Source organism: Vigna unguiculata, chromosome 5, assembly GCF_004118075.2.
Source record: "Vigna unguiculata cultivar IT97K-499-35 chromosome 5, ASM411807v1, whole genome shotgun sequence".
In the NCBI taxonomy this organism is placed as follows: Eukaryota; Viridiplantae; Streptophyta; class Magnoliopsida; order Fabales; family Fabaceae; genus Vigna; species Vigna unguiculata.
In genome coordinates this window covers 35,406,140-35,478,228 of record NC_040283.1, presented here as the reverse complement: position 1 = coordinate 35,478,228, position 72,089 = coordinate 35,406,140, and the positions used below count along the sequence as shown (strand labels likewise).

The 72,089-nt window shown below is 34.5% G+C and overlaps 3 protein-coding genes and 1 long non-coding RNA gene across 5 annotated transcripts; 2 read left to right on the top strand and 2 right to left on the bottom strand.

The window, feature by feature from the left end:
- Positions 1-16,370: 16,370 nt before the first annotated feature.
- Positions 16,371-18,194, bottom strand: LOC114183993. Of its 2 annotated transcripts, none has more exons than XM_028071218.1 (3): positions 17,996-18,194; positions 17,777-17,921; positions 16,371-16,547 (listed from the first exon to the last, which is right to left on the bottom strand). In XM_028071218.1, exons 1-2 carry the CDS (start codon positions 18,066-18,068, stop codon positions 17,779-17,781), a joined length of 216 nt encoding a protein of 71 aa, XP_027927019.1. In that variant the 5' UTR covers positions 18,069-18,194; the 3' UTR covers positions 16,371-16,547; positions 17,777-17,778. The 2 variants fall into 2 exon arrangements, with proteins under 2 accessions (XP_027927019.1, XP_027927018.1); XM_028071217.1 differs by lacking the exon at positions 16,371-16,547 and adding an exon at positions 17,433-17,642 and having other exon boundaries at positions 17,996-18,193.
- Positions 18,195-18,628: 434 nt separating this feature from the next.
- On the top strand, positions 18,629-22,171 carry LOC114183384 (alpha-1,3/1,6-mannosyltransferase ALG2). The gene is made up of 8 exons (XM_028070391.1): positions 18,629-18,910; positions 19,096-19,212; positions 19,466-19,659; positions 19,742-19,847; positions 19,956-20,103; positions 20,210-20,346; positions 21,447-21,613; positions 21,698-22,171. The coding sequence occupies exons 1-8, from the start codon at positions 18,850-18,852 to the stop codon at positions 21,989-21,991; spliced, it is 1,224 nt and encodes a 407-aa protein (XP_027926192.1). The 5' UTR covers positions 18,629-18,849; the 3' UTR covers positions 21,992-22,171.
- Positions 22,172-37,899: 15,728 nt separating this feature from the next.
- On the bottom strand, positions 37,900-58,025 carry LOC114184851 (methionine aminopeptidase 2B-like). The gene is made up of 12 exons (XM_028072198.1): positions 57,772-58,025; positions 57,245-57,381; positions 56,363-56,399; positions 56,173-56,280; positions 53,111-53,210; positions 52,520-52,665; positions 48,656-48,747; positions 48,449-48,543; positions 40,567-40,663; positions 39,217-39,360; positions 38,900-39,117; positions 37,900-38,184 (listed from the first exon to the last, which is right to left on the bottom strand). Exons 2-12 carry the CDS (start codon positions 57,369-57,371, stop codon positions 38,074-38,076), a joined length of 1,275 nt encoding a protein of 424 aa, XP_027927999.1. The 5' UTR covers positions 57,372-57,381; positions 57,772-58,025; the 3' UTR covers positions 37,900-38,073.
- Positions 41,224-43,029, top strand: LOC114184852. The gene is made up of 4 exons (XR_003604655.1): positions 41,224-41,556; positions 41,622-42,473; positions 42,645-42,790; positions 42,896-43,029. It is a non-coding gene; the product is annotated as an uncharacterized LOC114184852 (long non-coding RNA).
- Positions 58,026-72,089: the final 14,064 nt, after the last annotated feature.

Here is a 72,089-nt window from a genome sequence, read left to right as displayed (position 1 = left end):
TATATATATATATATATATATATGGTGTTTGAAAATTTTCTCACCCATTCAAGTGTTTGCACCCACAGATTGACTTTTACTATAATGAGACACTCTTACCTTTTACCACTCAAATTCTCCTTGGGTTCTTAGGCAATTCAAGATATTATGGCCACAACAAAAAATAGTTCTCTAATATGTGCACGAATCATTCAACCCAATTTTATTTTTTATCACTTTCAGTACAATTACGAATTGCAGTAACTATTTTTTATTTTTTAATTTTCACAAAGGCCTAACTTTTGCAATGATTCAACACAAACGTAAATAATACGAGTAATAAGGTAATGAATTGGTAAAATAAGATAGAAAGAAGGATGTTACCAATTTGACGTTCAAAATCTTAAATCGAAGGTCTGAATATCAAATGATGTGAATCTCATTGCACAAGGGCTGACTCAGGATCTTTACGGTTAGAACCAATTATGACCACGAGATATTTTTTTTTTGGCAGAATTGGGTATTCTGTTTGCAAAATTGGGTGAAGAAGAAAGAAATAAGAGGTGAATATAAAAGTGGAAGGAAAGAATCACTCTTTCCAAAGGAGGAAACACACAAAGGACAGAAAAGTCCTTTGATACAACCAAGGGTCCTTGAATCACTCAAGAACTAGGAGAATCACTCTCACTATTAGATAGAAAATATAATTTCTGAACAAAACTTAACTTGATTTCATTGATAAAAAATGGTTCAACTTATATAAGAGCTTTAACCATTAGAATTACAAAAGACTCATTAATTGTCATTATATCCCACTAGAGCTAATAATAATCCACTCAAGCTAATAGTGGTCCACTGCTTAATGGTTGATTGTAATTGAAATTGTGGCAGCCAAAAGTCATCCAAAAATATTCAGCAAGGTACTTTTGGTCTTTCAAAGGCTGGTTTTAAATTGTCATATGGGCCCTTATTACAACTTGAAATTAAAGCAAAACTAAAGCTTACTAATTGGTTAACCCAAAATATAATTTGGTCAGTCAAATTTACAAAATATTGAGCCCTTATTTAAATAAAAGAAATTGCATCAATGTGGCTCGTTAGTCCTCCTTTATTTGGGCCATGATGCAATTTACAACTTTGGTCTTTTCTCATTCAAACTTGGGCTTGTATTCAAATAATATTGATAACACTTGCTCTAGAGCTTCTTTTGCTTTCCTTACTCTAGATCTTGTCATAGGTCCTCCAAGTTCTTTAAGTGGATCCTTGTTATTATTTATTGTCACATCTCCATCAGATGGAGACAGACCTGTTGTTGGAAGTTTAAAATAGATTTACATTTGACCTAAAGAAATCAGACACAAATCTTTTTTTTTATTTCTAACAATTATAAGTTAGTCTAACTAAAAAAACCATATAATTATATATATATATATATATATATATATATATATATATATATATATATAATCTATAAAGGTCAAGCATAAATTATCATTACATTCTCACATGGTGTCTAACCTAAGATTATATTTCAACATATTTCCTCTTGAAGTCTCAATTCATCAATATGCTATGATGCCCTTAGTTGTGATCTTCCAATCTGAAGGGCACTGAATGAGTATAGTTATATTAAAGTACTAACTTTTATTTAGTTTATATTCCACTACACTTGTATATAAAGGAAAAAAAAAAAAAAAAAACTATCACGTGTAATTCTGAATCCTGTGTCCATTGACTGAGGATATATTGCAGTGTAGACACAGTATTTTAATGTGAACACTTTACTTTTTCCATGAGGCAAATAAGTATCATATAAAATAGGTAAAAGGTACCCACCCAAATGCACTAGAAAAAAGAAAATAAAAACTTTGGTACTTTATGTTCTCACAAGAGTACTCTTAATATCTCCTCCATTAATTTAGGGAATAAGTTGGTGTGATTGTAATGAAAAGTTTCTTCTTTAGACTTCATCGACTCGGATCAATCTCCATCTTTTGCATGTGCTTATTACACCATTAATCAATAATAAACGTTTTCTTTTAAAAGAGCCCAGCCTCATCACTGAAATTTTTGAGAATGAAAACTTTAAAAATAAAAATGCGTGTTTTATAAAATTTCAAAATATATTAAATACGTTCTAAAAAAATTGTATTATTTTTTCTCTCTAAACTTTAAATATACTTTCAGGAATTTAACTCAATTCAACAAAAAGTAATTTATAAGATTAAATTTATTTTTCACTTATATACCCTTGTGTGTGTGTGTTTTTTTTCATTACATATTTGTATCACCTCATGTTATTTATATATAGGTTAAGTATATTTTTATCTCTAAAATATGATGGTTTTAGTCGCTAAAATATAACGTGAAATTGAAACTTGTCTCTATTCGAAATTTTGATACATTTTAATTCTTAAATTTTATAAATGAATGGATATAGTTATTTTAACCTAATTTTTTTTAAAAAAAATTGATATGTTAAATGTAACATCTCGTTTAATAGATAAATCTAGTTAAATAAAACATCGCATCATTTATAATATCTAAAGAGCACGAGACTTAAAGTATAAAAGATTTTACGGTCATCCAAATATACCAACAAGGGAAGTAGAGACACTACACAATGTCAGGACAAAAAATAAAAGTTCAACAGATGTCCATAAAGCTTACTCATAGAGCAAGAGATTACAAAATAACAAAAATTCTTCAAACATGAGCTCAATAGTGAGCCCAACATCGATTCATGACCAACTACGCTGCAGCATTCCCATCGTCACTACTATCACTAAGGGTTCCCATATCTGCTCACACCAAGGAATTGGTGATCATTGCAAAAAGGAAAACCACACAAGAAGATAAACACAAGCAAGAGGGTAAGCTAGAGTAAAAAGATCTTTACCATACAATTAAGCATGCAATTTAAAATCAAGTACACATCAATCATCCAAGCATGTGATAGCAAACAAGCAAGACTGTAAGACTCAATTTATCTGGATACATATAATCAGTCAAATTCACCAGATGCATGCGCTTGTGGTGGCCTCTACTACTCTGCAGAGTCATTGCCAATGGATTTCACCCTACTGCGCACAAGGTTAGCCTTCAAACATTTAAGGCTATTATCCTGCTAAAGAATAGGACCTCCTACTACTCTCACCACTTGAGTCAGCCCACTCTACGTGAGACTAACTGACTCTTTAGAGTTTCAGGATGCAATCCTTACCTAATTATATACACTACGACATCACCATGAAATCTCACCAAGAAATTCATGGAATTACGTCCATCACATCCAACACCACCATGAAATCTCACTAAGAGTTTCATGGAATTATGTCAATCTCATACCATAGCCATGTCTCTCCAACCAACCACAAATTTATCAAGCATAACAATCTGATGCCAATATCCAACCAACCAACCAACCATGATTCATGAATTTATTCATACCAAGCTCATCAATTCCAGTCCCATTATATCATATAGAACATACAGGGCATCATACTTAAATTTTTTTAATGCGATAAACCAACCAATCATTAGAAACATACACATATTCAACTAACTCTGTCAATCTCGCTCGGGCTAAGGAGCTCTTGCTCAAGCGAGAGGAAATCCTCGCTCAAGCTACCAACATAAGGTTTCAAATTCAACCCAAGGTAGAACCCAGACATTGGAATGAAAAGGAAGGGGTAAAGTCCAAGCTCAACTTACCCGGAGAGACATTCGAGTGAAATAGTGGGTGTTTCGATATTGTCCTAGAAGAACTCATGTTTGTAGTTGTAAGAGGGAGGAGGAAGCTAATCCGTTTCTAGAAAATGAGACACCAAAAATGAATTAGGGTTGGAATGAAAGGTCTCCTTGCCTTTGGACAAGGGCTGGTGGGATGGCCCTAGGCCCAACAGACAAGGCTAGGCCCTTATATCATAATGCAGAAAAAGTGGGTCTTACATTAAATGTGTTTTCTAACATATATTAAAACAAAAACGTGTCACAGAGTATAAACAACACTCAAATACAAGCATCAAAAAATGACTATACCCATTTATTTTTAAAATTTAAGAATCAAAATGTATCAAAGTTTTAAATAAATAAATTTCAATTTCGTATTATAGTTAAGGGATTAAAAATATAGTTGATCCCTTATATATATTCTTCTATATTTTTTAAAAGATCTAAAATAAAATTTTATGTAATTTAAAGTATAGTTTTAAGTCTAACTTATTAATTTGGGAATAGTGATCGGTGAATGAGAAATGTCTTTGATATATTCTTTTAAATAACTATCCTAACTGATATTAAGTGATATAATATTGACAAAGAATTGGAGATCTCTTTTGCAAGATGATTCACTGATACTAACTTTGGTCAATTTTTAACTGATTTTTTTTAAACTAAAATTAATCATTCTACATGATTGCAATGGAGATCTTTGGCCTTTTCAACATGATTGTTGAAAACAACAGCCTGCAAGTGCAGGTACCATGCTCTCTCATCATCAAAAAAATTGTCAACAATTCTATGTCATTCAGATAATATATTGGATCTCCTAAATTCAATGCAACATTTCTTATTCTTTTATTTTTTCAAAAAAAAAATTAATATTATGGTATTTATAAAATAGATAAATATACTAGAATCTTAAATTTGTAAGACATCAGTAATTTAATCTTAAAAGATAGGACATAGAATATTTAACTTTTAATTGATAAAAGAAGAACAAGTGTGCTCTGATACTAACTTTTTTTTAAATCATTTTATCATCAAGTTGTAATATAAAAAACGAAATTGAGACTAAAAGTTATATTTTCAATAACCAACATGATATTAATATGTAAATCATCGTAGTAGGAAGACTTAGAGAATCAGTACTCATAACGATAGATCCAGAATGAGACTTACTGAATGACTCATAGAGATCAGTTGCAGTTGTTTATCATGCAATGTTTCCTATAAGCAAATAATGTTTGTTTCAACTTAATTTTAGTATTGAAAAATGTTACATTTATATACTATTTTTAAAATTAAAAAAAAAGGTTATTATACACAATCTGTACAGTAAAACAATAAAAAGGAAGATAAGTGATTTATCAATTTTAAAAATCCTTAAATTTATGTACTTTTGGTGAATAATTATTATCTTTTATTATCATAACTTAAAGGAGTTAGATATGTTTTCCGTCCATAAATTTGAATATGAAATTAGAATTCGTCACTGTTCTAAGTTTTCATTCTCAAATTTAAAAAATCGTATATTTTGGTTTTCAAATCTGTTCTAAATTTTCATTCTCAAATTTAAAAAATCGTATATTTTAGTTTTCAAATCTTACAATTTTGTTGGATTTGTTAAACGTATTTAAATATGATATTTGAATTTAAACATGTCACAAATAATGTAAACAACTTAAATGTATTTAAATGTCATTCTAAAATATAGTTGATAGGCAGAAAAAAAGTTGACACATCCCAATTATAATAACTATATTTATTTATTTTTAAAGTTTAAAAATCAAACTTATATTAATATATGAGACATAAACCGATTTGAATTTCACATTAAAATGTAAAGGTTAAATCTAACTTAAAAGATTGTAGGGCACACAAAAAACTACAGCTTCAGTTGTAACACTTTAACATTAAATTGATGTGAATAGATGAGTAGAATAATATCTATATATCAAGAGAATAACATCATTTCAGGTTTCAAAGGACTTGTTTGAGATAAGTAAATTTTTAAAATATAAAATCAATACAAAATAGGTTCTCAACCATTAAATATCAGCCTAAATAAGATTATACTCCATAAATTTAGATAAATAATAATATAAAAATAAGATATATATATATATATATATATATATATATATATATAAACACAATTTAATATTACTAATGTTACTAATTTTGTATTGTAATAATGTTTTCGGATCCTGCCTAGTTATTTAAAATTTAAGTAAAATTTAAACAACAAGGATATACAAAGGAAATTATATTATGATTAAATAATGAAGAAAAAAAATGTTCACATGGATAAAATGTTATTCTACATAATATTATATATTATGATTGCATTATTTATAGTTTGGTAAATGGTGGCAGAGAATAATTTAAAATATATCATGAATAAGCAGAAAAAGGAAACATAATTTTCACAAAACTCCTCCAGCCCTGTACTCAACCCAACCCTCTTTTGTGTGGGCTACTATTTTATTTAAATCTTCTTAATAAGTTACCCAAAAATAGCACTAAGCTTTTTGTTTGCTGCACCCTAAATTTACTGTACGCACCTACATTCTTTGGGTAGTTAGTTTATCCATTAATCTCGCTAACTACTCCTAAATGAAGAGTAAAAGATATACAGAACTGAAGCTAAAATACATAGCAAAATATAATATGCATTAAATTAAGAATTTTTATAATTAATATATACATACAAAAATTATAAATTTAATAAAATATAAAGAATCAACTTAAGTTAAAATAACTAGGTACAATTGAAAATTTAATCCTCAAAATATACATAATTTATTTGAGTAGAAAGTTGAAACTTCAATGAAGAACAAAAGATGAAAAATAGAAAAATTTTCTGAAAAACATTGATTTTGACCATGTATGTATTTTAGTATTATGTTTTTAATATTTGTTTATGTTCTTCCGTTTGTTTATCGTTTGTGGTGGTCAAATGTTTGTTATATATATATATATATATATATATATATATATATATATATATATATATATATATATATATATATATATATATATATATATATATATATATATATATATATATTGCTAGGGATATGATGTTTGGATATTAAAATAGAACGTATAAAGTACATTTTACGATTTATTATTTGATTTGATTAATGTATTTTTTCTATTTATTAAAGCTCCTAACTTTTTAGTTGATTCTTGGTTCTTCCTCTTTTTTCTTTTCTTGTTTGATGACTTTCATGTACTCGAATTGTAAAATCTTTTTGGAAGATGGTTTTTGAACGTTTCTATCATGTGTTTAAATGATTACATTTTAAAGTTCTTAACTTTTTCGTTGATATTTGGTTGTTCTTCTTTTGCTTCTTTCCGCTTGATGGCTTTCATGCACTCAAAGTGTAAAACCTTTTCGGAAGATGATTTTTAAATGTTTCTAGCATGTGTTTAAATGATTAAATTTTTTGAATATTTTTCAAGATTTTTCGTGTTTTACATCTTCTTGACTGATATCATTTGGGGTAAAAATTTTAATGCGTGTTACTTGCTGACTTTTTTGGGCTTCCTTATTTGTAGGATGATTTAACTCATCAGTTGATTGAGTTTGCTTAATTATTACAGTTCATATTTTGATAATGATTACTTTAACTACCAAAGGTATTATAAGAATTTAGCATTTAATATGGATATATACTTCTGTTCATCGATGTAAGGGCCTCTTATTTCAGCCCCAATATTTAAGGGCCGCCCCAATATTTAATATGGATATATACTCCGCTATTCTTTTTCCAGCTCGTTAATTTGTTTCTGGGTTGTTGTGTTCCGTTGTTGGTGTCGAACTCTTCTACTAGCTCTTTCTAGGTAAGGGAGGCTAGGGTTCGCATTTGAATGTGTTTCTGCTGCGTTTTCGGTTCTGTTTTGTGCTCTCGGGTGATTTTATGGCTTTTAAGTTAATATAAATATATATTATGCCTTGCCCTGAATGATTTCTATGCTGGCTTGCACGAACAGTGGCGAAGATCTGATATCTCGCCCAAGCGAGTGGATCTCGCCTAAGCGATAGTAAACCCACCCAGGTGTTCCGCGAGCTGTCGCTCAGACGGCGAGCTCCTATTTTGAGCGAGAGCCCATCTCGCTTAGGCGAGAAGGTCTCACCTAAGCGAGAGGACGCACAAGCCACTGTTCCCCTCTTCTCGAACCCTCGCTTAGGCGAAAGAAGCTTGCCTGAGCGAGAGACCATCTCGCATGAGCGAGAGACCCTCTCGCATGAACGAGACCTTTCTGCCTGAGCGAGGAGCTAGGCGAGGGTGCGTTCTTATTTTGTGGTTTCTATGTTCTTGGATGTTTGGCACATGATTGATTGGATTGTTATGTCAAAAGCATGACATGAATAAATATGCATGGGTGAAATGGTTTATGGGTTGTGAATGATAAGTTTAATACGATCTTAGCATGTGACTTGTATGGGATGGTTGATTATCAAAGTGGCATGGTTTTGGCATGATAAATGATTCTATATTGATTGTTGGAAGCCTGCTGTTGGTTTGGTTAGGACGTAATTCCACGATGGTTTCGTGGTAGTGCCTCATTGGTTACGGCCTAATTCCATGAGTCTCTAGGTGAGACCTCATGGTGGTGCCTCAATTGGTTGGGACGTAATTGCATGACCCCTGTTAGTGGGAGTTCATGGTGGTGTCCCCCCATTTATATAATTTAGTTAGGATTCAAGGTAAGGATTACATCCTGACATTCTAAAGAGTCAGTTAGTCTCACTTAGAACGTACTAACTCGAGTGGTGAGAGTAGTAGGAGGCCTGAAACCATTAAGGGATAACCTTGTGTATGGGGTATGAGACACTGGAATAATTAGCTCAGTAGAGCAGTAAAAGCCACCACAAGTGCAAGCATCCGCTGAATCCGACTAATTATATGTATCCAAATGAGTCGTGTCTAAGTCTTAGTGTATTGTTTGCAAGTCATAACATGATTGGTTGGTCTATGCATCTTGAACTATAAAATTGTATGTGACTGTATGATAACTCATTTTCTATTCTAGCTTACCCTTTTGTTTGTTGTATGTCTTGCTTGTGTGGTTCTCTCTTTTTGTGATGATCATCAATTTATTGATGTGAGCAGATGTGAGACATCCTCGTGGCTAACAGGGAAATGGTGACTCCACTATATATAGCCTTCTTGGGCTTTTCTTTTAGGGCTACAACCAATGTATTATCTTATCTCGTAGTTTCTACTTTGTACTACTATTGATCTCTATACTATACTTTGTATCAGCATCGTGGTGTACCTTGTCTTCTCTTTTGTACCTTGGATATTGTAAGGAGTTGTGTTTATACTCTAGGGCCTTGTCTCTATATTATCTGTGTGATATGTAATTTAATTAAGGTATTTATTTAAATGGGGTGTTACATTTATGATATCAAAGTGGTCAATCCTTAGAGTCTGTGGACTTGGATGTTCACTTAGCTTTCTTTGTGTCTTTCTGAGTTTCCTTAGTTAAGTTCATGTCTTATCTAGTCTAACTTATAGTTTTCCTGTATGCCAGTGATTATGGCATGCTCTCGTAGGACTTCTCAATCCTCTTAGGGCGATGTACCAGATATCGCCAAAGCAATAGAAGCCATGATGGCGGCGATGACCCAACAGAGTACAACTATGATGCAGCAATATGAGGCATCAATGCAGTGACTGACAGCGTCGCTTGAGCAACAACAACTGGTGATGCAGCAGATGGAGGCTGCAAGAGTAGCTATTAAGGATGCTCATAGGCAGCATATGGAAGCCCTCCTGTAGCTGGAAGAGAACAGGACAGTTGCACATGTCTTTGGTCTTAAGCCACGACCTGCAGTTAGGGAGTGGAGTCTAAAGGACTTTCTGAAGCACCATCCAGTGAAATTCAACGATAAGACTAGTCCAGAAGTCGTAGAACAATGGCTGAAGGACCTAGAGAGAATATTTGATGCATAGATGTGCCTCGCTGAGAACAGACTAGCATTTGCGGTGTACATGTTCACCGACGAGGCAGAACATTGGTGGATCAACATGAAATCCATTATGGAAGAAAGAGGTGAGCTGGTTACTTGGGAGACCTTCAGGGGGAAGTTTCTCTCTAAATACTTCCTAGATAGCGTCAAATATGCCAAGGAGGTAGAGTTCCTCCAGTAACACAAGGAAGCAAGACCGTGACAGAATATGTTGAGAAGTTCAAGCATCTCAGCCGCTTCTACACCTTGCCACTCGATGAAGAGTGGAGATGTCGTAAGTTCGAGAATGGTCTCCACGACGATATTCGCTTGATGGTAGCTCCACTATCCATCAAGGATTTTACTGTCCTAGTAGAGAAGGTCAGGGTGATGGAGAAGATGAAGAATAAGGTAGAGGGTCAACGCTCACAACAACAGAGGATTGGTGGGCCATCTGGGTCCAAACCAAGACATGAGGAGAGGAGAAAGCCTTATGACAGACCTTATCACCAGTGTCAGGGTCTAGGAACTTTCCCACACAGTAGGGCAGAGTTCAATACTTCTAGTGTGGGGGCTCTCATTTGAGGAACGTTTGCCCACGTATGGAGGGTTATCGTAGATGTAACAACTATGGCAAGGAAGACCACTTTGGCAAGGATTGTCCCACCCTTGCGAGGGTAGTGACTCATGCTCTAGTTTAGACTCCTATGCAAAATCAGCTTAGGCGAGGAGCAACAAGCCTCAGGCAACAGGTCGAGTGTATGCGATGACAGGAGCAGAGGCAGTTGGCTCATGTAAGCTGGTTATGGGTAGTTGCATGATAGCTGGTATGTCTTGTTGCCTGTTGTATGATTCTGGAGCAACACACTCTTTTGTGTCAAATGCTTGTGTGAAAAAGTTAGGTCTGCGGTGTGTGAGCTGTAGTGTGAACTGGTAGTATCTACTTCGGCGTTGGGTTTGGTCAGGACATCGTCCTTGTGTGCTAGGTGATCTTGGAGGTAGAGGGTCACAGGTACAAAATAAATCTGATCTGTTTACCTCTACAGGAGTTGGAGGTGATCTTGGGGATGAATTGACTCTCTATCAATTGCATTTTTATAGATTGCCGAGAGAAGAGGCTGTTGTTTCCCAACTTAGAGGAGCCTCAGTTGTTATCTTCCCAAGGGGTCATGAAGGAGATTCAAAGTGGCGCGCAATGCTTCATAATTTCCACTCATTTGGAGGTAGAGAAGGAGGAAGGGACACTGATTATACCCGTAGTACATGAGTTTGAGGACGTGTTCCTAGAGAAAGTACCAAGGTTGCCTCCCAATAGAGATGTGGAGTTCTCAATTGACTTGGTGCCTGGAACTGGTCTAGTGTCGATGGCTCCATACCGTATGGCTCCGGCAAAGTTGGTAGAGTTCAAGAGTCAGATAGAGGAGTTATTGAGGAAACAGTTCATACGACCAAGTGCTTCACTTTAGGGAACACTAGTGATGTTGGTGAAGAAAAAGAAGAAGGATGGAAGTTCACGTCTATGTGTGGACTACAAATAGTTAAACAAGATGACCATCAAGAACAAATATCCCCTTTCGAGAATTGACGACTTGATGGATCAGTTGCATGGGTCATCAGTGTTCTCAAAGATTGATTTGTGGTAGGGATACCATCAGATTCTAGTGAAGGTGGATGATGTACAGAAGACAGCCTTCTGGTCCCGATATGGACACTATGAGTACGTGGTTATGTCTTTTGGTGTGACCAATGCTCCGGCGGTGTTCATGGACTACATGAACAAGATTTTCAGACCATTCTTGGATAAGTTTGTCGAAGTCTTCATAGACGACATACTTATCTATTCCAGGACCCAAGAGGACCTGAGAATTTTGGATGGATGAGGTGCAATTCTTGAGATTGGTGTTTAGCGTCCTGAGAGAGAAGCAACTATATGCTAAACTGTCTAAGTGTGAATTTTGGATGGATGAGGTGCAATTCTTGGGTCATGTGATATTTGCACAGGGCATTGCAGCAGATCCAGCAAAGGTTGAGGCAGTGATAAAGTGAGAAAGTCCCAAGTCAGCGACGGAGATAAGGAGCTTCATGGGTTTAGCTGGCTACTATAGGAGATTCATAGAAGGATTCTCCAAGATAATGGCGCCTCTGACACAGCTTATCCGAAAGGACCAACCCTTCACTTGGACGGATAAGTGTGAGGGTAGTTTCCAAGAGCTGAAGCGACAATTGACGAGTGCTCCAATATTGGTTATCCCGGATGTTGGTAAACTCTTTGAGGTTTATTGTGATGCCTCTCACCTTGGACTTGGTTGTGTTTTGATACAAGAAAAGAAATCGGTGACATATGCTTTGAGGCAACTCAAAGTGCATGAGAGAAACTACCCAACTCATGACTTGGAGTTGGCGGCTATTGTGTTTGCCTTGAAGATTTGGAGGCACTATCTCTACAGTGCCCAGTTTCGTGTGTTCAGCGACCACAAGAGCCTCAAATATTTATTCGATCAGAAGGAGTTGAACATGAGACAGAGGAGGTGGATGAAATCCCTGAAAGATTATGACTTTGAGCTCCTATATCATCCAGGGAAGGCGAATGTAGTGGCTGATGCCTTGAGTAGAAAGACTGTACATATTGCACACCTTATGATCAAGGAGGTGAAATTGTTGGAGAAGTTCAGGGATATGAAGTTGTAGGTGGAGTTGGAATCCGAATTTATTAGATGTAGTAACCTGACTATATCTAGAGACTTCCTGGATTTAGTCAGAGAAAGACAGTTGTTGGATGCCAGTCTAAACAGAGTTACAGTGCAGCTTGGGTCAGAAGAGGCAAAGGATTTTGCTTTGGGTAATGATGACATACTGAAGTTTCAAGGTAGGGTGTGTATATCAGATGATACTGAGGTGAAAAGATTAATCCTTGAGGAAGGGCACAAGAGTCATCTTAGCTTGCATCCTGACAAGACTAAGATGTACCAAGATCTCAAGGAGACCTTCTAATGGCAGGGAATGAAGAAGGATGTTGCACAGTTTGTATCAACCTGTTTGACATGTTAGAAGGCAAAGGTGGAGCATCAGAGACCCGGCGGGACTCTACAGCTATTGGAAATACTAGTGTGGAAATGAGATAGCATCTCAATGGATTTCATGACCCATTTGCCATGAACTTTTAGGGGGCATGACACCATCTGGGTTATAGTGGATCGATTCACTAAGAGTGCCCATTTCTTGGCGATGAATTTGAGGATGTTCATGGCCAAGTTGGCCCAGTTGTACATTAAGGAAATTGTGTGGCTGCATGGAATGCCCTCGAGCATTGTATCGGACAGGGATCCACGATTCACATCGCGGTTTTGGCAGACCTTGCAAAGTGCTTTCGGAAGCAAGTTGACTATGAGTTCAGTCTATCATCCCCAAACTGATGGTCAATCCGAGAGAACAATTCAGTCGCTTGAGGATTTGTTGAGGACGTGTGTACTGGATCATCTGGGTGCTCGGGATGAAGTACTACCTTTGATAGAATTCAACTACAACAACTTTCATGCGAGCATTGGCATGGCGCCATACGAGGCTCTTAATGGTAGGAAGTGTAAGACTCTCTTATGTTGGTATTAGGATGTGGAGACAGTATTGGTTGGGCCAGAGTTGTTGGAGTAAACCACTAAGAAAGTGAGGATGGTGAGAGATAGGATGCAGACCTCTCAGAGTAGGCAAAAGGCGTATGCAAACCGTAGGAGGAGACCTTTGGAATTCGCGGTCGGATATCATGTGTTCTTAAGGGTGACCTGAACCACTAGTGTGGTAAGGGCTCTCCGCTCAAGGAAGCTCTCTCCTAAGTTCCTTAGCCCTTATCAGATTCGAGGAGGATTGGGCCGGTGGCTTATGAGATTGCTTTGCCTCCTCAATTAGCTAATCTCCATCTGGTGTTCCATGTGTCACAGCTGAGGAAGTATGTGTTTGATCTGTCTCATGTGTTGAAAGTAGAGGATGTACAAATCAGGGAGGATCTTTCTATGGAAGTACCACCAGTTGCCTTGGAGGATAGTCGAGTAGAGGAACGTCGAGGAAACATAGTTAGCCTAGTCAAAGTCATCAGGGATCGGAGGACAAGTGACTCTACTTGGGAGTTGGAGGAGGATATGAGAAAGTCATATCCACATCTGTTTACCTAGTAAGTTTTCATTTTCGAGGTCAAAAATTTTTGTTGTTGGGAAGAATGTAAGGCCCTCTTATTTCAGCCCCACTATTTAAAGGTCGCCCCAAAATCTAATGGGCCTAAGGGCTAGCCCATAAGGTGTCCAAGGCCCTTAAAGCAGCCAAACTCTTCTCACTTCTGTCATTCTTGCAAAAACAATACACTCACACTCTTCTTTACTCTCCTTAGAGCTCTGCTAGAGTTTAACCCCAATCTTGATCCAGTGAGCTTAGTCTCCTTTTCTTGCTTCGTGTAAGTATTCTACAGCTCATATCTCTCTTTTTCATTCGTATGTTCGTATTTCAAATTAGGGTTTCGTAGTAAGCTTATTTTAAAACTCGTTCCACTATTCTTTTTCTAGCTCGTTAATCTGTTCATGGGTTGTTGTGTTCCACTGTTGGTGTCGAACTCTTCTACTAGCTCTTTCCAGGTAAGGGAGGCTAGGGTTCGCATTTGAATGTGTTTCTGCTGCGTTATCAGTTCTGTTTTGTGCTCTCGGGTGATTTTATGGCTTTTAAGTTAATATAAACATATATTATGCCTTGCACTGAATGATTTCTATGCTGGCTTGCACGAACAGTGGCGGAGATCTGATAATCTCGCCCAAGCGAGTGGATCTCGCCTAAGCGAGAGTATAAGAAAACCCACCTAGGTGTTGCACGAGCTGTCGCTCAGGCGGCGAACTCCTATTTTGAGCGAGAGCCCATCTCGCTCAGGCGAGGAGGTCTCGCCTAAGCGAGAGGACGCGCAAGCCACTGTTCCCCTCTTCTCGAGCCCTCGCCTGAGCGAGACCTTTCTACCTGAACGAGGAGTTGGGTGAGGGTGCATTCTTATTTTGTGGTTTTTCTGTTCTTGGATGTTTGGCACATGATTGATTGGATTGTTATGTCAAAAGCATGACATGAATAAATATGCATGGGTGAAATGGTTTATGGGTTGTGAATGATAAGTTTAATACGATCTTGGCATGTGACTTGTATGGGATGGTTGATTATCAAAGTGACATGGTTTTGGCATGATAAATGATTCTATATTGATTGTTGGAAGCTTGATGTTGGTTTGGTTAGGACGTAATTTCATGATGCTTTTGTGGTAGTGCCTCATTGGTTAGGCGTAATTCCATGAGTCTCTAGGTGAGACCTCATGGTGGTGCCTCAATTGGTTGGGACGTAATTTCATGATCTCTGTTAGTGGGAGTTTATGGTGGTGCCCCATTTATATAATTTAGTAAGGATTTAAGGTAAGGATTTCATCCTGACACTCTAAAGAGTTAGTTAGTCTCACATAGAGCGTACTGATTCGAGTGGTGAGAGTAGCAGGAAGCCTGAAACTATTAAGGGCTAACCTTGTGTATGGGGTATGAGACACTGGAATAATTACCTTGGTAGAGCAGCTCGGTAGAGCAGTAAAAGTCACCACAAGTGCAAGCATCCGTTGAATCCGACTAATTATATGTATTCGGATGAGTCATGTCTAAGTCTTAGTATATTGTTTGCAAGTCATAACATGATTAGTTGGTCTATGCATCTTGAACTATAAAATTGTATGTGATTGTATGATAACTCATTTTCTATTCTAGCTTACCCTTTTGTTTGTTTTATTTTCTATTCTAGCTTACCCTTTTGTTTGTTCTAGATGTGAACAGATGCGAAACATCCTTGTGGCCAACAGGGAAATGGTAACTCCGCTGCATAGCTTGCTTGAGCTGGATTCATTTTTGCTTGAACTTTTCTTTTAGGACTACGACCCATGTATTATCTTGTCTCGAAGTTTCTACTTTGTACTACTGTCAATCTCTTTACTATACTTTGTATCGACATCGTGGTGTGTCTTGTCTTCTCTTTTGTACCTTGGATATTGTAAGGAGTTGTGTTTATACTCGTCTTTATATTATCTGTGTGACATATCATTTAATTAAGGTATTTATTTAAATGGGGTGTTACAATCGACTTTTTAATTTTTGATTCAATATTGATCAATTGCTGTTTATTTTTGCAAGCTACTCAAAGATTCAAAAGAAGGACAAATTAGAGTTAACTTGATGGATAAAAAAGTTAATTTTTCTATTCGAAAGTCATTACAACTTATCCAACAATCAACATTAATCGGTTGAGATTGCCAAAGAATATTGCTTTGAATCTAAAGATTGTATTTTGGTATGCGCTTTTGTGTTGCAATTGGTGCATTCTATTCCATTCTAACAGAAAATATTTGAAATTAAAAAAAAAAAAAAAAAAAAAACAGGTTAAAAACACTTCACGAGTTTTCTTAAATTACCATAGTAATTCTTGTGATCATGTACAATTTCATAATAGGTGGTTTGGATAATATTGTGGCTGAAATATTGAATTTGTTTTTGTTGTAACTAAATATCAACCTCAAACATTGTTTAAAGGAAAAAAAAAAAATCAATTCATGGAGTCAAGAAACTATAAATTATTGTCCCAATGTTAGTAAGCCATGGGGGTTTGTTGTCCCAAGCATAGTGCTTCTTTTCCAAAGTTGCAACAAATACACAAGGAAGGGCGACAGAGGTGCAGCGAGGAAGAAAACGTAGTGGTGACAATTGCTACAGTTTATTATAATTGAAAATGAACCCAAAATTTATACACAATATATGGCTGTGATTTATTTCATCATAACTTCAGTTTGAACTCAAATTTATCAATTTCCTATGAGTCTCTTCTGCTGATTCTGCAAGAAGATAGATAGAATACAGGGGTATCAGTTCCTTAGGAACCGAGTTTTGTAAATTTTACCCAGTTACTTAGGTAGTAAAGGGTTTAGAACAAACATGGGAAGATTGTTTATTTGAATCACCCTACGGGAATAAATAGCAAATGCATTGGGGGCGAGAAAACAATGAAACACTGGCCAGCGGCCAGTAAAAAGATTCACAGGAAGGAGTTTAATTAACAACCGGAGCAAGTTAAGGGCATGGGAGAGCAAAGAGTCCAAAGACTGACACTACTAAATGTATGACACGATCTAGCAGATAGAATAAAAAGAACCAGTGATTCACATAAGAAAAGAAAAGAAACAAAGGGAATGCATACTTTATCGGAAGAACCAAAGCGATCATTATTAACCAACATGAATCTTGACTTGGACTATATTATGGTTGATATGTCACCAGATACCTATAAAACACATGTATAGAAAAAGACTAAAAGGAAGAGAAATGGTTTATTAGGAGTATACAAACATTCTATATTAAGTTTTCAAGAACTTCATATTTTTTCCTTCCCAACATCCCTATCTTTTGAAACATGAAATGGCACTTAAAGTTGCCCTTCGTGCTGAAGGCTGCTCAGTTAAGTTCTAAACCTACAGAATAAACTTAAAGAGTATTTTATGCATGTTTATTAACATTTTGACGAACCATTATTACCCACTCAATCTGAGTTTACTATAAAGTCCAGTAGTATGCTGAAATTCAGAAACTCAGATACCTCTACTTATTATCCGGAAAAACAATGACAATTCTGTCAAATTTAACTCTTTATGGGCACGCCTTTGAGGAACCATACATAATCTACTAGATCTGAATTTGAACTGATGTTCAAGAGTTTGTTCATATTCAGACTCAAAGGTATAGTTAGCAATTCATTCCGAATGACTAAATCAAGTTACAAACAAAAGTCCTTCAGTTATTTTGGAAATAATAAATAAAGGACATTTTATCCACCAATTCAAAATTTCCTTACAACTTATTAATCTTCCCACCACAATTCATTCCCATGTTTCCCCGCAAGCATTGACAAACATCCATTGCCTAACCTAACAAAACTTCACATTCACAACCCCAACGGTAACAATTAATAATCAAAGCTAAGGAGAAAAACTACAGCTGCATAATACACTTGATTTAACGCAAAATCGCCGTCTTAAAACTACCCATCACTTCACGATAAAACCCTAACCTTTATTTGAGAGTCTTGGGAGCAGCAACAGATTCCGACGAATTATGCGTTTCCACGACTAGTTGCTGTTGCTGCTGCTGTTGTTGCTGGATGATGGTGTTCCTCTCGTATTCACGCCACTTGTTGATTGCGGTGGTGCAGATCACTGGAACGATTCGTTAAAACCGATGCAAGTAAGGAAGAAAATAGGTGTGAGAGAGAGAAAGGGAATTGGATTACCTCCGGCGCCGATGAAGAAGACGAGACGCATGAGCTTGGGGCCGGCAGGGCCGCCTACTTCTTCTCCGGTCATGTCTCTCCGCCGCCGGTGAACGCTTCCTTCCCACTTCTCCGCTTCTCTTGCAGTGGGTCACCTGTCGTAGCTCTTCAAGCTTCAACCCTTGCCTCAAATTGAAAAGCTTCACTTCTGAAAACTAAACTTAATTTTTATATTTTTTTTATACTGGTAAATAAGATATTTCGAACATTAAATATGTATACATTATTTATACAATTTTTTATATAATTAAATAGCAATAAAAATAATTTCAAATGTAACTTTGAAACAGTTATTATAAGGAATAATTTCAAATGTAAAAAGATTCGTAAAATATAAATAAAAAATCTTTGCAATTATTAGGACATTTTAATTAACCTTTATCTAGGTGAAAATAAAAAATAATTTGGATTTAATTAATTAATAATAAATAAAACGAGAAAGAGAATGTGCAATTTCATTGCATTGGATCTTTTTAGGTGGATTTATTTTAAACAATTAAAATAATCTAACTTTCCTTCATGCCATTTTATCCCATTTTATTTTGTTATTTCCATTTTATCAACCTAAACATTCTATAACATCACATTCTATTTTCACCCTTTCACCAAGTGACCAATATTAAACAGACACCTCAGTATTGGTGACATTCTGCTAGTTGTTTCCAAACGACGACGTTTACCCCCAATTCGAAACAATCGAAACAAGTTAGAATTCCTTGGCCTGTCGGATTAAGCCATAACGCCACCACAGTCGCCGGCGAACGATTCCTGGATTTTTTATCTTCATCTTAAAGTTTCGATCTTTACTTTCAAATATGGCAAAGGGAACAAGCTCAAAACTGAACATCGCAATAATTCACCCGGATCTTGGCATAGGTAAATAATCACTATTCCCGGTTGTTTTCTAATCACTCAAATTAAAACCAATATTTTTTTTCTTTTATAAAATTTCCATTAATTTGACTTTTCTAAATTAAAATTTTGGTTTCATGAAACGTTATCATGCTATTTTCTTCTCCGTAGTTGATTTCCCCTTAGTTTAACTTGCGATTGTTTTGAAGGTGGAGCTGAGAGATTGATTGTGGATGCTGCTGTTGAGCTTGCATCCCAGGGCCATAAAGTTCATGTTTTTACTGCACATCATGACAAAACTAGATGCTTTGAAGAAACTGTTGCTGGTGTGTCTCAGTGTATTTTTGTGGGCTTAATTGCACTCTTATTTGTGCCTTCTATTATCTTGACATTAATATTAGCAGAAATGTCTAATGTATCAGTGCATGAAGTGCAAAATCAGATCTGCAAAAAAGACTAAAATCGAATTTTGACTGTAGTAGGGAAAAAGTTCAAATAAGCCATTAGTGTCTCACATTTCTGTTCTTTATAAAGAAATAGCATTGCCATTGACATGGTTTTTGATTTGTGATTTTTCAGGTACCTTTCCAGTCACTGTTTATGGTTCGTTTCTTCCTCGTCATGTGTTCTACCGTCTTCATGCCTTGTGTGCATACCTTCGGTGCCTATTTGTTGCTCTCTGTGTACTTTTCATGTGGCATTCATTTGATGTTGTACTGGCAGATCAAGTCTCTGTAGTTATTCCTATCTTCAAACTCAAAAGGTCAATAAAGGTAGCCAAGAAGGAGGCAGAATAAATCATATGTGAATTGTTTTGACATCTTCAATTCTGAGTTGTTTTATTTTCTTTGGTAGGTTGTATTCTACTGTCATTTTCCGGACTTGTTACTGGCTCAACATTCAACTTTCATTAGGAGGATGTATAGAAAACCGATTGACTATGTAGAAGAAATAACGACTGGTTTAACTTTATATCCATGCTTTATTATTATTATTTTATCCTACTCTGATCATATTTTCTAGTGTACATGCTGAACCCCGCATCTTATTAGCCTTTGCTGAATTGCAGGAATGGCTGATTTGATACTTGTTAACAGCAACTTCACTGCCTCTACTTTTGCAAATACTTTTAAGTCTCTAGATGCTAAAGGAATTCGACCAGCTGTTCTATATCCAGCTGTCAATGTGGATCAGTTCAAAGAACCCAGTTCCTATAAGTAAATGACATGATTATGCATGTAGATTATTCTTACATCCAATTTTATAAACTTTATGTATATAATAGAATCATAGTCTTAATCTGCATTGTTTCTTCTGCTGTAGGCTGAATTTTCTTTCCATCAATCGCTTTGAAAGGAAGAAGAACATACAGTTAGCTATTTCAGCTTTTGCTATGCTTCACTCACCCGAAGGAAATGTTCAGCACAAAGATATTACTAATGCTTCTTTGACTATAGCTGGTGAGCCTGTTTGTTTTTACGGCTGTTTTTCTGATGATAGATGTTATGTGCATTACTAATGTCATACTGGAGTTTGGTATGGTGGTGTCTTCATTTTCAAGATATAAAATATTATTTTAAATGAAAATTATGTTGGTTTGTAGTTAAGCTTCAAAACTCTTTATTCTCTATTATTTCAAGGGATTTTGTTGTTCTGCTGAATCTTGTCAATAGTTTGTATGTATAGTGCGACATTGTGACACATCCATTTCTCTAACAGGTGTATTTATTAACCATTATGTGGTGACAGAAAGTTCATTTATTAAACCTTTAACTAGGTTGCTATTAGATGAGAGGTGGAATGCATAGTTACGACAATTGTCATATTGATTTAGACTAGGAAACTTAGGACATGTGATAATATGTTTATTTGGGTTGGTTATCACTATAAGTCACGGGCACTTCTCTCGGATAATGTATAAGAATAACATATAATATTATAGAGAAGTTTTATTTTTATTTTTTTTATTTGATATAACATGTAGTCAGTCATTATAGCACAAATTTATTTATCTGAGACTGCCAATGAAGTGGATCTGTACAATTTTTTAGCAGAAAACAATGAGCAAATATTGTTCAAAGTCATGTAATATCTGCTAATATTATGAGTATAACACTTTTTCTAAGTTGTCTAGATGTGATCCCTTGGTATTATTCGCAATTAAACATTGACCATTAAGTGCAAAGCAAAGAACCAAGTACTATGTTATGCAAGTTTAGTCTGCATCACTAAAGGGTCAATATCGAGGAACATCTTCCTTGTGTTAAGCTGATGATTTTTTATTTAGGATCTTTGAATGTTATCAGAATTTATCACCATGAGTGTTGTACATGTAAATTCATTAGTCTAAAAACTAAAATAGGGTAAAGTTTGGTTGGACTTGGAAAAAGTCGCATTAGGCCTTCTTATGGCATTCTTCTTTATTTCTAAATGTAGTTACTTGGTAAAAATGCAGAGTCTTAAGTTTGAACAAACCATACTTTGACTCATTCAATTTCACTTTGAAGCATTTGTGCACATGCAATTGTCATAACAACCCTGCTGTCATAATTTGTGCTAGGTGGCTTTGACAAACGGTTGAAGGAGAATGTAGAATACTTAGAAGAGCTTAAAGATTTAGCAGAAAAGAAAGGAGTCTCTAGTAAAATAAGATTCATCACTTCTTGCCCTACTGATGAAAGAAATGCACTTCTTTCAGAATGTCTATGCGTTCTTTACACACCAAAGGTATATAAAAGCAGGCAAATTATGATTCATTACAAGTGGTAAAAACTGAATTAAGTGAGGTTTACAGAAAGATATTTGATGCAGGATGAGCACTTTGGCATTGTCCCTCTGGAGGCAATGGCAGCTTATAAACCTGTTATTGCATGCAACAGTGGTGGCCCTGTGGAGTCAATTAAGAATGGTGTAACGGGATTCCTTTGTGATCCTACACCTCAAGAGTTTTCTTCAGCAATGGCTAAACTCATAAATGATCCTCAGGAGGCAGAGAAAATGGGCAGAGAAGCTAGGAGGCATGTTGATCAGTCATTCTCTACAAAGTCATTTGGCCAGCATCTAAATAGATACCTTGTTGACATTCATAGAGGAAAAGAGGATTGAGTTTAACATTGGACAGATTTTAGTTGGATTAGTTCACTTTCTGCAGAAATTGAATCACAGAGATGATGACATGTTCAATATTCTGCGGTTTGTTTGCACTGTTATATTTTTGACAGTATAAAGATACTTCAAAGTTTATAGAGAATTTTCTTGTGCAAATATAAAAGATTCTTTCACTCATGTTAACTAATCTAGTTCGTGTTCTATAAACATCTTGAATCATACATAGTTAGGTGTATTGTGAAATGAACATTATGAATCTAAACTATATCATTAGTACTAATATACATCATTAAATTTTTTGATATTTTTAGATGTCTTTCAAAATAATTCTTTCATCATATTCACACTACTCATCAAGGTGGTTAGCTTTCTTCGACAAAACCTTTTATAATGCTAGCACTTAATGTTAAAAACATTATCTCCATCATTCTTGGTAACATAATAACTCTCATCACTTAACAACTTAACTAACGTCATGCTTTACACAAACTACCTATTTATACAAAATAATTATAACAAGCTTTCCATGAATCATGCTACATGTCACACAACAGACATGAGATATGACCTACATGTTTAATGCATAAGACAATAACATATATACAATATGATCTTCCACCAAAAGAATGCACAATATGACCTTTCTCTAGATGGGTGTATTATACAACATTTCACTAAATGAGTCTATCAGATGATATCTTTCCAAACGATTGTATTACACAATATTTCACTAGATGACCCATAAAAAAGAAATACTTAATTATTGATTTAGTCCTTCAATTTGTTGTTTTAGTTTATTTTGGTCTCCTTATTTTTTTTTTTATTCAATTTAGTTCTTCCATTTTTTTAAAAGGTTCAGTTTAGTTTCCTTATTATTTCTTTATTCAATTTAGTCATCATTTTTTTAAACAATCTAATTTTGTCCTCTTCAATTTGATACCACATTAGTAATTAAGTTTAATTACAACTTATATAAACATGTTAAAATAAATTTTCATTAGTTATACATCAAAACACTTCACCTAAATGTAAAAAAATTGAATATTTAGGTGAGGCGTAAAAATTAAATAATTTGAGTATTTAGGTGGTATGATTTGATATATAAATTATGAAAAATTATTTTAATATATATATATATATATATATATATATATATAAAAGTTATAATTAATAATTTGGTATCAAATTGAAAAAAACAAAATTGAATCGTTTAAAATAACAACTAAATTGAATAAAAAATAATAAAGAGACAGAATCGAACATTTTTGAAAATTTGGACTAAATTGAACAAAAGAATAATAAGAGGACAAAACAAACTAAAATAACAAATTAAAGGACTAAATCAATAATTACGTCAAAAATAAACAACTATATATTATTATTTTATGACCTTGTGTTATTAAAATATTTAAAAAACAAAAGTTATTGTGAACGTGTTAGACATAAACAATATGATAGTTGTTTTGTCAATATTATTAAGTTTTATCATTACATATTTATTTAAATGCTATGTTATTTTAAAATTAAGAATATTATTAATTAACGTTTTAGTAAAAACTTTATTTTTAAAAAGATAGTCAAAATTTAATTAATTACATTTACTTATATATTATAATCAAAATTCAAATAATAATGAGTTATTTGAAGTATTTTAAAAATTCTTTTACTGAACTAAAATTAGATACAAATTATTTAACGCATATACCATTGTAAAACTCGCATTTTATATCATTTTAAACAAAAGAGTCTCTCATAAAAACTGTTTAGAATTGTCTTATTACTTAGATTCCTATGTTGTTGATTTTTTGTTATAGCTTTTTCGAAGAATTTAATTTTCATGTCATGTCTAGTTATTAATTTGAAGTTAAGTTTCTAAGATTCAATGAGAATTACAGTTATATATATATATATATATATATATATATATATATATATATATATATATATATATATATATATATATATATTCCTACATAAACAATAATAGAACATCAGGACACACAAATCATATCTTAACCCAATCATTGACTTTTCATGGTTACTCCTCGGTTTGGATGCATCTTCTTCTAATGTTGACGGATTGGACCCTTAGGGGGTTATCTGCGGAAAAAACTCTGACGATCAAGTCAGCAAAGGCTCTCAAAGGTCAAATCACATATTAGTGAGTTAATGAAAGCGTACCTTTAATTTGTTGGGGTCCACATGTACTTATAGAGATATTAACTATGTTTTACCTCCTTTATAGGTTGGGCCCCTCCTTATTGCGTTGGACTAATGTTCAGGCTTTGACTGAACCTGGGCCAAGCCCAAGTCCCATGCTTGTGATCTGACACTAGAAGTTCCACTGTAATTTCCTAAGTTTGGGGTTGACGACTTTTACTTATGCGTTATTCTTTTGAGTAGGCGACCTTAGCCGTTATGTTTGTTGTAGACATGTCAAAGTGAGCTAATCCGGCTCACACGGGTTGGCTCACCATGAGCCGGGTTGAAAATGAGTGAACCCAACCCGATTCATTTTATTGTGAACCAAAAATTTTACAACCCTGTTCAACCCACTACGGGTTGGTGGGTTAAGTGGGTTGGTTCACCAATTCACATAAAAAATTATTTATGTAGTTATTTTTAAGTATTCATATATTTAAATAATTATTTAAGCAATCCATGAGATGACAATCACAGTAAAATCAATAACCAATGTCTTCATCATGCTCACCACCAACATATGATGAATTATTTCCAAGAAAGTGTCTATATAGTCCAAGAAAACATGACTAATATTACATAATTTTTGTCATGATAATTTAGAAAAAAAAATTATAAGACAGTTGATTGAGTAATTTACTATAAAAATTATAGTTAAAGATTAAAGCATCGACGTATATAACTTGACAAAAAAATTAATTAAACATTCAAACTATTCAAATACTATTGAGCAACATTCTAGCATTTAACAATATGAAATTGTGAACCTATATAATTAAAGGTAGTAAATAATTATTAAAAAAAAATTAAAAGTGTAAAAAAATGTTAGTGGGTTAAGTGAGTCAACCCACTATCAACCCGACTCAAATTTGTTTAACCCGTGGGTTAAGTGAGTCGGGTTAAATTCAACCCACTTTTAAAAAAATTGAATTTTTCTTAACCCAACCTGACTCAAACCTGTTGTGAGTCAGGTTAGCTCACGAGTTGAAACCCATTTTGACATCTCTAGTGTGTTATTATCTTGTTCAGTTAACTAATTGTCTATTCTTTTTATGATAGGACTAGTTGTAGGCAGTTCAGACCGGGTAGTTAGCCATATCAATTCTGACCGCCTAGGTATAGTACATCAGTCCCCCAACCTTTGGAAGGTTATATGTTGCAAGCTTGAACTGGGTAGTTAACCATATCTGTATTGGCAGCCTAGGTACTATACATCATTCCCCCAGCATTTGGCGGGATAGGTAACGTCAAAGGTTGTTGTGTTTGTTCTAGTGGTTCTTGCAAGAAAAAAATGTTCCTTTCTTGGTATTCCTTGGGGTATAGTAGTCCCCCAGTCTTGAGAAGTGGAAACGTCGTTAAGACTCTGTGAAAAGTGATAGTTGAAGAGACGCTAGTTGTCAGGGATCTCATCAGAAGGGTTTTCGCAGTTAACTTTTATTTGTGATGTTTCGCATTCATAACGTTTAGGCGAGAAAAAATTGATTGATGCATAGATGTTCTTATAAATAGCGGTTGAGAATAAGATTTGTTTATTCTGCTTCATTTGCTCAGATCTGAGAAAAGTGCCTCACTGACCTTTGTTACTTGTTCGATATATTCCTTATTTTTGTCGCCATCTTTAAAATAATAAAAAAAGGTATGTCTAGTGATAACGATAGTATGTCTTCATCTGATTCGAATAGTGGGAGTAGAAGGTCAAGGGATGAGGGTGTGGCCAACTTGCCGATGAGGAGGGGATTCCAATGGAGGTTACTGTCGAAACTAGAGAGGATCCGGCGAAGGAGATAGCCGAGAGCAACTTGCCAGCAAAAGTCAGATATGAATGGGTAGTTGCTGACGTGCGAACCCATTATTCTCTTTTCAGATGGTCTCGCATACTGAATGCATGGTTGAACTGCGTACTTGTCCTCGAGAGGGGTACCCGGCGAAGCACAATATCTTTGGAAAGAGTGAGCGTCGTTGAGTGCGTTTGTCACAGCCAAGAGGGGGCCAAGGAAGGATTCTTCTACATGTACATGTGCCATTTTTCCCAACTACATATGCAGGTGCCCTTTGACGACTTCACGATGGGGGTACTTCGCTTACAGAATGTAAGACCCGCGAAATTTAATTAATTAATTAATTAATTAATAAATTTGGGTAGTGGAAGTCTTTATGGCATTAAATGTTGATTTCTATGACATGGAATAGTACTAGCTCAAATGGTTGAGAGTACTTGACTATTGTGAGAAAACTTGGATACAAGTCCTATGTATGCCATATGTATGCCACTTGTTTGTTATTTTAATTACGTATTTGTTTTAAAGGGTTAAATATGTTTTTGGTCTCTCAAATTTCAGTGAAATTTGGAATTAGTCCCTCTTCAAAATTTTATACCATTTAGTCCTTCATTTTTAAATATGCGTGCATTTAGTCCTTTTAACCAAATTTTGTTAAGTTGATCTGACGTTTCAAGCGCATTTCATTATAGTATTTGAATTGTTTATACCGTTTGACACATTTTTGCTTCAATGATAACTCAAATATTATCATAAAATGTATTTAAAATGTCAAATAAACTTAACAAAAATTGGTAAGAAGAACTAAATCCACGCATTTCTAAAGATGAAGGACTAAATTGGTATAAAGTTTCGAAGAGGGACTAATTCCAAAATTCACTAAAACTTGAAGGACCAAAAACATATTTAACCCTTGTTTTAAATAATATGTTGGTTGTGGTGCGTGATATTATATTCATAAATGAGTAAGAATTATCACGAAACATGAATTGGTTGAATGGTTATGCATTGATTTGACATTGGCATGGTTATGGGTTCAAACCTTGGTAGATCTAAATTAAGCTTTCGTTTTGCTAAACTTATTTTTGGCAAGGATGAGAAGGGCTGGGAACCCTAACAGCCACGTGAAGGCAGCCAAAGAGGCTAGAAAAACAACCAATAATGGACCTTGAATGACAATTACACTCATTTTAATGCCATTTTCGTTTTAGGGTCATTAACCTTCATTAACACATAATTAAGTGACCAATTAAGGAACAAAGAGAGTTTTGAGTCTGCCATTATTGAGTATTGTGAGGAGTGAGAGTTCAGAGGAAAAACGTGAGGATTGAGTGAAGCAAAGAAATTGAATTGGGAGAAAGCCAAAGGGAGGCCATTGGTGATCAAGGAGGAACTCTCAAAATTTCTAATTCTAAGCAAAGGAATCCAGGTTAGGGGAGCTGGACTTCGTTAATTGTATGCTTTAGATTAAATTGCATGATGTATAGCATTTTTATGCATGATTCCTTTTCTGTGCACATTAATTTTTTGGTTTTCTGGAATTTTTCCAGAAATCGCCTGGCGGGTGAAGAACTACCGCCAGGCAACTCATCCCCCTGTGTTGAAAACTGGATTCCCGAAAGGAACCACCTGGCAGCAGGAACCAAGCCGCCAGGCGACACATGTGCTACAACCCAGTTTGCTGGGTTTTTCTTGAATGGCTTGGTGGTGATGAACACCCACCAGGCGACGCGAGTTGGGGTGCGTATGATAGTCGCAGCGCCAACATCTGGGCAGGTATCCACTAACTCAGTTTGTGTTGGATGTCCTATGGAAGTGGCAGGTCGCAGGTTCAAGGTGAATCTCATTTGCTTGTCGATAGAGGGTCTAGACGTGTTTCTAGGGATGTACTGGTTGTCCAACAACCATATTGTTATCGATTGTGAATGGCACAGAGTAGTGTTTCCAAATACAGAAGGACTGAAGGTGATATCGTCTAACCAGGCGATGAAGGAGATAGAAGCTGGAGCTACTTGTTTTATGATAGTGGCTCAAGCAGAAAAGAAGAGCATGGTTGAACAAATTAGCATAATTCCAGTGGTTGATGAATATGCAAATGTGTTCCCAGATGAAATTCTGGAATTGCCGCCAAGTAGGGATGTTGATTTCACTATTGATCTCGTCCCTAGAGGTGGCCTAGTATCGATGGCATCGTACTGGATGGCATCGATAGAGTTAGCTGAGCTAAAAAAGCATATTGAGGATCTGCTTGAGAAGAAGTTTATCCGGTCGAGTGCATCACCGTGGGGAGCACCTGTGTTATTGGAGAAGAAGAAGGATGGCAGCTCCAAATTGTGTGTTGATTACTGTCAGTTAAACAAGTTGACTATCAAGAATAAGTATCCACTGCCGAGGATCATCGACTTGTTAGATCAACTAAGGGGAGTAGTGGTGTTCTCTAAGATTGACTTGAGGTCTGGATATCATCAGATCTTAGTCAAGCCAGAGGATGTGCAGAAGACAACTTTCAGATCACGCTATGGACACTACTAGTATGTGGTGATGTCGTTCGTGGTGACAAATGTTCCTACAATCTTCATAGACTACATGAGCAGGATCTTCAGGCCTTATCTGAACTAGTTCGTCGTGGTGTTTATCGATGATATTCTTATTTACTCCACAAATAAGGAAGAACACGCAGATCACTTGAGGGTGGTGTTAACTGTCCTTAGAGAGCATCAATTGTATGGGAAGCTGTGGAAATGTGAGTTATGGTTAGAGGAGGTGAAATTCTTGGGTCATGTAATCTCAGCCCAAGGAATCGTAGTGGACCCGGCGAAGATTGAGACGGTGGTGAAGTGGGAGAGGCCACAAACAGTTACCGAGGTGAGGAGTTTCCTGGGTTTAGCTAGCTATTATCGACAGTTTGTGGAAGGATTCTCCAATATGGTGCAGCCACTGACACAATTCACTAGAAAGGATAAGCCTTTCTCTTGGACAGATGAGTACGAATCCTGTTTCGAGGATATGAAGAAAAGGTTGACAACTGCACCTATATTAGAAATTCCAGACACAACCAAGACATTTGAGGTATATTGTGACGCTTCATACCAGGGTTTGGGTTGTGTGTTGATGTAGGACAAAAGGCCAATGGCCTATGCGTCGAGATAGTTGAAGGTACATTAGAAGAATTATCCAACGCATGACTTGGAGTTAGTTGTAGTGGTATTTGCTCTCAAGACTTGGAGGCATTACCTATATGGCTCTCAGTTCCAAGTCTTCGGTGATCATAAGAGTTTGAAGTACTTATTTGATCAGAAAGAGCTTAACATGCGACAAAGGAGGTGGATGAAATACCTCAAAGACTACGACTTTGAATTGTTGTACCATCCAGGTAAAGCTAATGTTGTCGCAGACGCTCTGAGCAGAAAAAGAGTGCACATGTCTGCTATGATGATGAAGGAGCTGGAACTAATAAAGAAATTACGGGATATGAATTTGAGACTAAATATGGGTGCAGGTTGCATAGGTTGTAGTATGTTAAGAATCACCAATGAGTTTCTAGACGAGATTCGGGGAGAATAGGGTAATGACCAGGAGCTGCAAGAAATCATTGGATGGTTGGGCACCATGGATTCTGGCCGGGTTGGGTTGAAAAAAAATGAAAAATTTTGGTACGGGTCAAAATTGAACCTGACTCACTAAGAACACGACTCACCCGGGTTCAACTCGTGGTGAGCAGAGTTGGCTCACTAACCCTCCAGTGAATTCTAAATAATATTAAATTAAATTATTGAAAACCTAAAACCCTAAAATAAATGCACTTCTCTCTAATTCTTGCTGCCTGGTTCGAACAAACAGTCGCATTTGTTCCTCTCGTCTTCTTCATATTTGCTCCTAGGCTTCATAGTTTATTCCTCCTTCGATCGTGACCGTGGTTCGTCACTTGCTTTCTTTTCAACAGGGTCCTTACCTGCTTCGCTGACTTCACTAATTTGACATTGTTGCTCCTCCAAGACTGCTCGTTCACAACCCGATTTGTTTCCATTACTGAGTATTTATGAATTGCTTTTGCTTTGTTCGACTCATGTGTTGCTACATTTTTTTATGGTATTGTTAATTCTATTTTGTGTGCATTGTGACCTGCTTGATTTTTCTCAACATGTGGTTATTTATTAAAATAGTTTATGTTTGTGGTGATTACAGAACAAAATGAATTCTGAAACAGTAGATGATCAATGTATTAATGATAATTTGCATGACTCTTTGCCACCATCTATAGAAGAGATTGAAAATGAGGGTAAGGATTTTGATAGAGAAAGTAAGAGACCTAGGGGAACTACTTCTAAGGTTTGGGACCATTTTACAAAAATTTGTGTAAAAAATGGTAAAGAAAGGGCCAAATGCAAGTCATGTGGTGTAAAGTATGTTACTGGTGGTACAAAAATAGGGACCTTAACAATGTTGCATCATTTATCAAAGTGTGTGGTCCTAAAGAAATTAAAAGACAATGATGTTGGAAAAATGATAACCAAATATTGTTCTTCCATTCTTCCAGAGAATGAGACACTCATTTTAACTCAAAATTGGTTGCATGGTTTTGAACTAACAGGTAACATTATTGTCTGTATTTTGAAATTAATTTAATTATTTATTACTTAGACTATGAATATTATTAGCTAACATTTTTTTTCTTGTAGATGGGGATAAAGAAGATGCTTCAAGAGATGAAAATGAAGTAGATTTATCAATTCAAGACTCTAATATTATAGTTGGATAGGTGACAAGAATGATTTAATGTTAGATAGTAATTTGTATTTTTGTGATCTTTGTTTGTATTTAAAGTTGAACATTATTTTGGATGTAATGAAGTTTATTTAGATTTCAATTAATTTGAACTATAATATAGTTTTTTTGGATTATAGAGAAAAATTGTATTTTTTTTAATTAAGTGAGCTAGCGAGCAAACCCGTTTAACCCACCAACCCATCATACCACTGCCACATTGTATATCTAGGTCATATGTTTTTCAAGTGTCAGGATAAATAGACAATAACAGAGCAATGGAAAGCAAAAAAAAAAGTATCGTTGTCAATGGCAAAGCGAGCATGATAAAGGATATCATATTCTTGCTAAGAGAAAAGAGAAGGTAAGAAGAAAGGTTAACACACTTATTTGAGATGAAGATATATGTCATTGCATAAAGGAAGTAATATGCGGATGTGAAATAAGATAAGAAAATTATTTTTCCTTCATTATATTAACAAAGACTCATAAAAGCATATGCAGTATAAAAAAAATTCAAAAAATAAAATAAAAAGGAAAGAGAGAATAGAATAGAATAGAATATTTTATGATTTGCTGAAATTTCCTCATCGAGTGTGGAATTATGAGCCTCTCAAATAGTAATCTATCGAAAGACGTGAATGAAAGAAATGAGTAGTTTGATTGATATTTGATAAGAGAATAAATGAGAACAATAATAAAAACCTCTAAAGCGATCTAAGAAAAATGTCTGACTTTAGAGAAGGTGGGGCGAATGCTCTAAGTTTGCAAAAGAGAGTGTGCATTTTGTTTTATTCATCGTATGATGCAGGTATAAACAAAAACCTTATCAAATTTGAAATTTTAAAACCCTAGTTCCAAAATCACCACAAAGAAAGAGGGTTTGACGATGAAGGGGTATGGCTCTTGAATCACTGAATTGCATTTTGAAAATTAAGTTTCTCATTTTAAAAATGTTAAAAAAGTCATTAAATGTTTACCAATTATAGTAACCAACCCATCTATGAGTGAGATTGTTTATGCAAAATAGGCACAATGAACAATGAATTAAGATAGCGAATGCAAGACTTTATATATTGAATGGATGATGGGTAAAGATGAATATATAGAGATCTTTGAATGATATTCTTGGCACTAAGAATACACTAATCCATTGATTTTAAATTTGAATTTTCTTTTCCAAAATCTACACGATTTATCATTCTTGGTCAACAATTTTGCTGTAAAAATGACAAAAAGCAAGCACGCCAACCATAAACAATAAAAAGAGCGCAATGCAGACTTTAGAGTAATTTCTTCAAAATGGAAAACATGCAGAAGCCTACATTATCATGTGTTACATACAGAGATATATACTGAAGTAAAGGAAAGCATTTGTGTTATGCCATGAGAATAAAAAGGTGTATATGTAGACCTTTAATAAAAGCAGCTCACATTTCTTTGGCTATTACTTTTTATTTCAAAAATCTTTTCCATAACACGTGTGATAACCATTTGTTGCCAAATGTCAAATTTTAAGGTGTGTATAACGTGCGCACAATGCCACGTGTCAAAAAGATATAATGTCAAATGTGACAGTTTAAAGTATGTTAAAACTTTCTAAATTTAGTTAAAGGTTTATCTTTTGTTTTTCTGTTTAATTGATGTTTAAAATGTTACTATTTGACATGGTTTGAAGTCTATCATAGTAATTCATTAGTGTATTTTAAAGTCAATAAACACAACATAGAGAAAATAGAATAAAAAAATAAACAAAACATTATTATATTATAATTCAATATATATATATATATATATAAGTAAATATTATTTTATTTAGTGGAGTTGGATAAAAAAAGGTTACTTATATGTTTTATCATTACTTATAAACTAAAAGAAAGAGAAGCAATAATACATAAACATCCAGAATATATATAATCTTATTAAATTACCAGTCATTTGGAAGGAACAACTTCCCACTGTGAATCCTCACATCAAGGATCTTTCTATATGTATTGAACAAATGTGGTCTTGTTTTCTATGGACTACAATACGTGTATTGATTCGTACCAGTATCTAACTTAATTATGGTAGCATCAAGTATTGTTTCCTTTCTATTTTAACCAAAAAGGGGTATCAATATTTGTTAACTTTTCTTTAGTTAAGTAGACCATGTCAACCTCTTTATCAACTATACATTTTCTTGTTAGCATAGGCTTACCTTTTAGGTTCATTTACTTGTGGCTTCTAAGGTTAGCCTTGTGTGTATTATATAACACACCTCTTGTAACATTTTCAAGACAATCAATAATACATAATCTCCTTCTTCATATGTTCTTTGTGATTCTAGTAGTAGCTCCTCTTTCACAAATTTTCAGGCGTTTCACTAGGTTTCGTTAGTTTTCTACTGATTTCATTTCTCCCAATCGAAATTTCCTTTTTGCTTTGAGACGTTTTTGGAGGTTCTGCACCATGTTCTTTATGCCATTTTTGGATATTTGTAGCTCCTCTTTCACAAATTTTCAAGCATTTCACTAAGTTTTGTTAGTTCTCTGCAAATTTCGTTTCTCTTTATTGCAATTTCATTTTCTACTTTAAGGCATTGTTAGAGGTTTTGTACCATGTTCTTAATGCTATTTTATGGTACTTACAATCCTCTAATATTAGGTTTATATTATGTTTTGTTTGTTGCTTCCGTTGTGTGGTTCACATTTCTGTTTTGTATTTGATATGTTATTTGTTATGACGACTCATAAACATGATTCTCTTGAGTTTATTAGTGTGCAATTAGATGGTAAAAATTATTCCTAGTGGCTTACGTTATGAAAAGATTTCTTCGTGGAAAGTCCATGTAGGAATATGTTTCAGGTGTTTAGGTAAAATCGAAGTGACACCAAAGTCAATAATTATACTACTACTTTAGATGTATGGGAAATTGATAACTCTAACATTATTACTTAGGTCAATAATTCTTTCAGACACTCGATTGGTGATCAATTGAAAAATATGATCCTATAAAGGAGGTATTAGATTATTTATCTTGATTGTATGCATAGTCTAATTTTTTCAAACAATATCAACTTGAGACAGATATTTGTGCACTGAAGCAAAATGGCATGAGCATTCAGGACTTTTATTCTGCCATGACAACCTTATGGGATCAACTTGCCTTGACTAAGTCTACAAAAATTGAGTGATTTTGTACTACATATTACTTGTAGGGAATCACAACATTTGGTTCAATTTCTAATGACCTTGCGTAGTGATTTTGAAAGTTTGTGTAGTTCAATTTTGCATCGTAGCCATTTACCTTTTGTTGATGATGTTGTTAATGAATTATTAGTAGATGAAATTAGACTTTAGACTCATAATAATTATAAGACCCATCCTTCTTTTGCTCCATCTATTTTTGTTTAAGCAGGTGTTATATTGGAACTCAACAAAAACAACATGCTGGTAAAGTTACTTTTGATAAGTGCTCTTACTACAAATAGAAGAATCATTGGAAACCTCAGTGTCCTTTGATGTTAAACAAAGCTAGACCTCAACAACAATTTCCACAATAGTATCATACACAACAACAAAAGTCTTGCCCTCCTAAAAAATATTGTCTTCCTCAACAACAACAACAACAACAATTTCGCTTACAATCGTAGTTTCACCCGGCTCAGTCAAATGATGATAATGTTGCACCATCTTTGCATCAATCTATGCTCGATGAATTCCAAAAATTCATTGCTTCCCAATCGCAAGCCAACATAGTCTTGCAATCTTAAGGTACATAATCACCAAATATATCTCTTGACAAATGAATCACTAATTTATGTGTCACTAATCATACGTCACATCATTTGCCTTCTTTTGTTTCATTATCACCTAACTCATCGATGCCAATTGCAACTGCTAATGGTGATTCAGTTCCATTATCTAGTATTGGTACCATTGTCATACCATCTTTATCTCTGTCTAATGTTCAATACATACTTGGTCTTGCTATGAATCTTGTTTTTGTTGAAAAAAATCTAAGATTCTGGATATAATGTGTATTTCTCTCCATTTGATTGTTTGATACAGGACCGCACATCTCAGAAGGTGATTGAGATAGGTAGTAGGCAAGATGGAATCTGTGTCTTGAATTAATTCAAGGAGTCAATAGTTGCAACCTCTAGTGTAGATTTATCTTTGTTTCGTTTGTCTTCTTCTTCTTTAGCTTTTTATTTGTGGCATTCTTGTTTGGGTCATGTTTATGCATCTCGTTTGAAGTTTTTAGCGTCTACTAAAGTATTTGTTACTTTAGACAGTCATGATATTTTTTATTGTAATTGTTGTAAATTGGCAAAATTTTCTACTTTACCTTTTAATAAAACTATTTCCTCTTTTGTTACTCCTTTTTGATCTTGTGCATTCTGATGTGTGTGGACCTTCACTTATATCCACCAAAGGAGATTCTAGATATTATGTCTCTTTTATTGATGGTTTTACTCGCTTCACTTAGATCTATCATATAAAACGTCAGTCTGATTATCTCATGCTTTTCAAAAAATTTAATGTTCTTTTAAAGACCTAACACTTTCCTACCATAAAAACCTTTCATTGTGTCTTGGGGAATGAATACACTTCTAATGATTTTACCACTTTACTTTCCTCCAATAGAACTATACATCAGACCTCTTGCACCAATACTTCTCAACAAAATGGTGTTACTGAAAGAAAACATCGTCATCTTTTTAAGACTGCAAGATCATTCTTGTTATCTATTAATGTTCCAAGGGTCTATTGGGGAAGCTATACTTACAACAACTTATGGTGTGAATTGGATCCCGACTTCATATTATTCTTGCTTGTCTCCTTTTGAAAAATTGTATGGTCATGCACTTGACTACTCTAATTTATGTGTATTTGGGTGTACATGTTTTGTTCCAAAACCACATGTTGGACGCACTAAATTATTATCTAAGTTTGCATTGTGTGTCTTTTTGGGATATGATTTTGGTTAAAATGGATATCGCTGCTTTGATCTAGTTAGTAAAAAATTGTATGTCCCACGTCATGTGTTTTTGAAACATATTTCATTCTTTTCTATTCCAAAACTCACATTATTTGACTACATTTGATGTCATTAAACTTTATCCTTTCTAAATTGATGACACTACACTTGTTTCCGTACAACTCAGAACCTGTTTTAGAATCAATTATTGGCAACGCATTAAAAGGTTGTACCTATTGATCCCTCTATTATGTCTACTTAATCATCTCCTGAGGTTACAGTTCCTTTGCCACCTATCCGACCCAACCATAATCGTAAGTCTACTCAACTACCAGATTTTTATTCTTCTTATTTTGGTTCATTTGTTTCTTTTATTGCCTTTATTCATCATCTTCATCTTATAAAGAGGTTGTTTGTAATCCACATCAGACTCTTACATGGGATCTAGTTCCATTGCCACAAGGAAAACGTCCTATTGGATCCCATTAGGTATACAAAATCAAGACAAAATCATATGGCTCAGTTGAAAGGTATAAAGCTAGACTTGATGCTAAAGAATTTACCTAAGAGTATAGCATGGATTATGAGGAAACCTTTGCTCATGTGGCAAAGATAAGTATTGTTTGTACTTTGATTGTTATTTTTCAATGGAAGATTTATAAAATGGATGTAAAGAATGTATTGGGGATCTACATGACTCCACCACTAGGTCTTTCTAACAAATCTAGTGAAGTTTGCAAACTTCAAAAGGCCCTTTATGGTCTTAAACAAGCACCTTATGTTTGGTTTCAGAAGTTTTCTGCAATAATTGTTTCTTTTGGTTTTTTTGCTAGTCATCATGATTTTGCTATATTTGTTAGAAAAACCAATGTGGGACGTATTTTGATATCCTTATATGTTGATGATATGATTATTACTGCTGATGATATTTATGGAATTGCATCTTTAAAAATTGCATTATCTCATTGTTTCACTCTAAAAGATTTGAGTGTACTGCATTACTTTTGGGGTATTGAGGTTGTTTCTTCTTCCAAAGGTTATCTTTTGTTGACCTATTTGAACATGCTCGACTTATTGACAACAAGATTGTTGATACTCCACTTGAGATAAGTGCATGATATACCCATTGGATGGTGTTCCTTTTATTGATTCTACATTATATTGAACTATTGTTGGGAGTTTTGGTTTATCTTACTATGACTCATCCAGATATTGCACATGTTATTAGTTTGTTTGTTTGTTTAAGCTCTAACAACAGTTCATTAGGTTGTTGTTCTTCGTATTCTTAAGTATCAGGCATTCAATTTCAGTCTCTCTTACTTACTTTTATGGCGTCTTTAAACTTGCATGCCTATTGTTATATGAATTGAATTGGTGATCCTAATAATCGAAAATCATGGTCTATTTTTCTTAATGATTCACTTATATAATGGAAGAGTAAGAAACAAGATTACATCTCGATCATCCATAAAAGCATCACATCATGACTTTAACTGCCTATAAGATTATTTGGCACATTAATTAATTACAAATATAGGTGTCTATTTGAAAGATCTTATATTTCTACATTGTGACAATAAAAATATTATTCATATGACTCGCAATTTTGTTTTCCATGAACAAACCAACCATATTAAACAGATTTTATTTACTCATCATCATTTTCAACTTGACACTATATCTTTACAATTGTTCGTTCAACTCTACAAATTATAAATACATTAACCAAGACACACTCCATTTTACGCTTTCATTTTTATCTAACAAAACTTTCAAGGTAGTTAACCATAACATTGTGAATTTCAAAAAAATGTTAACAAAGACACATGTTTTAAACCCTTTTACATACGGCTTATAAAATACACTTTGAGAATATTATTCACACATTAATAATACACAAACCCTTTTATTTTATTTTTTGCCAAAAGAAAAATCATAGCCAGTGAGCCTAAGTTAGTTTGGCCCTCGAGCTTCTTCTCACTCCTTGATGCAAAGGTTCGATCTGCTTTACGTGTGTCCCTTCAAAAATCTTCAGATGTACATCATTTGCCCCTATTTTTATGGAATCTCTTACATAGGCCTAGCACGGCCTTGGCGTGCAAACGCTACCATGCTAAGACTTTCAATTTTTGGATTGTAATTACCATATGGTTGAAAAAAGGAATGTTATTCGATTACATTAGGAAAAATGGTAGTTTTAGGTGGAACTTCTAATATGATATTAACTATTGAAGAAGAATCCAATTATTAAATAAATAACGGCGTCCTCAGTAGACACATAGTTTTAAAACCGATGTGTAGATGGTATAGCGAAAACAGTTCAGAAATATAATGGTACAATATCACATTAAAAAAACTTCAACTTCACATTAATAGTCATCACCCCTTGATATAACTTCTTTGCATGTAGGTCGGAGTAAGATTGTATGTTCGAATTGTGATACATAACTTCCTTTCACATCACACAGAGGAGGATACGGCTGCATAAAAAAACAGAAATTTACTACTTCACGAAAATAATTCCAACGTTAGAATTAGGAAAACAACGACATCCAAAATCAAAAAGACATGTTGCATCAAAGAAAAGACATGTTGGTGCCGAGTATATTATCAAACATGTTCAGCAAGAACACTTGCGATTGACAACACTTTTGTTAGACACAAGTCAATCTGTCTACCATTTAAAAATTCAGCATCCAACTAGTTTGTTTAAGATTTTTTGTTCCAAAAATGTGAATAGAAATGATGCTCATACTAGTATTAGTATTACATGTTATAGACACGAACACATATCAGTGTTCATGCTTCATGGTAAACATAAAGGATAAACTAGATATATAGTCCTTAAGAAACATGAACATGAAGTCAGGGATACTGGATAATAATGTTTTGACAAGCATAAATACTTTCATTAACATGCAGTTATGTTATCCAAAACTTCATGTCTACATTGAAATGCAACCTGAAGAATTTTTTTGGGTGTTAATATTGCATCAGAACTAACGTCAAATCAATCATAATTTTCAAATTACCAACAATGTACACTTTCGGGCTGCAGTTCAGAGTTACCAAAATATCCCTCAGACACCTATTACTTCTCATTGAAGCCACTAAAATATGCATTAAATTTTTAGAAAGTTGCAAAATTATTTATATCTACAAAATGTCATGGTGTTAACAGCTACAGAATCATACCTGAACAATGCCAGAGTCACACAAATTCTTCAATGCCATTAAGTATTTAGTCTCCCCAAGGCGATCTAAATACCGTCTACAAAAGGCCAAAGTAGAGAAGTTCTTGTTAATAGTTGCTAACAGTTGTTTTGCTCTAGGCAATCTCAGTGGGATATGACCAACATCAAAATTTTTCATGTAGTGGCTGCATTCCAGGTCTTCTCGTACATATCCTTTTCCTGAGCATAACCATAACATACATAACATTTAAAGACCACTTACGGCCAGAATTGTTCGAAGAGAGTACAATAATCTAACACTCAAAGAAACCACAATACCCGTTGATGCGAAGGTTTCAATAGCAAAAAATTCACCCTCTTCCATCTTTGTCTGCTCCCCGCCTTTCACAATGGGAACAGATTTTCCAGCATGGATTTGGTAGGGACCAATGCTATGTCCATTCAAATTCCGTATACTCTTCACTGCAATAACATTCCAATTGCATATATATCACTTTTTATACGATAACACAATACTGGTATTATTATACTATAGAAATATGCAGACAAATCTAATAAATTATATGATTGTGGGAAAATTCATCATTTAGTCATTTTCAAAACTTTTGACCCATTAATAAACTAAGGCATCAATGGTTATGAATGAAAGTTAACAATATTGTTTCCAACACTTTAGTCAGTTGGGTGCTCTGTTAGCACAAATACTGACAATGACACGGATACTCTGACACATGTAATTTCCAAAATATAGGATATGGAGACACGGATATATATATATATATATATATATATATATATATATATATATATATATATATCATTATGAATTTTTTAAATTATCAACCAATATTTATGTATTCAAAATCATTTATAAACAAGGTTATTCCAAAATAATAATTTAAACATATTATCACCAAATATAAAAATGAATTTAATCCATCTAACTTCCAAAAAGTGAAAAGAATATATAATCCATCTAAATTCCATTGGTAAAGTAATAACAATAGAAATTTTAGGATGAGAAATGGAAGAAAATAAATAAGCATTACCAAAAATGTGATCGAAAGCACTTGAAAGATGCAAGGTTTTGACAACCTAGTGAAAGATTGTGCTTGGCTGTCGGACTTCGAACTAAGATTCTTGATATGCTTCATTAGAAAAATGTGGTTCAACCTTATTAGATTGGAAGATGTTTGTTGTCTTGCTAGGAAAATCATATAAGGAGAAACATTTATTGAGTGTCACTAATTCTCTTACAAAAGGAACACAGGATGTTTGAATCCACTTTGGGAAAAGGAAGAATTCATCAACAATTAGAATTATAGCAACAATCTACAGTCCAAAGCCAATGCCAATTATTAAAAATGGCATATAGTTGTGGCGGAAGAGGAAGAGAGCGGAGATAGGAGCCTCTCAACTAAAGCCTTGTGGAGCAGATGTGGAGATGTTCTGGGATCACCAGACATTCATGGGCTTAATAAACTCTAAGAGACTAGATAGTTTACTAAGACCATCTACCAAATATGAGAGAAACTACTATATCAAATAATAATGAAATCTTAATATATTATACTTCCATTTCTACAATTCAATGCATGCAATGAGAAAGATATGATCGAAATAAAAAGGCGATAAAATATAAGCACAAACATCATTACAAGCATCTACCTGGATACACCTTTCCGTTAATCTCAACCTCATAAGATTCCATCACCTCTTGAATAGCAGCACCAATGTCACAAAGGCGGACATCGATTCCAGCTTCCTAGATGGCAACCATAGCATTCAAAGGAACCACTAAACTACATGATTTAATTGGTGCATACGAAAACATCAAAACACATAGAGAAAACAATAAAATGAATGGTAGAGGGGGTAAGGAAGAGAAGTTATTTTTCAGGTTAGGCTTATGAAGCTCTTCCATTAAAGAGTTCTATAGATAGAGAAGCCAGGGAAATGACATTTGAGTATTCCTACTCTGGTATTTTTTCTTATTGGATTTAAGCTTGTGAAACAAACTTCAAACCAACTTAAGGTTACAATAAACTAACTTTCTATCAAAATAATAATTGGTATAAAGGAACGTTGTAGATTATAATTAGAGATGTCAAAGTGAGCTCGAACCCGTGAGCCAACCCGGCTCACCACAGGTTCGAGCCGGGCCGGGTTGAAAAAACAAAAATTTTTGTGGTTATGGGTCAAAACGGGTTGAGCTCACTTAACCCACGGGCTATGCGGGTTCGAGCCGGGTTTGAGTGAGCTGACCCACCAACCCACTTAACTTAATAAAATTAATTATTTTAATATTAGGTTACAGAACTGGAATCCCTAAATTGAATTGGAATTCAAAATCCCTAATTGCAATCCTCTTCTTCGATACACTTCCACGACAGATGAATCAAAATCACTGAGCTCCTTTCCCTTCCCTCTGAATCACGATCACGGTAATGGTGGTGCCTCCATTTGGTGGTGGTCGTCTGGTCTGAGGCGTGGTGGTCGTTCGTCGTGTGTCTACGGTGTGGTGGTCGTTCATCGTGTGTCTACGACGTGGTGGTCGTTCGTCGTCGCGGCAAAACGGTGTATTCACACCCCATAGGTTTGAGCGATCTGCACCTGTATTCACACATCCTCTGCAGATTCTGAGTTTCCAACCCTAAGGTGCATTTCTATCTCTTGTCGCTTGTCGCTCATCTATGGGGTTCTTATTCTCATGCTATCTTCAGACGTTTGTTTGACTGTCGTCTGGTCTGTGCGTGCTCATTGGTGGTCTGAGTGGTCTACGACGATGCTAGAGTCGACGTTGGTGGCCATTTGGTAGTGTTGTGCACTGGTCTGCGACGACGTTTGGCCTCTCTACGTTAATTGGAGTTTCTGTGGTGAGAATTTTGGTGTTTCTCAATTACCTTTTTCTTGTTAAATGTTTGAGTCGATTGTAAATTAGTTTTAGCAAGGTGTAATGCAGCGTCTGGTATTTGTTCTTGAATGGTGGAAATTGTTGTTAAGGTCCTTGAATATACAGTTATTCGAAACTCTAATCAGTCCTTGAGTGTGTTTTCCATTTGTTAAATTAGTTATCGAGATTTGTGAGGCAAGTACTAATTTGACTTGAGCAATGCATATTCAGGGAATCTAAGTGCAATTTTCATCATTGAATCACTAGCATGACCAGCCGTAACGGTCTTTTTGGATTTTTTTCTCATAGGCACTTGTAAGAAAAAAATGAAATAAACTTTTGCATAAACCCACAAGCTAAATTTAGCTTATGCATAAATTAATTATAAAAGCCCTTTCATACTTGTTTCTCTAAATAGATTATTTTTTACTTTGTACTTATAGAGAAGTTTGCCTCTTCTTCTAGAAGCACTTGTGTGAAATTTATTCAAGCAGGTCATCTTTGAGGGACTATTTTGGCTATTTGCTCTGAATATTTTCTTTTTTGGATTTCCATTAATTTTTATAGTGCCGAACATGTCCAAATTCTTCTTTGGGAACTAGCCAGAACATTGCATCTCTGTGGTGGCTGCATTAAGCTTGGAAACTTTGGCAGCAACTTGCTGTTTGGTTTACCTCCTTTGGTTGGCAATTTTGTTTCTCCTTCCTTTCAAATTTAAATTAGTTTGTTATTTGTTTTTTGAAAGGAATAACAAAGAAAAGGAAAATATGGCAACACTAAAGACCCACATGAAAAATGTGAATAATCTTTTTCTTTCATGTGCTTAAGAACTTAATAACTGCATCTTATGCAGGTGCCCGGGTTAAGTTTAACACTTGCTGATGTTGGTGGCCATTTGTTAGTGTTGTGCACTGGTCTGCGACGACGAGGTGTTTTTTTGGTGTTTTCCTCCTCTACAATCATCCCCTGCCTGCTGCAATCATTGTCTGCTGCAAATAGGTTAGTTGTTCACTCATCTCATGTTTTTGGTTAGATTTGTTCATGTGTTCGATGGCTGTTTTTAGTAAGTTTTTCACACTATTTTTTTCATAAATTAATGTGCAGCATGGAATCTGAAACTATTAATCGAAGTGTGAATGTGAATGTTAATGTTGATGATAATATACATAATCAAATTGCTAATGACCCACAAGAACCACCTTCTGTAAACAATGAAGACAGTGAAGTTCAACAAGAAACTAAGAAAGCTAAGACAACTACCTCTGAAGTTGGAGTAAAAGATGGTAAAGAGAAGGCCAAATGTAATGCATGTGGGCAAGAATATGTTATTGGTGGTACTAAAATAGGCACTTCAACACTGTTGCGTCATTTAAAAAAATGCAATGTTAGCCCAAAATATAAAGATGTAGGGGGAATGATAATTGATAATATGGGAAAGTTAAGGAGTAGGGAACTTGATCACAAGCATGTTAGAGAGATTATGACAATGGCTATTGTCAAACATGGTTTGCCATTTAAGTTTGTTGAATACAAATGGATAAGAGAATTGCTTTCATATTTGAATCCTGATGTAAAGCATGTGAGTAGGAATACAGCTGTTTCTGATTTGTGGAAATTTCATGTTCAAATGAAGGAGAAATTAAAACATGAAATGCATCATTGTCATAACCGAATTTGTTTGACATCAGATTGTTGGACTGCTTGTACTCAAGAGGGATATATTTGTTTAACAGCCCATTTTGTTGATAACAATTGGAAATTGAATAGTAAGATTCTTGCTTTTTGTAAAATGGAACCTCCACACACGGGTCATGATCTAGCAAATAAAGTGTTTGAATGTTTGACTGATTGGGGAATTGATAGGAAAATATTTTCTATAACTTTAGACAATGCTACTGCCAATGACCGTATGCAACATATTTTGGGTGAACAATTAAGCTTACAAAATAGCTTATTATGTGGTGGTGAATTTTTTCATGTGAGGTGTTGTGCTCATATCTTGAATCTTATAGTCCAAGAGGGTTTAAAAGTGGCTGAAGTTGCTTTGCAGAAAATTAGAGAAAGCATTAAATATGTTAAAGGGTCAGAGGCAAGGAAAATGGCATTTACTGAATGTGTTGTTCAAGTGAGGGGCATTGATACTAAAGTGGGTTTAAGGTTAGATGTTCCTACTAGATGGAATTCGACTTTTATGATGCTTGAAAGTGGTCTTAAGTATCGTCGCGCTTTTTCAAGTTTCACCTTACGTGATAGAAATTTTAAACATTGCCCAACAACTAAAGAGTGGAAAAGAGCTGAGAGGATGTGTGAATTTTTAAGGCCATTTTATAAGATAACCAATTTGATTTCAGGCACATCTTATCCAACCTCTAATGAATATTTTATGCAAGTTTGGAAAATTGAGTGGTTGTTAAGGGATACTCTTAAAAGCGATGACCCCTTAATGAAAGACATGGCAAAAAGGATGATGGATAAATTTGACAAGTATTGGGGTGAATATAGTACCATTCTTTCAATTGCTATGATTCTTGACCCACGAATGAAACTTGAAGCACTCCGGTTCTATTACTCCAAGCTTGATTCTTCTACTTGTGATGAAAAGCTTATTCATATAAAAGGGAAGATGTACAAACTTTTTGAAGAATACGTGAGTGTGAAGTCAATTTCATCTAATGCATCAAGTTCTCAATTCACATGTTCAACAGAAGAACATTTGAACATGGAAGAAGACAAAGAGATTGATCCATATAATGTAAGTATGTCATCATTATGTCTTTGTTGTTTATTATTATGTAATCTTTATTAACCAATTTTTATCTTTGGATTATATTTTTATAGGAATATATCAATTATGTAAGCCAAAATGTGAATGTAACTGGCAAGTCTGAGTTGGATCTGTATCTAACTGAAACACCACTTGAGCTAAAATATTTTCCAAAGTTAGATGTTTTGAGCTATTGGAAGGATCGTCAAGAACGTTATCCAAATCTATGTAGACTAGCATGTGAGGTGTTAAGTATTCCAATAACAACTGTTGCTAGTGAGTCTGCATTTAGCATTGGTGGTCACGTGCTTAACAAGTATCGATCTAATCTTCTTCCTGACAATGTTCAAGCACTGATTTTAACTCAAAATTGGTTACATGGATTTGAAAATATTGGTAATGTATTTTTTCACACTTTTCTTTATATCATACCTCTAATTCTAAATTATATTATTTCCTAATAGTTTCTTCTTGATTTTGAAGATGAAGATAATGAAGATGATCAAAAGGAAGAGGAAGTTGTTCTAGACTTTTCAATCCATGACTCCAATGCACCTCATGTGTAGTAATTCTAGGTAAGGAAACAAAAACTTGTAGTCTTCTGCATACTGTCTCTTTTCTTTTAGTCTATTTTATCTTGTTGCATGATTTACGAGTTTGAGAAGAAAATTGGGAGTGGTTATAGTTGTAAGAATCTTCCAAATAGTAATGTCTGGAGAGGTATTTAGCTTGGGTACTTTTATGATTTAAGCTTAATGTATTTTATAATTTTACCTTGAACATTTCACTGTTTATATCATCTCTAGATTTAAGTCCAGTGCAACTCTACCCAATTTCACTGTTTATATACTCTAGCTTGGTGTATTGGTGCCCAATCAAATCCAAAGCATTTGTTGTGCTTATTTTAAAACTAGTATTTAACCAATCTGTAGTTTTATCTTTTTAAGTATGATATGAATTAGTTTCTAAACCTTTTACTTTAAATCTTTTTATTCATCACCATTGATGTACATAACTCATGAATATGTGCTTTTTATTAGTTTCTAAATTGTTCTTGTTTTATCATGCTTTATGCAGTCATTTAGCAGCTGCCAAATTATGTTTTTTGCAAGGGGAAGGTTTTGTTTTTTGCAGTTCGTGTAGGACAAGATTTTGAGAACTGCACATGTTAGAAGAGTGGCAAAGGGAGATAGATAAAGCAATTGGAGGATGACAAGATTCAAACATGAACCAAATTTTTTGAATTACCATGATAAAGATGTATACTATTTTCATTTATGTTTTGTTGAATACAATGATACAAATTTCCTAGTATGAGCCTTGTAGTGAGCATGATGGAGACACATTGGTACTTGATTTTATTGTAATTATCATCTCATACATTATTTAAAAAAATTATTTAAATATTAAAATATTTAAAAATTTAAAAAAAATAAAAAATTTAATTTTGTATGCGGGTTGGTGAGCCAACCCACTTAACCCACCAACCCATGGTGGGTTGAGCCGGGTTGTAAAAAATCTGACTCACCTTAAAGTGAGTCGGGTTGGGCTCACTCGTTTTCTGACCCGGCCCGTGGTGAGCCAACCCGTGTGAGCCGGGTTGGCTCACTTTGACATGTCTTATAATGGACAACAACTTGTAATAGACACTCTTAACGTGGATTATCAAAGCCAGATATAAATCTGCAATAGTAGACCGGTTGGCATTGTGACAAATGGCATAAAGAATCTATATATATATATATATATATATATATATATAGATGGATATATAGATAGATATAAATTGATATGGGTACACCATTTGAGAAGAAAAAATTCTTGATTAAATTTATTCAATGTAAATCAGTACAAGAGAATATATATATATATATATATATATATATATATATATATATATATATATATAGAGAGAGAGAGAGAGAGAGAGAGAGAGAGAGAGAACTCTACCCCTGGCATAATGATTACAATGATGTCTAGTTTCTTACAATACAAGAGAACATATATAAATCAACTATTAGCAATACTTACAATCCAGTTCAACATGATAGGACCAAACACCAAGGTAGTAAAAATTGAGATTGTGGTTAAGATAGTGAATGGTTCACAAAATCGTAAATCATGAGATTGTGCCATGGATCATTGATTTTACTTTATACAAACAAAATCAATCTCTTGATCAATATTTTGTAAGAACGAGGACAAGAGATGTAAACATGCCACTTCTAAATTTCTTAATTGTAAATTGGATTGGATTTGGGTGAAAGGATGGACATAGCTAGTGCACATTACGTGAAGTACGTTACATATGTCTTTATTGGGTTTTATTTTAATTAAAACCCATTCATCCAAGGTGAACCAGTGCAGCATAAAAACCTAGAACAAGAAGGTGAATTTTAATTTCCTTAATTTTAAATTCAGTTTGGGTTTTATTTTAATTGAAACTTCATCGGTCCAATAAAGTGAATAGGTGATGCAGCAGAAAACACACATAACAGGGTTAATTTTTAATTGCATTAGTTATTAATTGGTGTTAGGTTTTATTTTAACTGAACCCCATTCACCAAAAAATTTGAACCTCTGCAGCAGAAAGTGTTGATCCACACTATTCCATGATTTTCCTTGAAAATCCACATGATTTCATTACCTGACAATCATGTGTAAGATCTGAACTGAAAATACTCCAAGCTCGTAGGATTGAACGTTTCAGGATGTAAATATCAATTTTAGCTATACTGCCAAACACATAAGGGTAGACAGACACTTTATTAAAGAAAAATTAATAGTGGCCTAATCACAACTTCATATGTCCCTTCTAGGCTTCAATGAGTAGATATGTCTATAAAAGGTCTTCCCACTAAATGATATCATGATCTCACATGCAAGTTACGAATGATAAGTTATGAATGATAAATATCTATTCACTTGCATGAGGGGGAGTGTTGTTGGAAGATTCTGGAGGTCTCTGTAATAATTAATTTAGGATTAGAGTTCTATATAGAGTGATGTCCTGTCTCATTGAATCAATTCAATAAAATTGCTTATCTTCTATAGTTAATCTTTTTCAAGTATGAATATAAAACTTAGGCTCTTTAGGAAATAAAATGAAATATTGAACTTCATGATCACAAGATGAAGAAGGCATTTAGTTTACTAATAGTTAAAACCAGATCACCCCTGACAAATGTAACGGGTTTAGGCTCATCTCTATGTATTGTCCTATTTATAAATGCATAACCCTATGCGTTTAATACACATTAGGGATTCAGCCTATGCCTCTCTCTCTCCTATTTTAACAATCCCGATAATGAACAAGAAGATTTGCAAGTAGTATGAATGCGAGCAATTTCTATCACATGTCTATTTTCACTATGATATTCCATTCTTAGACATCAATCTTCATCACTAGTTTGCGATGTTCTCTAAGCTCTCCCAATGAGCGCAAAGGTTGGTATTAAAGCTTCTCACCAAGTCTTACAGCTACAAAAGAGTGGTTCCTGTGGTTATGTTGACATACTGCTTTGACAAGGACTAGCCAAGTAGTTGATTCACAACAAGCTCACATGGGCGGCTACGAAGTGTTTGCCAAATACCAATTGCAAGACACAAGACACGAATCTCACACTCGAAATATAAGATTCAAGACAAATTTATTTTTAAGGGCCATGAGACAAGTTTGAATCACACGAATGAGTAGTTAATAATTTAATTATTTCTTTAGACAAATGGAGTACATTTGTCAACATGATATTAACATGATGTATGAGTAGTGTTCTTTAAACAGACTGTTTGTTCTGAGCAATTTGACATTATTAATTGACCATGTTAGATATAGATCTACACAACATAGTACTGCTCGTTTGACAGGGTTAAGCATCTTTTCCAGAATGTACCTTAATACCCGTATTAGTTGCTTCCCGAGAGGCTTCCAGCAATGGATCAAACATAGGGTTGAATGCCACAGTAAAAGCGCAATCAACTATATATCCTAGAAACAGAATCCATAACAAGGGTTCAACAGGAGTAAAATTAAAAAATACACTAGTTACTAGTATTATTATAGCTATAGAAGAATTGATAAACAATTTCCGGTGCATTACCATCAACATGGGTGCCAAAATCCAGTTTCATCACATCATCATATTGAAGTATAGTCTTGTCCCCTGAATTTGGGGTCCAGTGAGCAGCAACCCTGGAGGAGTAAGAGAGTTACATTTAAGAAAACAATATGATGAAAAAACCACAAACAACTGAAACTGTGAACATCGTATTGGAACAACAAATTTTCAACTATCTTTGGCAGTTACTTGTAAGTCAGTTACACAACAAACTATATGCAGTTAATAGGAGAAGTCGCTATGACAAATATACTGATCCAACACATACTTCAGTGTCATGGTTGTCATTGTCAAATAGCAGATCGGCCTACCTGAAAATTCGATAGCAGGATAGTGCAATAACTGCTATTCTAAAACTTCATATGTATATTAAAAAATTAATATATATATATATATATAAGTATATATAAGCTGGAAAAAGAAAAGAAAATTTTCATACACTAATCATAATTAATAGTAAAAACTATATAGTACCTGAAAAATATACAGTATAAAGTCAAGAAAAAGCAAATATAAAACCTAAATTAAAAACATATAGTATGCCAATTCTTAATAATACTAATCAGTAACTAAAGTAAAAAATCACAAAATCAATTAAAAATAAGAATTAAAGGCTGCAGAATACAACTAATACAAAAATTCAGAAACCGAATAAGAAACTAAAAGCCACAAGTGAGAGAAAAGCAACTAGAACACAATTTAATAAAAAGATCGAATAAAAACACAGAAAAAAAATAATTTAAAAAATCAGAAACCAAATATGAAAGAGAAACACCAGAAAGAAAAATAAGGTCAAAGTATAACATTTAACAATGAAATAATAACCAAAATACAGAATACAAAAATAAAAAAGACTGAAAAAGGAATTAAATGAAATAGTAAATAAATGAAGAAAAAGGTCTTGATAAAGAGGCATGCAATGAGAAGAGGTGTATATATATATATATATATATATATATATATATATATTCAGTAGTTTTCTTCCTCCCTGCAGAATACAAGGTGCAGTTGAAGATGGCAGTGAACAGTGACAAAGATGATTAGGGAGATGGGGGCAAGCGAACAGTAGTGGTGGCTTAGCGAGAGGGCAGTGAGCGAGAAGGAGTACCATTTATTTAAAAATGAAAGTGAACCCGTGAAAGTGAAAACGCAAACGGACTTATTTAAAACTATTCGTGAGCCCTCGCAGGGCGAGCTGCCTCAGATCTTTAAATACTGAAAATATCTCTGCCGCTTGGCCTTGTTGGGTGAGCAAACAAGATTTGTTGGTCGAACTGACTCATCCAGCGAGCAAAAATTGCAAGGTTGAATGGTAGTTGGGCGAGCAGAAATTGCGAGAGCAAGTGGTCGTTGAGAGAACTGACTTGCCCGGCGAGAAATGCCAATCTTTTTTTTTGGGTGGAAAAGTCAAATACAAGTATATATATATATATATATATATATATATATATATATATATATATATATATCTTTGTCCTTAGTTTCATAACCCTTCTTTTTGGTTCTTTTCCTGCACACTTTTTCTTCATCTTTCAATTGTTTGGTTTGTTTTATGTCGATCTTCAAGGTACTTTCTCTCTTAACACAACCTTGATTACACATTTTCTCCTTAGTTATGTTCAAATGGTGTATCTTCAATTTCATTGAATTAAATAGTTTCTAAGTCACAAATTTGATTATTTCTACTACTTTTTAATATTTTTATTTATTGTTTATCTATTTACACAGAAATTTTTTACTCTCAATTTAAAGTGTTGAATTGCTTATATCCTTAATTGACTGGGTAGCATAAAAAACTTGTTATTCATTCTCTTCGATCAGTATCTTTTGTTTCATTTGAAGAACCTTAATTTCACTAAAATAATTTTCATTATCTCTCGATAGTTCCAACTGATTTGATATCTAATAAGTTGTCTTAAATCTTCAAGGTACTTTCCTTCTTATCATACTCTTAATTATACCTTCTTTTTTCTTTACACAATTTTGTTCAATGGTACATCAAATCATTTCTAAGGCACGCATTTGATCAATTTTAATTCTTTTTAATATTGTTATTTGCATTTGATCAATTTTAATTCTTTTTAATATTGTTATTTATTAATTTTGATCATGTAGAATATTATCTCAATGATTTGTTATATAGTTAATTTTGTTTTCTAAGTTGTTATGATAAGTCTAATTTTACTATCCCAATTATGTAAAAACGTTTCATTTATTATAATATAATAATTCGTTGTCATAAATCTTTTCATCAACATCCAACATAAATTTAAGTTCAAAACATGAAATATCTATGTCTAAATTCGAATTATTATTAATTTAATTTTTCTCTGCGATTTTGTTTAAATGGTGTATTCTAATCTTTATTAATATAAGAGATCTCATTATAAGGAAATAAAAAGACATTTGAGATATTTTTAAACTTCATTATTTGTTTTGTTCTTATAATTTTTTCTAAATAATTTTTAACTTTATCAACTTTGTTTCATTTGTCCTTTCTTTTTCTTTCATTTGTTACCTATGTTAATTTGCATAAAAAAAGAACACCGTAGATCAAGATTTACAAGTACCAACTCAATAAGAAAACAGATACGGTCGCAAATACGAGTATACATATTACCAAGTGAAGATAGGGTGAGACAAAAATTATACATGTTGGGTATAAGGATGAATTTTTACTTCCGGAATATGTATGGATTGGATAATAAAACTCACACCTGTCCTTGTCCCATTACCATCCCTACCATCCCTAGTCTCGTCCCATTACCATCCCTAGCCGCTATTCACTACCAAGTACAGTGCAACCTTTGATTTGATCATTGTAAAATGATTTCAAATTACTCTTCTTGCTCAAATCTCTTATGGTCACAAATACCAAAGTGTTGCTCTTCTCATGTCAATTATCACATGTTCCCCTCCATTAAAAAGAATCTATGATGTGTAAGCAAGTTAGCTAAAGAAATTGTATATCTATTGAATTTCATGCCACTCGGTATGATTTCAAATCTTAGGTCACCAATCAAGTGTAGGTGCATAGGTATATGGGTCTTGATGGTCTTTATGTGTATCCACACCTTCAACTACAACCCAAATTGGTTCCCATGCACATTTACTTTCCAATTCAATAAACGACACCATAAATAGTTGTACTAAATGTATCATCTTAGGTTAGGCCATCCGAATAGTTACGTTTTTAAGCGTGTGTTACACCAATTTAATTTTATGTTTTCTAATAAAATGTATCGAATTTTAGTTGTACTAGTTGTATGAGAAAGTCACAGACTTCTCCCCACTTTATCTGAATATATTTACTCTTCACCTTTATAATTGGCTTAATAGGACCATCCATGTTCTCTTCACTAATAATTATCACCTTCGTAGATGCTTATTCTCACTTTACTTGGCTATGCTACTTAAACATAATTTAGAAACATTGACTAGTTTTACAAAAATTTTGACCACGGTTGAACTTCAATTTAACATTAGACTCAATTTACAAATTGACAAAGGAGGACCATTGAACACAAACAAAGACATATGGTTGAACTTGGTCCCACCCTACCCAGTCATGCTTATTAATCAACTTTTCTAATTGGTTCTTCCACCTTTCTTCCTCACATTCCAGATCATCCAACGCACGATTTTGCCATCTTTTTTATTAGTAGGTGCTATTACTACGTTTTCTCAAGCACATTCGTTTTGATTGAATTTTTCTTTAACAATCACTCATCCAGATTGATTCCCACATCATTAAGGCTCTTCATGGCACTTCACTCGATATTTAGTACAAAAAGGGAGAAACCACGTCTACAGAGGAAAGTAGAAAACAAAAGTATAAAGTGTTACCAGTTTAAAGAGCATCCTGTGGGGAATGCAATGCCAGCTTGAAGGCCATCCTCTGATATTAGCTTACGAACAGTGTTCTCCAATGTTTCACATAAGTCGGTCATTAACATTCCAGGCTTTATAATGCCTTTCATATATTTGCGAACCTACTTATAGATAAAAAGAGTATACTGAGTTACAGATATAAATAATAACATCATTAATGAAAAAATAAATATAAAAAACCAGATGGAACAACAAGGTATATATACAAAAGGAAACCAAGACTTATTTGAATATAACGGAGTACAAGGAATGTGAGAGCATGATTGAACATTTGAATATTACTAATAGTATATTTTGGACATATATTCTAATCACTTGATCTGTATTAAACCTACCTAATTTTCTCTAAAAATTTGCCACAATTCTTGAAGAACTTAAAATAAGGGTCAGACCCACTATAATTTTGCCCTCCACTTCCCACCTTCATTTCCTTCTCTATACCATATTCAAACCATAAAAAGTGACAATCTTGACAAATTTTATTTTCAAAAACTAGCCATCAAAATAAAGGGTTATAAGAGCTGGAAAGTAAACCAAAATTACAACCTGACGATGAACTTCTGCTGCTCGACGAACTGAATTATATATTGGTTTCTGCAGGCGCTCCAGTTCTCTCTTCTCCTCTGATGTAGTTCTCCATAGGTTACTGGCATAAAGATTCTAACATTACAAAGAAAATTTACATAGAATATTTAAAAAAGGATGAGAGTCAAACAGCTGTAAATGTCAGTGTGTAAGTTCACTCACATGTCACTTGTGTAGACAATTAATTATACTTCCAATAGTAGGCTTCTTTCACTCATTTGGTTTATTTCAGATTTGAGGGGAGTCTCAATAGCTTTGATAAGGATTTATGGTTGAGCAAATGAAAATTATTATGATTTATAATACTCCAAGATTGAAAAAAAAAATTAGCTATTTTTAGCTTTTTTTCAAAATCCTAGAAAAACAACATCTTTAGGACCATAATCTCTTAGTGCAATCCTATTTCCAGTCAAAGCAGTGAGGTGAAATGTAGTTTGGAAAACCATATAAAAAATCAGTACGGCAGTATGGCAGGTCACTGCGGCTACTGTATTAAATACACTGGCTGCATACTTTCAAAAAATGAAAACTAGTAAACACAACCATAATTAGGGTTAGAGATGTTTTTGGCTCGTTCTATAATACCAAATTTTGGTATTAGTCATCTAAAACTTGGCTTCCTGTTGTTTTTATTTAAAAGACAAATCTTTTTTGTTTGTTACTTAACATTGATTTGTTAAGTCTGGACTCTTTACATGTCAAATGGACTGCTAGCAGAAATTTGACATGCTTGTTTTCTCCAAAATTGCTAGAGAACTTCCGATTTGACATGCTTCTATCGGTAAGTATTTCAAGTAATATGCTTGGTCTGAAAGCGAATAAATAAATGCTGTTTCAACAGGAATATTATGGTAGCATTATTCCTTGTAATGACTACATCATCAACATACACAACTAAGTAAACATATTTTCCACGAGAATTATGAAATTAGAAAACCAAGTGATCTACTTCACTATATAATTCAACACAATACAATTTTTCAAACCAAGTTGTTGGAGATTGTTTAAACCTAGAGAGATTGACAAAGTTTGTAAACGAGAATAGACTCTGCCTAAGCAACAAATCCAAGAGGTTGTTTTATGTAGATTTCTCACCAAAATCACCAAGAAGAAAGACATTTTAATGTCTACCTGATGGAGGGCCCAACGGTGAATAGCAATCACAACAAGAAAAAAGACAAATCATAGTGATTTTGACAACAGGAGAAAAAGCATCCCCATAATCAAGACCATATATCTAGGTATCCCCACGACCAACCTTACTATTTTGCCCAACTTTCATATAAAGTTCCATTTGGAAAAAAAAAAAACAAAGGATATCATGCAGTGATAATAGCATTTAATGAGTGAGTAGGGAGGACAATTAGAACTAAATTGCATTTAACGATAATATGTAGGGAGGTATATGAAACAAAGGATGAAAGATGGAAATTGCTTTTAGTGGCTAATTTGCATTCAACATTGAAAGACTAAATTGAAAAAACATACACTGCCAAGGACAGAAAAGATCATTCAGTCTTCTTTTTTACTTAGGTAGATTTAGATGACCCAAGCAATCATGAAGCAGCTTCATAGGCAACGATTAAAATCAAGACAGACATTTGTTTCAGTGATAGAGTCCTTGACATTCATGTCTTATGCCAATCAATCAACTCATACCAAGTTCCTCTATAACAAAATAATTCTCATCGGATGACATTGAACAATTCAATGATTAGTTAGTTGACTAAGGAAGATTAAATTGAAAGGAAAATTAGGGACAAAATGAACAAACTTCAAGTTTAAGGAAGGAGAAAGACAAATTGAACCAAGTCACCGGAAAGCAACTTTAGAGCCATTTGCAAGGGCAGTCAAATGAGGAAATTTTGGAGAAGATAATGAGGTGAATAAGGAAAAATAATGGAGAAGTAATCAAAAGCACCAAAATCAATTATATGTGGACCTTGACAATCAATAGATAGAGAAAAGTGGGTCGTGGAGGATGGTTGGGCTTTGCAATTGGATTTCAATCAAAGGTCTTCGCTATACACATCTTCAAAAAGCCGGTGCTCGATTTGGCTTACATGAATACATTGGCTAACAATGCAAGGAATAACACATTTCTTGAGTGTGTCCCATCCTCTTATAATAAGAACACTGAGTTCAACCACTTCTCTCACCACGTCCACCTCAACTTCCATGTACTCCTCTTCCATGACTTGACACCATGGAAGAGAAATCAATAGATTCAACCAAATTTTCATTCCTTTTAAGAGTAGCAACACAAAGTTGAGTAATTAAGGAACATGTATCTTCCTTATTCCTTCCAATGAGTCAGCATCAAGGAACATCTTCAACTCTTCCACAGCTGTGTGGACTTGGGCAACAAAGGATATCATGTCAAGGTAATTGTTTTAGAGATGCCGACTTTCTGGAAAAAAATACTTTTGGCGTTCTTCCAAAAGGAACAACTCAAATGAAATTTCAGCTTCTGTAACCAACTCAACAGCTGTCATAACTAAGATGTAGCTCTAACCTACCTGCAGATCTATATTACTAACACTAGCTCTATGTTAACAAGCACACCACTGGTTCAGCCTAGCTTTAGAAAGATAGAGCGGCACGGCACAAAATGCAATTGACTGTTCCTTCTAAACTAAATATATCCAACAAAAGTTCTGCTCAAGCTGCTACAGTCTTGTGCATTCTTGTTTTGTTATTTTCAAGACTTTGGGAGAAGTATAGGTGGTCAACAAAATAAGCATCTACCTACCACGTTAAAATGATATTTTGTCAATTTTTATATTGCAAAGCTTAGATACTTTCTGTTTCAAATGTGGTTAATTAACAACAACAAAAAATAAAAAAATAAAACTTTAGCCGGACAATATGCTTCCTCTGTTTTTTTTTTCCCTTTTCAAAGTAGCAACCCGTCAAACAAAAAAGAAAAAAATGGTAACAGAGTTCATTTTACTCATAATTTCAAATCAAATTTGCAAGAAAAAATGTCAGATATTGCTGAAATTTATTCATCATCAACTTACTCATCTTTGTATTGCTGAATTTCACCTTCAGGGAAATCTCCAGATGGAAATAGGTCAATAACAGAAATTGATGGTGGATCAGTTTGTTCTAAGATTTCTTTCTTTTTCCTGGTCACCCAAAAAAATCAGAAATTCAGAAAAATTTCACCATCAAGAGAACAAGCATTAATGGCAGAATTCAAGTCCTCACTTGCTTCTAGCTTTCTTCTTTTTCTTCTTTTGAACTTCTGTCCGAAGAGAAAATGATTTAACATTAACAACATCATAAAATATATCAGATCCGATATAATCCAAAAGTAAAGCATTAAGCAAGTTTGTGTTCCTCACTGTGAAATGATTAAGCAGGATGATATGGAATCTATGTTTTCATGTGCTATTGATCATGAAATCATGATCTTTCAAGATGTGAATATATTGTTTCTGTTGTAAGAATGTGCGTGACAGCATCAAATCCAATCAAGTTAATTCACTTGAAAACTCATTTGTGGAAATCATGTATGCAAGAATGGTATTTACGTAGCTTTAATAGTATATTTAGTTTACATTTTAGGTATTTGTTTTTCAAATTCTTTCAATCAAATTATGAGTATAAGGTCAAGTTAATTTACACATGTTTGTGAGCTTTCTTGAGGCTTATTTTTTTTATGATATTTGTGACACAATATTTTAGTTGGACCAGGGAAAATAAGTTAAAGTAGGATTAAAATAACTGTGTTTTATACTTTCTTTCTGTGTTGTACAAGTGTACATCACAATAACAATGCGCCCATTCAAAAACAAAGCTTCCAATAATAATTTGACAAAAATGGTATATTTAATAAAAAGAATTACAACCGATTAGAATGTATGGGAGGTAAATCCTGCTGTAGGAGACAAATGTATTCACCTCGTACATGCAAAAGAATTATTTTATTGTTAAACTTTAAAAGATTTGGCAGAAATAAATAAATAAACTGAGTTACTCAGAAAATAAATGAAATATGGACTCATATCTTAACACTTTATTATAAACATGTAATGTGGCAATTAAATAATTTATATTAGGTGAATTCATTTTGCATATAGTTACTACCTTTACTGTCATCTCCTTCTTTTACAGACAATGTAGAAAGGTCACCAACCCCTTCTACGATACTTTGAAGGTCTGAGGCTCCATTTTCTTCTTGCAAGTTGTTCAATTGAGAATTTTCCTCCGCCATTAAAGAAAACCTGCATCCTCAATGAAATTAAAATTGTCAATTCTACAAAACAACCCAAACTTCAATAACAGAAAGAGTGGTTCATCCTGTCCAGTAAGTTCAATGTCAGAATCTAGTTTAGTATATATCAGAAGTCAACAATTTATGTACAACAAGGAGAGATAAGTTACAAAGTAAGGAAGGAAATGTCTATATTGAATACAAGAAACATGACAATCAAACCAGCGAGTTAACTCGTTAACTCGGACGACCTTACAATTTTATATTTGTTGTAAACTCGGGAAATCGGTGAACTCGGTCAAACTCGTGATTTTGCAACCGAGTTGGCGAGAGTTCGAAGAGAAAATCTTTTAAAACCCAAAACAACATTGGTTGGTGTGCGAGAGAAAAGAAAACTCACTGATTAGGGGATTAGGGTTCCACTCTTGTTCTTCTGCCACCCTACACTGGTTCGTTCCTTCTTTTGAACCGCTCGCCTTCGAGTCACAGACTGTCGTCGTCGTGAGCCCTCGCCGTCGTCGTCCGGCAGGTTGAGAGTAAAAGCTGGAGGCTTGGTGGAGAAAGGAAGATCACTCTGCACTGTTTCCTTCTGTGTAAGCGGCGGTGTGGGTGGGATTTTAATTGATTTCAGTTTCTCTCCTCAGACTAATCTCATCTAGGTTTAATTATGTTTTAACCTCGGATAAATTTCAAAACAATTCTAATAATTATTTTGATTTATTAAATATTCAATAAATTTATATTTTTTAATTGAATTTTTATTGTTAAAATTTTTGGTTAATGGATAATATAACTGTTAAATAATTGATATAAATATTATTTGGTGACTTTAGAATAAATTACCATCGCATTTTATTTTATTTTTTTATTATTTTAAACTTCCATAATTTATGATTCTATAATGCTAATATTTTATAACTTATAATTTTTTAATGTTATAGTCGTATAATTTTATAATTTTATATTTTTATAATTTTATAATTTAAAGAATATGGTGACTATTTTGTAAATGATATAATAAGATAATAATTATTAGGATAGTAATTTAACAGTTACATAATCACACGGAAATTTAATAGTAATGATTCAATTGAAAAAATATATATAATTTTATTAAGTACTTAACCTACAAGGAAAAAAATGACCAAAAAAAATAATATTATATTATTTATAATATATTTTTGATTAACTTTTATAATTAGGAAATATGAATTATTTTTAAGAGAGGGGAGAAGGGGTAGGGTTGGACCTTGTACCAGAAAGAGAATTTTACCGTGGTGTGCTTCAACATTAGGAGAGAAAGATAATATCATGAATAAATTGTTGTCCCTTGATTTATTACATTATATGATGAATTGTTATGCTATAATTACTTACATGATTTGATCACTCTTTACCATATTTAAATATTTGTATTAATTATTTGATTCATATCTTATTTTGTGTTACATTTTGTATGTATAAATATAACTTTTCATATTAGTAATAAGGTACATAGAAATTTATCTCTATTATTACTCCTTTCTTCATCTTTCTTTTTCTCTCTATTATTAGTTTTAATGTATAACATGTTATCAGTTATGAGCAAAAGGCTCGAACCACTTACCTGAGCACTAGTGGGAGTGTTTTTCACTATAAGAATAGTGTTATGCGTGTTTTAATTCATACTCTTTCTTCATTTATAATTTTATCTTATATTCTTATTGTTGTGATAAGAATTATTTGACTTTTTTATATCTCAATCTTATTATTATTATTATTTATATTTGATTATGTTGTCTAACATTTGATATTGTTATATTAATTTTATAGTTTCATATGAAATGTGATTATTATTTTATGTGCTAGTTTTAAACATGTCAAACCTTACAAAATATAAATTTGTGGTTATTAATATCATGAGGAAGAATTACTTGTATTGAATATTAGATGTTGAAATACATTTATATGTAATATAGGTCTTGGTGATGTCATTAAATAAATAAATAAAGCAATTTAGAAACTAATTTATTCCTACAACAACAATATCATGAAAAGGGATCTCATAAATATTCTGAATTTATTTTATGTTTTCTTGTGGCTGAACAAATTAATGAGTTTTTGATGAAAAATCATGAAACTTGCCAAAATGGTTATGCTTCATTCTCAAAAGTGAATGCAACAATATTTCTAATTCATATTTTCATGGTCATAGTGGTAGCCTTGGTTGTGGTTGTGGTCATGCTAAGGGGTCACAGTTGTAGACATGGTTATAAAGAAAATTTCAAAGAAACATATCATCAGAAGTGGAACAATAATGTGAAAATGGAAAAGAAAAAGGTGAAAATAATGGTAAATAAGATGAAAATATAAGTTATCATTGTGATGGTAAAAGTCATTTGAGTTGTACTTGTCATACATCAAAGCATCTTATAAAATAAGGAAAAGAACATAGAAATACACTTAACTTATATTTAGCGATATGATAACATGCTTTAGAGAAAAGAAAACAAATAGTCCTTGGAGTGAAAATGATCAACTCAACGATATTTTAGAGATATGGATTTATACACCAAGATCCATTCTAACAAAAAAGTAAAACAGGAAAATAACAATGCAATAGAAATTGTTATCGCCAGTGGGCCAGAGGAATGATCTGAGTATCATTAATAACCCCTTCCAAGATGGAGTATGAATATTGAGTAGACCCATCTTGGACAAGTTTTCTTGAAAGGAAGTAGGATAAAGAGACTTGGTAAGCATGTCAACAACTTGATGTTTGGAAGGAAGATGTGAAATATTGTGTGATTGAGATAATTTAATTATCTCATTCATTAATTTTATATTACATCAATGTCAATCATGCTTGTATTTTATTTTCTTTCTTGATGTTATGATGTATTTTGAATTTTATCTTATGTCAATTATTTGTCTTGTACCCTATCAGTATTAGATTTCATTATGACATGAGTTATGCATTGTATTTTATTTTTTAATTATATTTCTTATTTATTATGATTTCGGACCCTTAGGCGGGATCATAATGGTTGAGAAATTTGGTATTATAGGCATGCATGTTTGAATGTGTATTTAGAACATTCATTTTTTATTGCACAATAATTGTTCATATTAAGTGTTTATGTATTGTTTTTATATAGGCTTCTTTGCCCATGCCATTGACTTGGGTCAAAATTTTGGATGGGACAATTTTGTTAGGATTGAAAAGAATCTATGGACTTGTGTTTGGTAATTACCAATATGGACTATTCTTTAAGAGAAGAAGAGCCTCAAACTCTTACTCTTGAGACCATTATTGTCTAGAGAGCTTCTTGTAAGAAATTGGAACACTCAAGTAGAGTGTGTGATAGAGAATCTTCAAGTGAGACGAATTTGAGGACAAATTCTCTTTAAGAAGGATGGTATGATAGAAGTTTATTTCCTAAACTTCAAGTGATACGAATTTGAGGACAAATTCTCTTCAAGAAGGAGGGAATGATAGAGGACTATCCCAAGATTCCATACAAGAAGAACTTGAAGATGAACTTTTGGGTTTTCTTTTAGAAATTAGTTATGTTTTATGTTTTTGGGCTTTGAGCTTTCTTTTATAATTAGTTTATGCTTTTATATTTTGGGCTTGGGCCTTCTTGTAGGGTTTGCAGGTTTGCTTAAACTTATGTGCCTATAAATAAAGGTACTAAAAACTGATGTGGACACTTTTAGTCATATATTGAATTTGATTTCCATTAAAGAGAGGTTTCTCTTTGTTCTTGGCTTAGGCCTTCGGTTCTTATCAAAGATTAACATCTTTGTGGCGAATCTTCACTTGACTTATCAATCTGCTAGATTGTGGCGTCCCCCATCTTTGTCTTATTTCGCGTTCTTCTCTGATTTATTTGTGTCGTGCCTCTTGAGGATTCAAATTCATAAACGATCATACTCTTTCCTGGATAGGATCGTATCATCTGGTATCAGAGCAGGTTCTGGTTTGAATTTCCTCTTCTATGTTATTTTTTCCGTCGTATAAAAAAAACTACAATTTTTCAATGTCTGCTTGTTCTGTTTTTTTTCTTTTAAATTTTGTTTGTTTCGTTTGTAAGGAGTAAAACCCCTAAGGTTGTTTCTAATTTGGTTGAATTTTTTTTATTTGGCGTATTTGTTTTTTCTTTTCGGTTCTCTATTTAAATTCTGTATTTCTACATTTGATTCGTGGAAATTATTTGTTTTTGTGTTTGGGATTTGCAAGTACACTTACTTTTGATTTACATGAGTATGAGGATTTGAAGGATCAATTGTTTAAGTTTGTTTTTTTTTTGTTGAATTGCAAAAAAAAACAAAAAAAAAATATTGTGGATCAAGTCCAAAGGAAACAAATATATATTGGGAAAAAAAGTAATAAAAGAAGGATAAAAAAAAGGAGTTCAACACAACTTTTATTGCAATTTATTTGTGATTTATTGATATCTACTTGCAATCAGTCTTTCTTTTAAAGTCTATGTGTTGTCTCATTTAAATCTCTTTGGTAGTCCTATTATTTTCTAATTTTAATTTTCTTGTTTTGTGTCTTTAAAATTCTTTGAAGTTTTGTTTAGAGTTTTGAATTTTCTTTGTCCTCTAAAGTCAAGATTTATATCTCGTAACATTTTTCACATTGTTTGTTCACTCTTTGCTTAAGTTACTAGAATTCTTTGCCAAGTCCTAAAGGGAATTTGAATGGTAAAAGGCAAGAGAGTACATTCAAGAAAAGCCTATAAGTGTGATACACGAGTGAAAAATTGAGTGAAACACTTAGCAGAGTGGTAAGGTCCAAAAGAAAATAAATAAATAAATAAAATATTGTTGCTAACATTTGCTTATAGGGCATGACTTCTTCCCAGAATAGTGAGCCTCTATCACCTAAGACTACGACACTTATGGTTGCACTTGATAAGCTCACATTACAAATGAATCAAATGCAACAAAACAATCAACAACAGTTCGAAAGGCTCCAAAAGTTTAATGAAGATGTGAGCGTGATATTAGAGGGAGTAGAGAGAAGAAGAAGGAGACATGATGATTTAGACCATTCTTCTCATAATGATGAAGCGGCACATGTTTTTAGGCCACGACGAGGCCAAAGACGAGAGGCAATTGGAAACCACCTGCTTAGGAGGGATAATGATGAGGAGGAGCATGATTTTAGGCCAAGACAAGGCCAAAGACGAGAGGAGTTAGGGAACCACACACCTTGAAGAGATAAGATGTGGAGGAAGATTATAATTCCTAAATTTAATGGAGCTAATGACCCGGAAGCCTACCTGGCATGGGAAATGAAGCTTGACCAAATTTTCAACTCTTACGATTATAAGGATGATGATAAGCTGCTTATGGCTTCCTTGGAGTTTGAAGGCTATGCTATGAATTGGTGGAATCAAATCACCGTGGACATAGCTAGAAGAAGGCGGTTACCAATTTCTACATGAGAGCAATTAAAGGTAGCTATGAAGGAAAGATTTGTGCCTCCTTATTATAAAGAAGAGATCTTCAACAATTTACAAAGACTTACACAGGGAAATAAGAGTGTTGAAGAGTATGTTCAAGAGATGGATGTCACCTTGATGAAAACTGAAGTAGAAGAAACACATATGGCTACAATGGCTAGATTCTTGAATGGATTAAATAGGGAGATTCAAGATGTGGTGGAAATGCACCATTATGAGACCTTGGAGGATCTTATTCACCAAGCCACCAGAGTGGAACAATAGCTCAAGAGAAGAAGCGCCTATAGGAAGTCATCCACCTCATGGAGAGCTACTTCTACCATTCCTAAATCTAAGGAGAAGGAGTCCTCAAATGGTAAAGTAACTTCTCAAGCTAGTAATGATGATTCTTCACATTCTAGTGCAATAAAATGTTTTAAATGTTTGGGTAGAGGACATATCGTAGCTGAATGTCCCAACAAAAGTACTATGATGTTGTTGGCGAATGGTGAGTACATTAGTGAGCATTCCGCGGGTGAATCATCTGAATCATCTAGTAGTGATGAAGAGGAAAAGGAGTGTGAAGTCCCCCTTGTAGAGGGAGATCTCTTGATTGTTAGGCGATTGTTGGGTAGTATGAATAAGGAGGAAGATGAGACCCAAAGAAAAAATATTTTCCATTCTAGATGTATGGTTAGGGGAAAGGTGTGTTCACTCATCATTGATGGAGGAAGTTGTACAAATGTAGCTAGTAAACGGCTAGTGGAAAAGCTTGGTTTGGTGACATCTATGCACCCTAGTCCTTATACTTTGCAATGGTTGAGTGAGGATGGAGAATTGATGGTAGATAAGCAGGTGAACATTGCTTTCTCTATAGGTAAATATGTCGATGAGGTAGTATGTGATGTGGTACCTATGGAGGCGAGTCACTTGTTGTTGGGGAGGCCTTGGCAATATGATAGAAAGGTAACCCATGATGGTATAACCAATAAGTATTCTTTCCTGTTTAAGGGGTAGAAGGTGTCCCTAACACCTTTATCTCCTAGAGAAGTTTGTGAGGATCAAATTAAGATGAGAATGAGAAGAGAGCAAGAGAGAAAAGAAGGAAGAGAGAAAATTCCAGAAAAAAGGCAAGAAAAAGGAAGGTAAAAAAATAAAGAGTGATAAAAGCCTTTTATTGAGAGAAAAAGAAATAAACAGAGCGTTTATTAAGAAACAACCCTTATATTTGCTTATGCCTAACAATATTTATCTCTCTTCTGTGCAAGCTTATTTGTCTTTAGGTATGGAGCAACTTCTCAAGAAGTATGATGATGTCTTTTCTAAAGACATCCCTCATGGTTTACCTCCTAAAATGGGTACTGAGTATAATATAGATCTCATTCAAGGTGCATCCCTTCCTAATAGGCTAACCTATAGGAGTAACACTGAAGAAACTAAAGAGATACAGAAGCAAGTGGGGTAACTTATGGACAAAGGATCGGTTAAGGAAAGTTTGAGTCCTTATGCTATTCTAGTCATTCTAGTACCTATGAAAGATAGATTGGGGTCGATGTACAATGACTGTAGGGCCATCAAATATATCATTATAAGGTACGTATTTGACCCGGGAAGACCTTTCAGAATTCGGGTTGAATTCTCTCCAAACAAGGGAGAATGAAAGAGAATCTTCAAGTGAGACGAATTTGAGGACAAATTCTCTTTAAGAAGGAGGGTACAATAGAAGTCTATTTCCTAAACTTCAAGTGGTACGAATTTGAGGACAAATTCTTTTTAAGAATGAGGGAATGATAGAGGACTATCCCAAGATTCCATACATGAAGAACTTGAAGATGGACTTTTGGGTTTTCTTTTAGAAATTAGTTATATTTTATGTTTTTGGGCTTTAAGCTTTCTTTTATAATTAGTTTATGCTTTTATATTTTGGGCTTGGGCCTTCTTGTAGGGTTTGCAGGTTTGCTTAAACTTATGTGCCTATAAATAAAGGTACTAAAAACTGATGTGGACACTTTTAGTCATATATTGAATTTGATTTCCATTAAAGAGAGGTTTCTCTTTGTTCTTGGCTTAGGCCTTCGGTTCTTATCAAAGATTAACATCTTTATGGCGAATCTTCACTTGACTTATCAATCTGCTAGATTGTGGTGTCCCCCATCTTTGTCTTATTTCGCGTTCTTGTCTCATTTATTCGTGTCGTGCCTCTTGAGGATTCAAATTCAGAAATGATCATACTCTTTCCTGGATAGGATCGTATCAGTGTGTTTGATGGATTTGAAATACACCATGAGGACATTTATATGGTTCAACCTGATGGCTTTTCCTAAATAAGGCTAAGAGAATTTGATTTACATGTTAAAAAAAATCTAGTTATGAGCTACAACAAGTTCTAGACAATGATATTCGAAATTTGATCATGTGGTCATTCTTTTGACTTCAAGGAAAAATGCCTCAAATCATTACATTTACTTGAAGAGTAGTGGGAGTCATATCATCATTCTTGTCTTATATGTTGATGATATTCTTCTTGTTAGAAGTAGTGTTGAACTTTTGACTGAGACAAAATTTGTGTTAAATAGCCACTTTGATAAGATGGACCTTGGCAATGTCTCTATTGCATTCAGTTTTTCGTGATAGGTCATGCGACATTCTTCAATTGTCTTAAAGAGGATATATTCATAAAGTCCTTAAGATTTAACATGCATTCTTGCTTGCACCTGTTCAAAGGGATGTGAGCATGGAGTCATATTGGCATGCATGAGAGCCATCCACATCTTACTCGCTGAAATGAGGTTGCACCTAAGGATTTTCGTGGGTTGTTGTTGGTTGTTCAATGTAAAAGTCCCCCCGGGATGCACAAGGCCCACTCTATCTCCCTATAGTCAACACCATCCTACCATAATTAGGCATACTTACATGGTGTGTCGCCCAATTCCCATTTTGTACCCAAGAAGGAATTGATAACCACTGCATCAAATGGGACGTGTCTCCCTCGAACATAGCTTAGGTAAGGTTCTTCATCATTTATTTTCTTTGCATTGGCATAAAACTCTTTCACTATAGTTATGTTCATATGAGCTGGATAAAACCCCAAATTATTCCACCCTCTCCGGAGATATCATTCTAAGAACTCGGGAACTTCTCCAAGTAAAAGGCCAAATGGCTTCTCCATCAAAAGCCTTCGGTTTTGAACCAAGGAAAAATTATTTTCATGCTCCTTGGTGACGAAACGATGGGAATAGAACTTCTATACCGCTTTTGGCCGCATAAAGATTGACCCACAATTGCTTTATAGCGCTTAGGAGCAGAGGAAAATGCCATCCTACAAAAAAGATATTCAACAAGAAACAAATATGACGGCACCTCAAGGTCAGCAATTGGACAATAGATGCATTAAAAAGATGATTATACTAATGTGACATAACTTAAAAAGTACAGAGAAAATGCAGAATTCGGGATCCCACAAAACAAGACTCAACAAAACTAGCTAGGATTAACATAAACTAAACCACTAACACTGAACAACAACCAAAATCATGGCCTGAACATAGTACTATTAGCCAGCACTGCAGTAGCACAAAAAATTGGTTTAGAACTTGACCCAACCTACACATTTTCACATAGCACAGCACGAAAAAATCAAAAGCTAAGCTTCGCAAAACAATAACACACCTTAATGAAAAACTAAGCAGTGAACATCACACAAACTAGCTTAGTGACAAGAGTGGCATAACAACCTCATCTCAACAGCAACATACAATTCACAATCACTATAACTACAAGGAAAAGGCAACACATACACCCCTAATTTAATCTAGACCAAACAACATTGTATTGGAATGAAAAATTAGGGACACATTCATTAAACAAAAGAAACTGAAGTAACATAACACTCAATTTAGAGGAAAAACAATGCTTATTGTACTTCAGCTAAACATAATTGTGAAGAGTGCTTAAGAGTTCAAGAAATTGAGAGAAGTAGCCTTGCAAGTGCTTGCCCCTAGAATTTGGTGTAGGTCATGATAATGAGTGAATTGGCTTGAGAATGAGCGGTTGCGTGAGTATTAAATGAAGGGTTTCGACTGGTGTTTGGAGAGAAGTGCAAAAATGATGTGTTCGTGTGGTTGCAGAGGAAGAGCGAAAATGGTGCTAGGCTTGGTCATGAGAGTGGATGGTAGTGGCGAGCGTGGGTAGGTGTCGATTGAATTGAGGGAGATTTGGGGAAAATTGTAAGATTAGGGTTTGAAATTTATGAATTGGGATTGTGAGATGGGGTTAGGGTTTTGACTGGAGTGAGATTGGGGATTGGGAAGGTAGGGCTAGAGAGTGAGAGTGAAATTTTAAAAAGAAGCCCAAAACATTGTGCCCATTGGCCCAAAGAAACCAGATTTGGTGCGCGAGCCAGCGCTCAGAGCCCTCACTCTAATGGTAAGCGTTGTATTGATAAAAACAAAAGTTTCAAATTTTCTGGTGTGGCATTGAACGCCCATATCTAAAGTTGAGTGTTGAAGCTATAGTGGTCAGTTTCTTGGTTGACGCTGAACGGTACAGGGCAAGGCTAAGCATCAGAGCTGCAATGGCTTGATTTTCTTTGTTTTTCCTCTCAACCTTTGAACCTTGGCACTCAACACTTATGCAAACATGCATTCAAACAAAAACGAAGCTAAGGCTAACTTAAAACACACCTAAAACCACATTAGCAACATCAAAGGCTTGATGCACACATGAATTGAAAAAAAGAGGAAAGCATGCTCAACTTAACTACCAAATTTCACGAACACACAAATTTTCACAACAAGACTTAAAGCAGCAAATTGAATTAAAAGAAAGGGTTGAGAACGCTGGGTTGCCTCCTAGGAAGCATTTTCTTAACATCACAAGCTTGACGGGTAAGAACTCTAGGCTTCACTCAGGTGCATTACGGTGGTCATCCTCAAAACTTAACCACCCAAATAAGGCTTGAGCCTTTGGCCATTAACTACCAACTCTTTTGTGAGGATGGGTCTTCAATTTCAACTGCCCCATAAGATTTCACCTATTTGATGGTAAATGGGTCTAACCGGGTTTGAAATCTCTTTTCACCAATTTCCTATCATGATAGGCCTTCACTTTCTCTTTATAACTCTTGGATGACTCATAAGCATTGAGTCGCATCTCTCCCAACTCATGTAGTTGTTGTAACATCCCGACTAGATATTACGGGTTTAAATAATAAAATAAAATAAGAAAATAAAATCACATTTATTTTAAATCCATTTCCCAAAAACGCGGAAAATTTCAAATAATTTATTTCATAATAAAAAATAACTCTAAGTTCAAATCTTCTCAAAATTCAATAAAATACCAAAACAGTCTCATAATAGATTACATCTTTATTCCAAAACCATAAATGATAAAACTCTATAAAATTGTTCCCATGAGTTTTCCCCGTTCCGCTGTTAAGCCTCACCAGATCCACTTGCAACATCATCTGCTCCCGTGTACTGCGTATACGATTATCGCCAAATACGAGCAAATAGGGTGAGCTAACAAAATTATATATATATATATATATATATATATATATATATATATATATATATATATGACATAAATATACAAATCACACAATCACACCAAAGGAATTCCATCCTTTGATATCACAACACATGGCCACCACCATGTTATTCGTGTTCTACATCTTTTAGTGAGTACCTCTAGTTGTCTTGCTGCCATACCTATCGACCACAACCGATAGAGCACGTGCGGGAAACCATGCTACGGATCACACACCGTAACGCCAGGTGGAGTTTCCAATACAAACATAGTTCGTAACGTCCCAAGACTACCAAACTCATCAGTCAATTATTGAGGAGGATAATCTATATGGACCCATCCGTACTGGCCACAACCAACACACTCACACCAGCAACACTCGCCAACCCGAGCCATAACTCAAGAGTTCCTCGTGTTCATCCGCCATCCCGAGCCACAACTCAAGAGATATGATTCCCAGCCACAACTCAAGGAATACCACATGCTTAACCCCTATCCCGAGCCACAACTCAAGAGATACGTTCTGAGCCACAACTCAAGGAACATCAGCAAGTCGACCTTTAAGATATCCTAGAAGCCTTGTAGATCATGCACATAATAGGAAGTATAACACCAATCTATTACAGCAAAATCGCCTGGCGGGGAACACGTACCTCCAGGCGCTACCGCTTCCAAATCACCTGGCGAGGGACATGTACCGCCAAGCGCTAAGCGCCTTAGTCTTCATTGTCACTGCAACTATCGCCTGGTGGGACTTCCTCTGCCGTCAAGCGCTACGTGACTTAGTATTTACTGAACTGCAGACTCCGCCTGGCGCACCCCTCCTTTCCGCCAAGCGCCACCATGATCTAGAACCCCCTATTTCTATGTCGTTGTTTGGCGGGTCGATCACCACCGCTAGGCGTTACACTAGTACTTATGCAGTACTGGTTTTAGTTCAGGATCAAACACACTTCACACCATTTGCTCTCATTTGCTCTCATTCTAGAGTACCCCTAATGAAAAGCATTGCCATTTATAATGTCCCAGGCCTTATAGCACCTCACATGTGCATTCATCCCCTAGTCATATAGACCATCCCAAGCATGCTCAAACAAAATATAAGCAACAACACTTTGACAATTTTAAGCACATGATCTTATGCACGAATGCAATTTAATATTGACACCCATTCCTTCACCAAACCAATTCTCCACACGTGACTAACAAATTGATAGAGACTTACCACATAACCCAATCATGTTTCATTAGAAGTTACTTGAACTTATCAAAAGCTTATTCGTGTATTTTATAGACTCCAAAATCAGCAATATTAAGTAATGTATATCTCTAGCTATTGACCTCCAAATCCAATCTCTATCGTTCAAAGTGAAGAACAACATGTTATGGACCACCTGTTAAAATTTCACCTAAATCGACCGGTTAACGAACCGAGAAATGCAGTTTTACAAAAAACTGCGCAAACTAGAAAAATATGGTGGTGCGTAGTGCCTAGAAGTGAGGAAGGTGGCGCCTGGCGGGACTAAACTACTGCCTGGCGGTTTCTGTTACGCGAAAAGTACGAAAAGCAACGTTTTTTGTGAATAGAACACCACACACCTCTCTGGTATGGCGCCTGGCAGCCAAATGGGTGTTGTCAGGCGGTTCTTGCACCTTCGAACCTAACCCCATTCACAACAACTCTGATTTCCATAAATTTTTAACTCCATAGGATACGATCCCAGTTATTGGGATTATGGTTCATCCCTAACACTTCCCATTTACGAATTCATTCACATTTTCCCCTTAGATTGCTGCCACTATAGAAATTCTCAATTCATCAACCCTAAGATAATATTCCTACTTTTTTCATCCAATTTAGGCATCAATTAAATGAATATCAATGACATTTGACATCCAATCACCCCTTAACCATTAAAATTTGCTTTCCCTCTGATTAGAGTCATCTAAAAACATCCAGAACATCAAAATCGAACCAAAATTGGTTCACATCGCCTGGCAGGTCAATTTCCACCAACAGGCCGTTCATAGGAAAACCCAAAACTGGGTTTCATGGCTTGTGTCGCCTGACGGCCAGGGACGTGTCGCCAGGCGGTTCCTCTGCAGGAATCCAGAATTTCATATAATTGGGATGAGTCGCCTAGCGGTGGTTCATCACCCGTCAGGCGGTTTCTGAAAAATTCTAGAAACACGAAGAATACATGAAATAAGCAGTGTATATACATCCAATTCAATATACAATTCATATAATTAACGACGTGAAGTAAAACGCAGGGTCCAGCTCCCCTAACCTGGTTTCCTTAGCTTATTTTTGGACTTGTTGTGAGTTCCCTCTTGATCACCAATGATGTTCCTTTGACTCTATCTCAATGTAGCTCCTTGCTTCCCTCAATTCTCACCTTACACTCTAAATTTTCGTATACCTAAGGCTATGCAACAATAACAGTCCCTAAACCACTCTTTCTTTCTCTTGATTGGTCACTAATTGTGGTCTTAATGAGAGGTAAATGGTATAAAACGAAAATACCATTCAACTTGAGTTTAATTGCCATTCATTGGAAATTCTATGATGGTTTTCCAACCCCCTTGGCTACTAGGGTTTAGTTGCCCTTTCACCTTCATGCCAAAGGAAATTTTGGCAAAAAAAAAGTTTAATTTGGTTCTACCAAGGATCAAACCCCTAACCATGCCAATGCCAAATTCATGCATAACCATCAAACCAATTCATGTTTCTTAATAATTTATATAATTCTATGATTATATTATCACTCATCATGATCCAACACATATTTAAAATAATAATAAATGAAATACCACATAAATGGCATACATAAGATTTGAACCCAAGTCCCTTCACACAATAAAGTAATTTCAACCACTTGAGCTAGTACTCTTCCACATCATTACAATCCGCATTAAATACCTTAAAGGCTCCTACTACCTGCATTTATTAAATAATTATTTAATTAATTATTTAAATTTCTTGGGTCTTACAACTACAACTTCCTTTTCTCCCCTGAAAAGGATGGATCAAAATTTAAGAACTTCATGCCCTAATAAGCTTTGTGCTCCAACTTCATCGGGAGATGACAAGCTTTCCCATATACCAATTGGAATGGAGTCAACCCAATTGGAATCCTGAATGCAGTCCGATAAGCCCACACAACATCGTCTAACTACATAGAACAATCCTTTCTTGAGGAAGAAGTTGTCTTCTCAATGATCATTTTGATTTCTCTATTTGACACTTTTGCTTGTCCATTTGACTGAGGATGGTAGGGAGAGGCAACTCTGTGTCTAACATTGTAGTGTTCCAAGACTTTCTTCAACTGATATTTGCATAAGTGAGAACCTCCATCACTTTTCAAGACTCTTGGGACACCAAATTTGGAGAATATGTTCTTCTTGAGAAATTTGATGGATGTCTTGGAGAATATGTTCATCTTAAGCACCAATTTCTGAGAAAAACAAATATACATCAAGAACACAATTATTCCAAGTTAATCGAACAAATTGGAAATGTTAAAACATATTTGTTTCCACAAGCGAACAAAAATTAACTACACCAAAAGAAAAAGTAAATAAGAAATTAACATAAAAACAAAACCCCAAAATTAACAAAGCTCTCCATCCACCCTTGTGTTATTCATGCCTCTCATTCACTCTTCTAATCAACACAAAATCCCACCCTTCTAATCAACATAAAAATCTAATCCTCTTAACCAACATTTGGTACCCTGTTTCGAATGTT

Coding starts and splice junctions, on each gene's coding strand:
- LOC114183993 (XM_028071218.1), bottom strand. CDS start 18,068: ATGACCGGAGAAGAAGTAGGCGGCCCTGCCGGCCCCAAGCTCATGCGT. Junction 17,922..17,995: donor CTTCTTCATCGGCGCCGGAG/GTAATCCAATTC, acceptor GAATCGTTCCAG/TGATCTGCACCACCGCAATC.
- LOC114183384 (XM_028070391.1), top strand. CDS start 18,850: ATGGCAAAGGGAACAAGCTCAAAACTGAACATCGCAATAATTCACCCG. Junction 18,911..19,095: donor TCACCCGGATCTTGGCATAG/GTAAATAATCAC, acceptor ATTGTTTTGAAG/GTGGAGCTGAGAGATTGATT. Junction 20,347..21,446: donor TGCTTCTTTGACTATAGCTG/GTGAGCCTGTTT, acceptor AATTTGTGCTAG/GTGGCTTTGACAAACGGTTG.
- LOC114184851 (XM_028072198.1), bottom strand. CDS start 57,371: ATGGCGGAGGAAAATTCTCAATTGAACAACTTGCAAGAAGAAAATGGA. Junction 40,664..48,448: donor CAACTAATACGGGTATTAAG/GTACATTCTGGA, acceptor GTTGCCATCTAG/GAAGCTGGAATCGATGTCCG. Junction 38,185..38,899: donor GTGACTCTGGCATTGTTCAG/GTATGATTCTGT, acceptor TTTTTTATGCAG/CCGTATCCTCCTCTGTGTGA.